Consider the following 68,587-nt stretch of genomic DNA (forward strand, 5'->3'; position numbering starts at 1 on the left):
CACCGCCACCACTACATTCTTCTCCATTAAATGAATTACTTGAAACACCACCACCACTATTTCCTTCATCAAGTGGAGCACCACCTATACCACAACCTCCTCCACCAACACCAGCACTTCCTTCATCAAGTGGAGAACCACCTGCTCCTCCATCAAATGCACCACTATCAACACCACCATCACTACTTGCTTCATCAAGTGGTGCACCACCTATACTACCACCAGCTCTTCCTCTATCACACGAAGCAGCAGCACCACCACCATCACTTCCTTCGTTAAGTGTAGCACTACAAATGCCACTACCTCGCCCTCCTCCACCAATTTATAGAAATCAACCTCCTCCACCTCCTCCAATGAATGAATCACCCTCTCCTCCACCCACTCCTCCGCCTACTCCTCCGCAACCTCCAATGCATGCTATATCCCCTCTGACAATGCATGCAGCACTATCTCCTCCCCCACCTTCTCCGCCACCTAGTGCTCCTCCCTCACCTCCAAAGCCTGCAGCACTACCTCCTCCTCCACCTTCCACGCATGCAGCACCATCACCTTCGTCAGCTCCGAATCATACAACACCACCTCCAATGCATTCAGCACCACCACCTCCGCCACCTCCTCCCCCACCCCCAATGCATTCGGCACCACCACCTCTGCCACCTCCAACGCATGCAGCATCACCTCCTCCCCCACCCTCAATGCATTCGGCACCACCACCACCACCTCCGCCACCTCCGATGCATGCAGCACCACCTCCTCCTCCGCCACCTCCGCCGTCTACAATGCATGCAGCGTCACCTCAGATGCATGGAGCAACACCTCCTCCACCACCTCCGCCGCCGCCGCCGCCGGTGCATGCCGCGCCATCTCGGGTAAATGCAGCACCACCTCCTCCTCCGCCACCTCCGCCGTCTACAATGCATGCGGCGTCACCTCAGATGCATGGAGTAACACCTCCTCCACCACCTCCGCCGCCGCCGGTGCATGCCGCGCCACCTCGGGTAAATGCAGCACCACCTCCTCCTCCGCCACCTCCGCCGTCTACAATGCATGCGGCGTCACCTCAGATGCATGGAGCAACACCTCCTCCACCACCTCCGCCTCCGCCGCCGGTGCATGCCGCTCCAGCACGGGTAAGTGCAGCACCACCTCCTCCTCCGCCACCTCCGCCGTCTACAATGCATGCGGCGTCACCTCAGATGCATGGAGCAACACCTCCTCCACCACCTCCGCCGGTGCATGCCGCGCCACCTCGGGTAAGTGCAGCACCACCTCCTCCTCCGCCACCTCCGCCGTCTACAATGCATGCGGCGTCACCTCAGATGCATGGAGCAACACCTCCTCCACCACCTCCGCCGCCGCCGCCGGTGCATGCCGCGCCACCTCGGGTAAATGCAGCACCACCTCCTCCGCCACCTCCTCCACTTCCAATGTCAGGAGCGCCACCACCTCCACCACTTCCAGAAGGCCGTGGCCCACCTCCGCCACCTCCAATGCCCAGAGCACCACCGCCACCTCCAATGCCCGGAGCGCCACCACCTCCACCACTTCCAGGAGTCCGCGGCCCACCTCCGCCACCTCCATTTCCCGGAGCACCACCGCCACCTCAGATGCCCGGAGCGCCACCTCCTCCACCTCGAATGCCCGGAGCGCCTCCACCTCCTCCAATGCCTGGAGCACCTCAGCCACCTCCACCTCCAGATGGAGGTCGAGGACCAGGCCCTCCTCCGCCTCCTCCTCCTGGAAGTCGAGGACCAGGCCCACCTCCGCCTCCTGCTCCTGGACGTGGTGGCCCAGGCCCACCTCCGCCTCCTGGTAGTCTTCCAGGTGGTGGACCTCCACCGCCTCCCATGGGAAGAGGTGGTGGAGCTGCTAGAGGGCGTGGGCTCACACGTACTACAGCGATGCCTCGACGATCCCCTTTTAAGCCTTTGCATTGGAGTAAAGTTAGCAGGGCAATGCAAGGGAGCTTATGGGAAGAATTGCAAAGAAGTGCGGAACTTCAAACGTAATCATTTGAATTTCCATTCTCTCTCTATATAATTTCAATTTCAATATCCTTTACTTAATAGTGTATTAACTGTTTGTTCTACATTCAATCTTAGTGCACAAGAGTTTGACGTTTCAGAGCTGGAGAAGCTTTTTTCTGCAAGTGCTCCAAAAGCTGCTGATAAATCTGCCAAATCCAAAGCTGCTGCACCCAAAACTGATAAAGTCCAGTTGGTATTCTCTTCTTCTATATATGAATACTCTCCAAATTCATTTTTCATGTTTGCTTTTCACTCATTCAATTCTGTATTTGTACTCTTCATTGAAGATCGATTTACGAAGGGCCTATAATACTGAAATTATGCTCACAAAGGTTAAGATGCCACTTCCTGACATGATGGTAATTAAGCTCATTCTTTTCATATAGGCTCCCTCCACTACATTTTTCGCTTTCTTTCCTAACAATTTTAATACATATTCTCAGGCAGCAGTGCTAGCCATGGATGAGACGGTGTTAGATGGTGATCAGGTGGAAAATCTCATCAAATTTTGTCCTACTAAAGAGGAGATGGAAACTTTGAAGGTGATGGCCTTATTAAAAATATATGCATAATTTCTTGGATCTTGCTTCTCTGGCATTTGATGTTCTTATTACTATCACATTGCCTATAAATAAGGCTTAGCTTTTGTAATTCCTTGGATTTTGTTTTCTAATTTTGGTTCATCTTGATTATGCTTATTTAGGGATACACTGGTGACCCGGAGGCTTTAGGAAAATGTGAACAGGTGTGTTAATAAGTTCTTTCAACCAATGTATCATTATATATAGAGTAATCGTGAAAAGAAAATTGTTCATTGTGAGGGGAACATATATTGAACTTATAAGAGGTTCCTCTGTTAATTGATAAGCTAATTGATTCAAGTGTTTGTGTCTTCAAAAATTGACTTATAAAAAAGGCTATTTTGGCATTTGTTAGTTCAAGCTAAGGACCAGCCTGTGTAATATTTTCATGTTCTTGTTATGCTTCAGTATTTTATGGAGCTGATGAAAGTGCCAAGAGTGGAGGCAAAATTAAGAGTGTTCTCTTTCAAGATTCAGTTTGGGACTCAGGTTTGCTGACTCTCAAGGTGTTTTGTCTGAATTTGTTTTCAATTTGGTTTTTCTTGTTTCACTTCACTTTATTTTTTTCCACTTGATGCAGGCTGAAGACTTCAAGAGGAGTTTAAACACTGTGAACTCTGCCTGTGATGAGGTACTTGATAATTTGCTTACAAAATTAATAAAAGTTTTATTATTATTTATTTATTTTTCTTGTATTTTTGTGGACTGGTACATTTTGCTTTCATAATAGGTCCGAAATTCAGTTAAACTGAAGGAGATTATGAAGAAAATTCTTTATTTGGGTAACACATTGAATGAAGGCACTGCAAGGGGTATGTTCTTTTAACTATCTTCTAGAACCAATTTCAATCATGATCACAAATTGAACTGATAGTAGGTGTAAAAATATTTGTACTTGCATGGTACAGGAGCTGCAGTTGGGTTCAAGTTGGATAGTCTCTTAAAGCTTACTGACACTCGGGCTACTACGGGTAAAATGACACTCATGCATTATCTTTGCAAGGTATAAGTTCCATTTGCAATGCATAATCTAAAGGATTTTGTCAGAGTACAATAAAGGATGAATCATCTACCAAAAAATGCTTATTTAAAACTGCAGGTCCTGGCTGAAAAGTCTCCATCACTCCTTGATTTTCACCTTGACCTAGTTAACCTGGAAGCAGCCACTAAGGTGATGATTTGTTTTTGGCTCTTGTATCCACATCATGGATAATGCAATTGCAACACACACACATATATATAAATATATATATATATTGATTAGGATACCAAATTTTGCAGATACAATTGAAGATGTTAGCAGAAGAAATGCAGGCACTCATCAAGGGATTAGAAAAGCTTAAACAGGAGCTTGCTGCATCTGAAACTGATGGCCCCGTGTCTGATGTTTTCCGTAAGGTGTTTAGCCTTTTATGTCACTGTTTGTCTTTCATTGTATCATATCATATATAATAAAATTGATGACAAAGAATTCTTTTTCAGACACTTAAAGAATTCCTTTCTATAGCGGAGTCGGAGGTGGAATCTGTAACAAACCTATATTCTTCAGCGGTAATCTGGTTAAACCATCATTACTGGTAGAATAATGCATAGGACGTGTATAAAGATTTTGTAATTTGTGTGTGGACAGGGTAGAAATGCAGATGCACTTGCACTATATTTTGGTGAGGATCCAGCTCGCTGTCCATTTGAGCAAGGTAATAATGCTTACTCTTGTTCTTGTATCAATGACAGGACTTGGTTTGCCTTGGCTTAATGTATGTATTTCATTGTTGATTGATTACAGTTACTGCTACTCTCTTGAATTTTACAAGACTGTTCCGAAAATCACATGATGAAAATGTCAAACAAGCGGAGGCAGATAAGAAGAAAGCGGAGAAAGAGGCTGAAATGGAGAGGGAGAAGGCTAAAGCCGGGACGCCAAGAAAGGGAGACGGCCAGACACCGAGGAAGTTTGATAGAGACATGGATGGCCAGACGCCAAGGAAGTCTGACATGGATGGCCAGACACCGAGGAAGTTTGACATGGATGGCGAGACACCGAGGAAGTTCGATAGAGAGATAGATGCGGAGACACCAAGAAAGGGTGACAAAGAGATGGAAGAAAGCTGAGAAAGCAAAGGAGAAGAAAGTATCCTCCCTTTTCCAAGATGGACAAGTCTATTTGGCCTCTTAAGGCTGGCGAAATAGCTAGCCACTTTGAGAGCTTCTGAGATGATTCTCTGATGGCATGTTGTTGAATCAGAATTCCATTGATCATCATCATCTATGGCTCCACACTCTGGTGATCAGCGCGGGTTCTTCAGATGCTAATGAATATGATGGACGGATGTAAGAAGAAGAAATCGGCTTCCGCGTTCATCTTTCCTGCACCAGAGCCTCATGCCTTGGGATTGTGAAGCACCAAAGTCCATCTCATCAGTGGTACCATGAAACCTTGTACAAAGTTGTAAACCCCCCCCCCCCCCCCCCCCCCCCACTACTTTAGGATCCAATTCTTTCTAATGTAACATAGAAATTAGAGATTTTGGTAGGCTATACTTAAGATCATGTTGTATAGGTGTCAGATTAAGAAACAGAATTAGAAAATCAGGTCTCTGTACTGTAACTGTAATATAAGTGAAAAGCAGGCCAAAGTTATAGATGTTAGTAAAGTGTAATAGGTACCCTGGACTCTCAACGGATTTTAACAGTGAAAAATTCAGACAGATTAGTGTTGTATCTATCCAATTATACTAGTTTACTCTTCAGAATTGTTTGCCTGATTGTATGAGTTTATAAAGGCTTTTTTCCAATTGTTTGATGTCACCTTATTACACTAAATAATAGTAGTATAATCCCCTAAATATCTTCTACAACATCCTCTTAAATACTAAATAAAGTAATTAAGAATGTTATTTAGGAGGATGTATTATCAAAATGAAAGGAAATAAATAAATAAATAAACAGAAGGCTTCATATATTATTCACACTGTAAAAGATCCAATGTACAATGATAATAAATTGATGGAATAAAAAGAATTCCTTCTTCCCTCTCTGAATATCTGAAAATTCCAACAAAAAAACATGCTATCTTGTTACTCAAGGTAGCTCGTCAAAATTCTTGTTCCCCAAGTAACCTGTGAATTCAGCAGTCAACAGATTCTGGTCTTCTTGATCAACCAATGATGCTGCTATCTTGCAGCTTTTGTAGAAAATGCAGCTCACAATTGTATCAAGTATGATGAAAATAGAGTACAAATAAGCGATGAGAATGCCCTCTAAAGCAATCCAAGGCCACAGCTTCCCACCAATCTCATAATTTCTTACAATCCTTATTTGGAACAATGCTTCAATGGCGGCCAGCCCGGCATTCGCAGGCAGAGCCAAGAACAGAGCCATTGATGTCCTTCCCCTTAGAAGAACACATGCTTTCAGAATCGCCATGTATCCACCTTTTCCCTCCATGCCAGAGAGTGTGAGTGCCATGTTGCATATCACAAGCGCATTGGCAAGTATCACCGAGAAGAGAATGGCCCCCGCCGCCGACAGGAGAGTCGAGCAGCTCCGGGAGGAGGAGTAGCCGAGGCCTTCCGTGACGGCGAAGGCCAGGAAAAGAAGGCAAAAGGAAGTTGCATTTGCTGAGAGGATAAAGAAAGAATTGTGAAAATAAGTGTGTAAAAGTGGCTTGTAATGTGAGAATATACAAGTAAAGGATGGTGGAATTGTTATGATTGGTTTTTGGTTATTGCTAAGTGCTTGAATTACTGATGCTTTTGCAATGAGGAGAAAAGTGAGTGTGAATGGAAGGGTGAAGATTGAGGAAGTGATTGTTTGAGAGACTTTGAGGTTGAGAATTGAGAAGAACTGTGATGATGATGGAAACCCTGCAGCAGAGAATAGAGCCTTGAGATGATTGAATACATGAAGCATGATTGATGAGGAAGAAGCACAAGAAAAAGAAGAAGAAATGAGTATTGAGGCTGAGAATGGAATGGCTAGAAATGCTGCTGTTGAAGTGAAATAGTGATAGTTTTGAAGGAATGTGTAGATTGATCTTCTCAGAATCTTGCTTGAGACTTCCATTGTAAAGAATGTGATGAATTATGCATAAAATGAATGAAGACTCTTTTTAAGGCTCAACACAAGAAAAGAAAAGAGTTTGAAGGAATGGAAGTATTTTTTACCTTAGAGAATGTTTTGTTATTCAAAAGGGCACATGGAGAACACCCTTTATCCTTGGCAATTAGTGATTTGGTGTGACACCCTCTTTTGATTACTTAAAATGCACATTTCTTAGTAGCTTTATTATTGCTATATTGCCTACAAAATATTTAAATCATTCAGTTATGGACCCATTAGCCTTGAAATTTAAGAGTCTTTTATGGCTTTAATAAAGGTTCAGTTCAAATATCAGAAAATAAAACAGAATTTACTTTGCGTTTTCGTATAGCATATACAGAATGATTCGTGACATTTCTCTTTTTGGATACTTTTCACGTGGGGGTAAACAAATTGAACGTAGCTTGTAAGATATAATAGCCAAATAGTACTATTCTTTATAGTATAATAATATGATATGATATATCATATGGTTTGAATTACGTACCTTCAACTTCTGTCAACAATTATTAGAAAAGGGACCCCAACATAATATGAATACAACACCATTTTAACATTAAATCACATGCTTATCAGTCATTAAAATGGATATAGTTTTTGGTAGGGCATTATGCTACATTATATAACAATTATATATCCAGCGAACCTTCATAATATTCTTCTCTTAATCATGCTTTTCTATTCAAATTTTAAAACAATTAAAAAACAAATAAAGGGCAATTTTAAGAAACTCGAAATTATAATTTATCAAATTCTGGGGTCTAATCTGAGTTGGAGGCATTGTGGCCAATGAAAATTTTCCGGTGTGCGTATCTTTCAGTTGGTGAGCTATATGTTCTTTGACCCGGTAAGTTAGTTAGAGGGTTTCCCATTAATTAGTGATAAGGCCTTATCTTAATTTGATTTGATTTGGTTTAGGTTTAGGATTATAAATAATATATATTAATATTACAAATGGCAATATTTTATAGTTAGAGAATTGTTGGTATTTTAGCTTCCACTTGTTTTCCTTGTTGAGATGTCAACACATTCCGTGACATTCCAACTGAACTTTAATTGTGATTAGGTAATTGGATACAAAATAACAATCATGCAAAATTTGAAACATTAGAGGGTTTAGAGAAAAAAGAAAACAAAAACGTAAGAAGACAAAAAGTAAGAAGCTTAGGAGCATGATCAAAATACAACAACTATATATATACATAATGCATGTGTGAAGTGTCGGTTCCTTTTCTTTACTATTTCATATTTAAGCTTAAGAACAAAAAAAAACCCACATGTATTGTTTATTTAAATTGACTTTGACAAATATTATTTTATATGATTAACTAAGTTCAATTTAAAAGTAATGTGATGAGTCTACCTTAAAATAAAAATTATTAGTCTATGTGATGAGCATGCACTTGTAATTTAACATTGATTATAATGTGGTTAATCAACATATTTGACCTAACTTGAACTGCATGACATTTGTATAAGATTTCTTCCACTAAAGTTCCTAGAATAATTCCGGTTTTGAATCTAAATATTGTTAGGCATGTTAGCAACTTATTATTTCTAAAACTAAATGCTCCATAAATATTGAAACAAGACTTTCGCGTAATGTGTTATTAATTTATTTTGACTTATTGTCAATATAAAAACAAGGTTTCATATAAATATCAAAGTATACATCATCTAAATCAGCAAAAACTTGTAAATAGAAACATGTTATTAAATTAAATAATAATAGAATAATATTTTTTACATTGATAATCTATTATCTACTATTATAATTAATTCATTTGTCATAGTTAAAAGCCTACTATTTCCATGTGACTTTATTCTCATATATAATTTAATTATACAAACAGGAATTAAGAAACCCAACAATTAAGTTTAATTAAGGAATAAGTTTACTCAAATATTTTATTACTTTATCCATTAATCTTATATTATATTTCTTTATTTAATAAAATGCATATAATTGTGGAGTTTTCAGTAGTTCTGTTCCTAATATCATTTTATGTGTCTGTTTGCAACAAATATCATTATTCATTTCCCTTCAACAAAATAATGTATCCATCAATGATTTGGGCTAATTTTTTTTGTTATGGAAGTAGAAGTAGTGATATACCTTAACATTGTAATTTTTGGTATTTTTTAAAACGGCATAAAGTTTTATAACAAAAGTTTTAAGTATCTTGGGTGCATCATACAGGATAATTGTGAGATTGAACAGGATGTAAATCATATGATCCAAGCAGGTTGGTCAAAATGGCGGAGTGCATCTGGTTTTATATGCGACAAAAGAGTACCTTTAAAACTTAAAGGTAAATTCTATCGCACCGCTATAAGACCGGCTATGCTGTATGGTACCGAGTGTTGGGCGGCTAAAGGGGAGCACGAACATAAGTTGAGTGTGGCAGAGATGAAGATGTTGAGATGGATGAGTGGTTATACGCGATTGGATAAAATAAGGAATGAAGATATAAGGGAGAGAGTTGGAGTAGCACCCATTGTGGAAAAGATTGTTGAATCGCGTCTCAGGTGGTTTGGACATGTGGGAAGAAGACCGATAGAACATCCAGTCAGGAGGGTGGATGAGATGGAAGATGGACAAAGAACGAAAGGCAGAGGAAGACCTAAGAAGACCATCCGTGAAGTGGTCAAACGAGATCTACATGTAAACGGTCTCTCTGTAGACATGATACATGACAGAGCACAATGGCGTCGTTTGATTCATGTAGCCGACCCCACTTAGTGGGACAAGGCTTTGTTGTTGTTGTTGTTGTTTAAAACGGCATAAAGTACACAAATCGGAGAGTTCGATTTCTGTATTTCAAAATTTTTAATTTTTTTTTAACACAAATCGAACTGTCCGATTTGTGTACCTCTAGAAATCGGACAGTCCGATTTTTGTACCTCTAATAAATCGGACGGTTCAATTTCTGTTTCTGTAGTTAAACAATTCCACATTTGAATATAACACTCCAACAATCCACATTTTAAAAAAACACCACTACCAATCCAATATTAAAAATAAATAGTTCAAGTATTTTGATATGATCATGCATATATTATTATATAGCTTGCAAAATGTAAAGAAACTATTTATATAGTATCAAACATATATAACAAGAAGTCACAAAAAAAAAACATATAACAACAGAGAAAACACAAAAGAAAACGTTCTAATATGTTATAAGTTTTAACACCAAGCACATTTTCCCTATTTTTTGGTTAACTCATGAGTCATGATTTGGAAACCCCCCCCCCCCCCAAAAAAAATAAAAATAAAAAAACAAATTCTCACTTCTCATTTTCTAGCTGTAAAAAAAAAAACTCACTCTCGATTCTCCTATATATTAACATATAGTAATCAACCCAAATTAGTAAATTAATGGTTTTAAATTTAGAATAGGAATAAAATAAATTAACAAAATTTTCACAATAAAACTTAGAACTTAAAATAATGTTTCTTATATGATTACTAGCTAAATCATCTTTTACCTTATCCCTCAATCCAACAAACCAAAGATTAATCTGTTGTGAATTTCAGTTCCATTTAACAATATGTCGTTAGTCAATAGATTATTATATACACAAAGTGAGAATCGAATTCTTAACACTTGTTTAAGCGAATGATTGACCTAACTACTCGGTCAGCACAAGCTGGTTCCTCGTAAATCATTCCCTGTAATTGGAAACCTGAGTTAAATTCTTAAAGCTGTATTCTGCCAGCATTACTAGCCCAGATTTTCGTTTAGATAAATAAAAATCATGTACATATATTAGAAAAAAGTGGGTTCGACTTCAACCCTATGATACAACAAAAGTGACCTCATTAACAGTCATTTATGAGGCCAAAGAATAGAGTGACTTGTAAATGAATTTGCAATAAACAAATATTAAGTTGGAAGCACTCCAAAGCTTGTTTTGTTACTGAATTCTGCAGCCTTGTTCCTCTGCTCTAAGAAATATAAGGCCTCGTCTAATCCTCTACAAGGAAACAGAGAAATGATGCTTCTATAAGATAACAAACACATGAGGAAATCACAAAATGAAACTACACAGCAGAATGGATTATAACAAGATGGAATTGAATGTCCTCCTCTGATTTATTCTTAAAAATGATCTAATACCTCTGTGGTATCTCTTATCCGAAGGAGATCCAATCTGTCCGAAGGCCTTCGGTTCGATAGGGTAGCCAGCTGCAATCGAATGAGCATTAGTCCATTGCAACAGAAATAGCCCACTTTGATGATTTTTTAAACAAATAAAAACTTAAGATATGTAGTCACCCAAAAACTGAAACGCTCAGGGTCTCGTGTCGACGGCATCATTGCTTCAACATTCAGGAGTCTCTCGATTCTTCTTGGATCTGTATGATATTTCATATTTCTAGAGCTTAGTATTACATGGAGCATTACATTGCAAAGGTTCAAATCGGAAAATAACTTTGAACAGCATTACAACAGAGTACTATTTTGGAGAAAGAGGTGATGATCAATATATCTCATTTTTCACTCTACATAAAAATGACTGTAGAAATCCAATGTCTAAGGTCAAAAAATTTTTGTCTAAAGATTACCTAGTCTTGTTGCTTCTCTAGCTCTTCTTATCCATGATCGAGCATTTTCTGCTGCATTACATGTCAATTCCTGTAACTGTAACAGCATAATAACCATACTAATTAGATGGAAAGCAAAACTTTACAGTAATGAATTATATATGAAGGGGCATCACATTTATAATAAATAGAAGCTCAAAATTCAAAATAGGCATTTGAATCTTCATCTTACTTACAAATCAACAGACTACCAACTTTGCAAACTTGAATGATGAACGAGCAAATATCTTCATTGATCATTTTTAGAAACAAAGCGGATGCATACAACATATATGCACTAGATTGAGAAGGCGTGTTTTTTATATCTTTATATATTTCTTGTAGATTCTAATATATTAGTATGCTAACCAAAAACTTACAAGGTAAAAACTCAGGTACAGTTAATTTCATAAGAAGTTGATAGTTGAGAGTTGTTAGATGACAATTTAGTCAAATCTGTCAAATCATTTAACGACTGTCAACTATCAACTTCACATGAAGTTAACTGCACCTGAGTTTCCACCAACTTACAAACATAATGTAAAAGATATAGTCAACTTACAATCTCACTTTCTTTTGTCCCTTCTGCTGGCATAATATCCTGAACCCATTCAACCTGAGCAACACGATACCTGCATAAACATTGAAAACATGTGTCATAAAGATCTTATGAGAATTTATATTAGCTATCAACTACCTAACACAACCTTCTTTTCTTATCCAGCATTAAAAACACATAATCCAATTTTTTGTAAAAGAAAAAAGGATCAGTTAAACAGCAAGAGAACTTGTTAAACATAACTCGTGTATTATGAGCTTTGAGAGATTACTTATCCTAAGTTAAGCTTTAAAAACACATCAAGCTAAATCTTCCTAAATGAAAGGAGGACAGAAAAATCCAGTTACATAGCTAGAGAATTTGTTAAACATAACATCCACTAACAACTTACCCATCCTGATCCCATGAACGGATGATGCGAAATCTCCTGCGACTTTCAATCTGCATATAATGGTACTTGCTTAAAGACTGAAGTGCTTCTCTTTAAGATAAAGAATATTATTGAGGTGAAAAGGAAAATGATATAAGAAGCAAAATGATATATCTTCACCTCTATATAGAAACGACCATCTGGAAGTGGCTCACACCTGTAGTGTCAAATAGAAAAAATATTTATTTAAAGAATGTGGCTTGCATGAGAACAAGTTTAATGCAAGGTTATGAGCTCAAAATTATTTTTCAGGTAAAAAGGATATCAAGCACGGAGAACCTACTCAGTGATTTCCACTTCAGAGCCATACTCGGCTAAAGAACCTGTTGAAGAATCAGTGATAACCTACAAGACACCAGATGAATGAGGTTAGTCCAATCATGCAACTTAAGCCACATAACCAAAGGAAACAAAATGAAATCAAAAGACTTGAATAAATATCTACCATTCCCATCCGATGATTGCCTTCCATTATTCTTCTTACCTATTTTTAAAGAATAAATAGATTAAAACACAGATATGATATTTAGACTGTCTGAATATAGATATCATTTATCATTAGGTATATGAATTACTTTCACAAATTAAACATACAATAATGTTTTAAAACAGCTTTTTTACAGATTTTAAAGTAGCATGTGTAAGTTTACACAAAAATCATGAATCACCAATTATGACACTCCTCACCAAATGTTGCAGTCAACTAACTCAATCACAACTGTTCAAATATATAAATGCAACCCCTCCAACTACTCAAGTTTTGAACAAAGGGTAAATCGAGACAATATATTAAATATAATATGTCCCTTGATATATAAAGAAGATTTTTTAGATTTGTGCAATAAATATGTGAAAATATTTGCAATGCATATAAGTGTTCATTGGGTATTGACGTAATTCATCTGTAATTTATATGAAAAAAGAAATTGAAAATGATATTATAAATATATTATTTTATTTAAAACTAATATCTTTACGGGCAAACCAGAAGATTATTCAGCAATCCCCCCCCCCCCCCCTCTTATCAGTTAGAATACTTGCTTTTTACATGGAGAAAAGGATACATGTTAACGTACCAAACCACTCGAAACTACTCATCAACATTTACCAGATGGCACTATAAAAGACTGAATTATTTCTTAAGAACAATATGTTATAGCATAGCATCCATAATTAACTCACCATCAATCTATACCGAGGTTCAAATATATTGAGCGGAAACTTTTGACATGGTATGACAACATCCATAACAAAGAGGGGCAGCAAATCTACACCAGGGTTGATTAAACTGTCATGCTCTTGTTTCCGTTCTGCATACTCCTCAGGAAAGTTCTTCTCTATGATGTTCTTCAATGTCACACTAGAAAAAGGTTGACAAGACTATAAATATCTTAGCAAAAAAAAGGTGTCCATAAAGTCAATTAGAACTTTTATTTTGTTCCAACATCTAAGACTAAACCAAATTCAGCTAAATGTGTCCTGATAACCCTAGGATGTGCCTTGTATAAACACCAAAGGGAGTATTGAACTACAAACTTACAATCAGAGAACCACATAATAAGTCAAATTTTTTGACAGCTTTACCTGATTGAACATGTTCTTGGACTAATAAACAGAACTGTCCTGCACAAAGGGCATCTGTTCCCTAACAATTGAGGACAAGAATTAGTAGAGTAGAGATAAGATATGAATTCATAGAGAAAAGATAATCAAGATGAGCTAATACCAACCAGAATCCATTGACTGAAATAGACATGAACGGCAAAAGGAATGTCCACAAGGGGTTGTAACAGGTTCATACAGCAACTTCAGGCAGAGAGTGCAATCAAACTCATCATTTCGCTCTGGTTGTGCATGTCTATTCATCCTTGTTGAATGAGATGGCAGTCTTTCCAAATTTTGAAGAGAAGCTTGAAGAGGATTGCTGCATAGTATCATAGGAAACAAAAAAGGAACTCGTGATCTACTTCAATAAGATGACTCTTGCAAAAGTCTACAATAAGTAATTTCATCAACATTTCTACAAGGAATACATAGAAAAGAAATTAAGGGGAAAAAGGAAGATTAGCAAGATTCATAATAAGTAGTACCTAAATGGATCGACTTGTAGACCGGAAAGAATAACATCCCTGGCTTTCTCATATTTCTCCAACTGTCAGTTTAATAAATTGTCATAGCAAGTTTTGCATAATATGCATAATATGAATACAATTATAAAGAAAATTTGGCCACAAAAAAGCAAGTGTTAAAAGAATTAAGCCCCTTAGCTCCGTATTCTGGCAAGACTAAAAGGGTTTACAATGGACTACAGCCACATAATAACTTTTTATGCCATAAAAAACTGGCAATTTTAGAGGACCTGCACAATAAAAAGTTAAAAACCACTTGAGACATCTACCTACATAAGCAACTAATTAATACTATACAAATCCAAATAATTTTCATTGTACTACTTTATTTACGACTATCCCCTAAATCACCATGAATTACTAAAATAATGTTGCCATTGTTCGTTGCCTATTATCCTAATAACCATAACAGCAATCATGTCCAGCTCCACAGCCTCGCCTCACTTCATGATATCCTACTCAAGCAGCTACTAACCCTCACAGGAGGTGTTTGGCATCATTCAGAAATCATATATTTAGGTAAGAGGGAGCTGATTTTGATATACGGTTATAGATTTTAAGAAACTAGTTCATATCTGAATTGAATTAGAAATAAATATGGTTCTTAGAACTTAGCGATTGATTCTATAAGGAAGATCAACCAATTCATGAAACTCTTACCAAAAGAAGTGCATGGGCCTTTAAAATGTAAGGATTTGCTGAATTACTTTGCAGGTCAACAAGCTTCTCAGCATCCTTCAAACCCAGCTGGAATGAATGTCAAGAGTCAACTACTAAGAGCAAATTAGTTTGGAAAGATGATAATATTCACCATGATCAAAACAATGCAGGACATACTTCAGCAAGGGTTGTAGGATCAAGCCCACTCAATGGTCTATGTTCCGAAGCCGATGGAGTTCTATGCTTCAAATATTGACTAATCCTGATTGGAAAACATTGTGGTTGCCATGAGACCACTAAGCAGCTTTACAAAACTTAATAAATTTGGGGGAATATCTTTCTTTAAAAAACTAAATAACCAACCTAATATAAGCTGCACAGCGATTGCCTAGGATGACCATATCACCAGATTTAATGTTATTGGCTCGCGAATAAAAGCTGATTGCCTGAATAAATATCAAAACTTTAGGGAGATAGCATAAAGCATCAGAAGTTCTTTCTCTTTATAATCGTTTGTCCAAATGTAAGGATAGGAATAAAGCATGCATAAAAGTGGAAATCAAAACAATGCAACAAATCATTAGCATTAGCACCCTAAAAGTGAAACACTACCTCTTCCATTCTATTCTCTCGAAATGCTTCATTGCCACTCTGCACAAGCTCGTAAACATGGCGAAGTGTGTCCCACGGCAAGCCGTCTGATTCTTTTTCCTGAAATCCAACACAAAAAAGGTCCAGCCTTCACATTATTACCATGCTAGATTCTTTATAATAATGTTAATAATAACATTATAAAATCTAAACTATCATTCTATACGAAAAGAGGGACCACAGAATAGCGAAAGTTGTCTAAGTTGTGACATTGGCAAGTGAAGACTAACACGGTATCGGATTGGGATGAAAAGATGAATGTTTGAGAAGGCAAAGTAGTATATGAGTAAAAGGAAATTGCAGTATCCTATCGAAAAGAGGAAAGAGGCCAAGAAAAAGAATTGAAAATCGAAAATTGAAATTGAAAGAAAATGAACGAATGGCGTGGAAGGAAGGGTACATTGATGAATACAGACCCAGACATAGTCTTTGACATCGGGAAGAGCGTCGTGGAAGGGAGGAGGAGAGGACGGAGCAGCCATGAAGAAGAAGAAGAAGATGCATAAGCGGACCAAAATCCACTACGTGCTCTCTCTCTACTCCGCTATCATTTCATATCTATAATAATGCCAGTCAACGGGGGCTTTGACTCACACGTGTAATATTCTCATTGGTTCGCACTTTCTGAGCCTTCTCTTGCCTTCTTTTACCGCCAATTAACCAACCACTCGCACTAAGCGTTCCCTCTACGCCATTTCCATTCTAATACCCCCAATATACTTGTACTCACTACCAATATTGGATATCAAATACAATTTTTTATTATATTTTAAACTTATATTTTCTATATTCATAATTTAATCACCAACCATTTGTTTATTACTTTTTAATAATAATAATTGGTTTATATATCTTTATTAGTGTCTTAACAATTAAACTTCTTCCGTGCATACTTGTTTGATACATATATTTTTTATGTTTAACTGTGTCTTAATAAAAAAATAAAAAAATTTATTCGAATACACTTGAATACATTTAAATATTATTACATGTCAGTGTGTATATATTCTTAAAACGAATTTAAAAATAATATATATTATTAATTATTAAAATAAAAATATTTTAAATATTTTTTTATAATTAAAAAAATAATATTATATTTTAATATTAATAAAATATTAAAATATTATTATAATTTATTTAAAAATATTTTATATTATATATGTATATAATAATATGTTTTTATATTTTATAAAAATTTTAAATTTGTGTATTTATATATTCCATATCATATATTGTGTCCTATATTCATAGCAGTGCCGATGCATTATACATGATACCACACATTGAATACTAGATATATTCATGTGCTTTTATATCTATATATGGATGTATATTCTTGTGTCTATATCGATATTATTCTACGATAAACAATCAGCCTTAAAAACTTATTTAGAATGTTACTCAATGCTACAATATCTACAATCACACAATGATAATTTTTTTTCATTTTTTCTCTAAGATATTGCAAAACATTTTAGAAATATCTTTTAGTCTCTTATATGTTATATTTTAATATTGAGATAATTTCTAAATATTTTATAATTACTATTCTTATGATAAATATTAGTTAAATTGTTATTTAAATTTTAAAATTATTTATTGATTACTTTAACAATCCGTGTTTATCATATCATAAGAGGAGATATTATTTCGCTCTATTACAAAAATTAATATCCCTTTATATACATCAATAAGTTATAGTTTAAATAGTATGATCTTTTCATATTTATTTAGAGATTGTAGGTTCGAATCTTCCTATCTTTAATAAAATAAAATAAAAAATAAATAAATAAAATATCCCTCTATATACATGAATGGAATCTGCATGCATGTTAAAAAGTAAATTCCTTTTGACTTCCGAACGGCAACCGTCGAAGATGAGGGAAGCGCTCTCCGACAAACACCACCAGACAACATATTTCTTATATTATTCCTCAACTACTTCTTTTTTATTAATAAGGGATTTTTTCAGTTAACATGAGCATAAATTACCCCTTTTAAAATTGGATTATTCATTCTCATTTCCCCTTGATAAATAAATGAAATTCAAATTAAAGACATTGATGGATGGGAATTAATAATGTGTGGTTAGTGTGATTCGTGGAGCATATAATATCCATATGAATGTGTGTGCATATTATCCAATGTATTTTGCGGTAATTGGACCACGTTGATTAGATATTGTCCATAATATTTTTGCTTACAAGTTTGGTTGTGGTGGTGTCACGTTGGTTCCTTCCATTTCATTCTTAATTTGTGGGGATCACAATGCATTCTTCATTATTCATACCTAGCTACTTCCATCTTGCCACACCCAGCTACCTAACATCTCTAAAGCCTTTCTAAACGACAATTTTTCCTAATATATTTAAATTCACTACAAATTCTAACATACCCGTTAATTTTCTCATTTATTAGATACTTAATTTAATAGTGACATATATTATGGTTTTTATTAGAATGCATAGAGCATTTACTTTTTATTGGAATTTAATCTGATATATTGTTTTCAAATTGTAATTAAGTGTCATTAGATTTAGCTTATTATATTAAGTAAATAATTTTGGAATGAGTAAAGCATCGTTTTTGTCTCTAACTTTGGGGTAAGTCCTAAAGTTGTCCATATCGTTTAAATCGTCCTATTTAAGTATTTAATGTTTTATAATTGACTAAATGTTATTATGCGGTTAGGGATCTGTTAACAGAATTGACAGCGGGACAAAATTGAGACGATTTTGAAACATTAGGAAATTAAATAGAACGAAAACGTTGGGAACAAAAACAATACATAAAAATAAGTTTTAATTTTATCATTTAATAATATCATTTTTTTTACAGTACATAGTTATTCAATTATTATTTTTTAATCACATCTAAGTAAATTACACTTAATCATATTATTTTTGTTCTAAATAAATTTATTTTTTTTATAATTTTACTTTAAAAATTTTCACTCATCATAAAATATTTGTAGAATAATTAGTACATAAATTTACGAAAAAAATAATACCTATATAATAAAATATAAATTATACTTTTTGTGTCTAATATATAAAAATTATATCTTTTTTTCACAAATTTAAGTAAAATTATAAATGACTAACTTAATTAGGATTTAGCATATTAGTAAAATTTTTGTGATAAGGCGGGTTTGAATATCATTATCATCACTAGTTTCATAGAAACATGAAAAAATGAAAACAATGAAGCAACGAAGGAAGCTGAGTCATTATAGTAGGTAGTCATCCTAAATTATGATGATGATTACTATTAATTTTCAAACCTTATGGCACCAATAAGCTCCAATACCGCCACTAGCTAGATCTCATGCTCACAATGTTTTTTAAGAAAGTCTTCTAAACTTAATCAAATATATTGTTGTTGACTTCCTTGAAGTTTACTTATGTAATTATAAATTCATAAGGTTTGACTTGTTGTTGGGTCCCCTTGCATTGTAATTGTATATATATCCAATGTCTATGAGCTAATGCAAACAACAAAAACAAACAAACAAAAAGTGTCCATGAAGTAATAACACCCCCGATCTCTCTTCTGTCTCTCGCTTCTGAGTTTCTGAGAGATTACAATTTGCATTGATGATTTTTAAGATAAATAAGACAATAATCACTTTTTTTGCCATTGCCGTGAATAATAATGTCATTGTTTGAAAGATAAAGTCAAAATTTATTATAATCTACTACTTCAACTTGATGTTACTAAAGTTAAGGGGGTTTATTTTGAGAAAAGATAAAATAAAATGTTGTTATATATAGGCTATAGCAATTACGAAGATGGGTGTCTCCAAACGACCAACAAGATGATGAAGTTGCTATATATATATTATATACATTCTTTTTCCCTGTTATATATGTGTGCATGGTACTACTTATAGGATAGGTCATATAGATTTTATAATACTCAATAATGGTAGATATAAACAATTATTTTTGTATCTACAACATATATATATAAGAGGTAGGGAAAGTTTTTATATTTCTGTTTTAGACATTTATTTGGATCATTAATATAAATAATTATTTTTTTAAAGTCTTGATTGTATAATTATTGTATAAATAGAGTTGTTCACCTAGTATTATTAATATGTGTTTTCTTAATAGAACAATGTTACATGGCTAATAAAATTTATTTATTTTATTAATAATTTTAATAGTATAAAAATAAAACATTAACAAAAAATATTAACTTTTAATTAACACTTCTTTAATTATATATATATATATATATATATATATATATATAAGATAAAGTACTAAATTAGTCTCTTATATTTGAATTTAATTCCATTTTAGTCCTTAAAATTTAAAGTGTCTTATTTGAATCTAAAAAAATTTGATTTAGTTTCAATTTAGTCCTACTATGAGTTCAAGATTAAATAATTAACAAAATATCCACGTGATAGTAGTGCAAGAACAAAGTCGATAATTTAAAAAAGATATACAAGCTTGAGAGGTACAATATTAATAACGGATGCATTTTCGCGAATCACTAGCCTTGATTCAAGCATACGGAAAACATTGTCGGAAACTTACTTTTTGCAGAAAAGTTCATCGGCGGCAACAAGGACAAAATCATCGTCACTTTCACCATGGGAACTTCCTTCGACAATTGAAGAGGTTGGTTATGAGTTTTCTAGATTTAAAAATTGAATTTCGTTAATTATTTAACTTTGACTTCAGTTCAGGATAGTTGAAACTAAATAATTTTTTTTTTGAATTTAAATATGATATTTTAAACTTTAGAAGTCAAAACAGGATTAAATCCAAATATAAGAGACCAATTTAATAATTTATTCATATTTTTAACGAATATAGTTAATAATTAAGTACGATTTCGTTTTATTAATTAGGTGTTACTATCCTAATGCATGGTGGTATGGATGTTTTGGCAATGAAATAATAAGTTAAGCAGTTACTTTCCTAATGATTGTCATTTTTAGACACGATAATTAAAATTAAATGATTGTTTAGACTACATAATTTAAGATTAAGATAGTATATAAATTATTTAATTTTAATTATCGTGTCTAAAAATGTTACAATTTAAAATCTCACATATGAAAGGAGAGAAATATTAAAAGACCAATATTTTCTTCATTAATTTTAGCTAATATTTATTTTGAGTTAACATTTTATTTTTATACTATTAGAATTTAGAATTTTTTAAATTTAAATTGTAGTGTTTAAAATTAATCTAGTGTATGTTGATTAAAAATGATATATCAAGCTTAAATACATATATAAATAATATTATTTGGGAGTCGAAGATCAATATATTTGGCTTCCATTAAAAAAAAAAGTTGTCTAGTATTTGTGAAGTAGAGAAAGTAGATTTTTGTTTGGAGAAAGTGGAAGTGGAAGTGTGGAAGCAAGCATTTGTCTTCACACATAAACTTTCGGCTATAATTAGCATAATAAAGATTTCATATGTTTGCAATTAGCATACTCATCAAGGTAGCATTATCACTAATCATTATATTCGAATGTTTGGGGTTAGAAAGATAAGAGAGAGTGGTAGAAAAAATGTGTTTATATATTTTATTGTATAGAATAATATAATATACAAGAGTGTTGATAAGTACTAAAAAAAAATATTAAAATAATAAAAATATAATATCTTATAACAAATATTTAAATATGTTAAATAATTATAATCAATATTAATTGATCGTAATATATTCTAACATTTATATTGTTTTAACTAATAAATTATGATGTGGTTGTAATAGTTTCGTCACATTCATTTTGTTTCTTTTATTCAAAAGTCAAAGTAGTTGATAACATAGAGTTACAAAATTTAGACTAGTATGTCATTTTCATTTGGAGAATCTGTCGTAACCGGGATGAGCGGCCACGAAATGAATATATAGAATTCAAGTTAAAAACTACGTCACACAAATTAAAACATGATTGGATTTGCTAAGAAGGATTAGTTACGTAATTCTACAAGCTAAATGCTTTGAAATGTTCAAGATTAAATGATCAGTTTTTGTTCACACGTTTTAAATTATATGAAAATTCTTCAAAAGATTGATTGAGAAACAATGATATTTGTTAAAGTTTACTAGAGGAAACAAACTAATATGGAATGTAAGACTAAATGATGTAATTAACAAGAGTTGATAGTTGATGATCACTTGGGGGTATCTCTGATTCTCTTCTGCAGAGCAAATAGCTAAAGAAAAAAAAAAACTAATTTTTTTTTTCAAATAAAACTAGTAATGGGTTTTCTCTTTTTGGTCATAGTTTTTTGTAATGGGCCTTCTCTTTTTGGTCGAAAAAATGGGCTTTCTTTGTTCCTACGTTATACACAAACTGTGGCCCACGTATTTTTTTGTTTTCTAATTGTTTCAATGCACCTAAATTTCATGGTGGAAAATGAAAATTGACCCCAAAAATAACAAAATAATTTTATAAAAAAAATTAAGAATAAATTACAATTTGGTGCTAACAAAATATTATTTTATAATTAACATTTTAAATAACTTATTTTTGTTTTGAAAATTTTAAAATTGACTCAATATTTTCATAACTTTGTTAAAAATGATTAATGAGCTAATATTGTGTACATTGACTGTCCTATTCCTAATTTCCTATAGAAGCACAACGTTTGACTTTGAATGATCGTGAAGGCAAATATTTAATATAATAACCGAGTTATATTTTTACTTGTTTAGTTCGTCTATCTTTTTAATGCAAATCAAGCTTATTTATTTCCAGGTTGTGATTCATTTTGACGGTTTCAATTATAGCCTTTTTCTTTAGAAAAATGCTACTTGTACAATAAAATTCAGTCTTTACTCAGTTTTTAAATTTAATATTTTATTATTTTAATTTAAAATATTAATCATATTTCCTATTTTTAAGAAACTACTTTTAATTTAAACTTTATCAACTAAAAAATCTCTAACTTTTTATCACTATAATAAAACATTTCCTTTATTTTTTTCCTCTCTCATAACGTCATCTTCACCAATTTCTTTACACTCTTTCTCTCTCTTTTTCGTAGAGACCATATTATTCTCTCATATAGTAAAGTTTAAATTTTAAATTTCAGTTTTATTTAGTTTGTATTTTAAATGTATATTTAATTTTAAAAAAATATTAAATCTATTTATAATTTTTAGATGTGTTTATTTTATTTATTTTTTAAATTATTATAATAAAAGGCTGAATATTGTACCACTTTTAAAGGATACCTAGTTGAATTGTTTTCTTTATTGGAAAATATAGTCTTGTTAATTCGTACATGAATAATATAGTCTTTTTGAAATGTATAATCACATTTATTTTTTAAAAAAAGATTAAACAAACACATTTAGTTAATAACATTAAGTATATAATTTTAATACGGGATAGTAATAATATAAAAAATTTGCACAATGATCTGATTAATGTTAAACTTTTAGAACGGTACAAATCTAAGAATTAATTATTTTTATCCACGTAATAATAAAAGTAATTAATAATGAAAAAGTGTAAAGGGAAATGGGAAATGAGATCATGCGACACGGTTTTCCAGAAAGAGAGACGCCTTGAGCTTTATGCAGATTGCAGTACCGTGTCAACTGAATGCTTCATCAGTTTGTTACCATTTCCACTTCTGCGTTTGGTTTTGGATTTGGATTTCGAATTTCAGTTTCTTCTTCCTCAGGACACATAACTACTCATTTCTTTGTCTTCCTTCCAAACAGACAAATTTAAGGATCTTCGTATCTTCCAATGTTCGCACAATTTCCTGCTCTCTCTCTCTCTCTCTACTTTTCATAGGACACTTGGCGCGGCATCATCATACGTGAATGTGATTTTCTTTCTTCCTTTTAATTGTTTGTATAGTTGCAAGTTAGAACCTTTGTGCGGTCCTTGTGTTGTTTTGCTTCAAAACTTGTGTGTTTACTTTAGTGGGTAATTGGGTATGTCAATGTTCTTTGTTGTTGACTAGAAAGTCCTCTCCTTTGCTCTTTCTGGTAATTGGGGGAAGCTTCCCAATTTGGCTGCTGCCGCCACTCGTTTTGGAATCGTCCTCATAGACTTTTTCTTTGAGGAAGATCAATTAGTTCATTTAATTATTTTTATGCAGGTTGTATTTGGATTAATTAGAATTAGATCAAAGAAGAATGAGGGGTCGTAGGAGGATGAGGAAGATCCGTTTGAGCAAGATCTATTCATTTGCATTGTGTGGTAAAGGAACCTTAGAGGGAGAACATTCACAGATTGGGGGGCAGGGTTTTTCCAGGGTGGTGTTCTGCAATGAGGAAGGGGTTATGCAAAATTATTCAGATAATTCTGTGAGGTCCACAAAATATACTGCTGTCAGTTTCTTGCCAAAGTCACTGTTTGAGCAGTTTAGGAGGGTTGCTAATTTCTATTTCTTGGTCATTGGTGTCTTGGCAATGACAAAGCTTGCTCCTTACACTGCTGTCAGCGCAATCGTTCCTCTCTGTGTCATCGTTGGGGCGACCATGATCAAAGAGGGTATTGAAGATTGGCGTCGCAAGACACAGGTGCTCTATTAGACTATTACTCTATTGTGATTGTGAATTTGATTTTATAACGTCAATGACAATTACAATTCCTTCAGCTTGTTGTCTTAAATCCTGCTGTGGAAGTTTGTATTAGATTCAAACTGAATCATGGTCTCTTTTATGTGTTTATATTTGCTATTTATTTGTAGTTTAGAGTCCCTGTAAAATCTATGGACTATAGGACATTTAACTGTTGAATTGAAGAATACCAGGAACTTTTACAAAGATTATGGAATATTCCGGTTATAAGAACTGAAAGATTCTATTGGACTGTAGTACTAATGAAACTGGTGAGAGAAATGAAATGGTCATTTTAGATGAGTCATGATCTACCATGGACAGCTTATTCAATATAATAAATTCTAGTATCTTCTAAATAATCTCTTGGATTCAGTCTTGTACAGTTTTCTATAACAAAATTGTGGTCAGCAACATTACATGCATCCTTAAGTTCAGTGCAAAGTTGGTCATGGTTTATTTATTTTTTTACTTGTGTAATATAATATTTATAATGGAAATCAAACAACGATCAAACAGTTCTATGTATCTTATCCTTGAAATGGGATAAACAGCTAGACATGTTGCTTGAGGATCATTTAGCATTTAACTAAAGATTATAATTTCTGCATTGTCTATTTGATGATCATTATGCGGTATGGTTTGGGAATAGGAAAAAGGTTAATGTTTATGGCATTATGGCAAGCTTCAAGTTGGTATATACTTTGGCTAATGGGTTAATTCTGCAGGATATTGAGGTGAACAATAGAAAAGTCAAAGTGCATAAAGGTGATGGTGTTTTTGAATATACCGAATGGAAGAATCTGAGGGTGGGGAATATAGTTAAGGTAGAGAAGGATAATTTTTTCCCTGCAGACCTCCTATTGCTTTCATCTAGTTATGAGGATGCAGTGTGTTATGTTGAGACCATGAACTTAGATGGAGAGACAAATTTGAAGTTAAAACAAGGATTGGACGTAACTTCTTCCTTACAGGACGACTCCAACTTCCGTGATTTTAAGGCTGTAGTTAAATGTGAAGACCCAAATGCAAATTTGTACTCATTTATTGGGAGCCTGGAGTTTGAAGAGCAAAAATATCCCCTTTCTCCTCAGCAACTTCTTTTGAGAGACTCCAAACTTCGTAATACAGACTATGTATTTGGAGCCATCATCTTCACTGGTCATGACACCAAGGTCATTCAAAACTCTACTGACCCCCCTTCGAAAAGAAGCAAAATTGAGAGAAAGATGGACAGAATTATTTATTTCTTGTTTTGTCTTTTGTTTCTAATTGCATTTGTTGGATCTATTCTCTTTGGCATTGCAACTAAGGATGACTTGGACAACGGGGTGATGAAAAGATGGTATCTGAGGCCCGATGATTCCACGATATTCTTTGATCCAAAAAGAGTTGCTTCAGCTGCCATATTTCATTTTTTGACTGCTTTAATGTTATACGGCTTCTTCATTCCTATCTCCTTGTATTTTTCTATCGAATTGGTGAAAGTCCTTCAAAGCATCTTCATCAATCAAGATGTCCATATGTACTATGAAGAAGCAGACAAGCCAGCCCATGCCCGCACTTCAAACTTGAATGAGGAACTAGGCCAAGTTGATACTATACTTTCTGATAAAACTGGAACTCTGACCTGCAACTCAATGGAGTTCATCAAATGTTCCATTGCTGGAGTAGCTTATGGCCGAGGTGTTACAGAGGTTGAGCAGGCCATGGATAGAAAAATTGGTTCTCCTTTGACTCATGAGCAGGTTTATGGGACAGAATCAGAATCAGATGAAAACAGGAAGTCTTCTGATAGAAAAACACGCATCAAAGGTTTTAACTTTACGGATGAAAGGATAATGAATGGGAACTGGGTTAATGAGCCTCATGCAGATGTTATACAGAAATTTTTTCGCGTATTGGCAATCTGTCACACCGCCATACCGGAAGTGGATGAAGATACAGGAAATGTCTCATATGAGGCTGAATCTCCAGATGAAGCTGCATTTGTGATTTCTGCTAAAGAAATTGGTTTTGAATTCTTTAAAAGGACTCAGACTAGTTTATCAGTTAATGAATGGGATCCAGTTTCTGGAGACAAAGTGGAAAGGTCAGTATTTTTTTCCTTTAAATTCCTTTGTCCGGTCAGAATGCATTTTTTGTAATTCAATTATTGTTCATAGCTATTGCATTTATTGCTGATAAGAGATACAGTTAATAAATATCCTTTGCAGAATGTACCAGCTTCTTAATGTATTAGAATTCAATAGCTCAAGGAAGCGAATGTCGGTAATAGTAAAAGATGAAGAAGGGAGAATTTCGCTACTCTGTAAAGGTGCTGACAGGTTTGTGATAAAATTATCCTCAGCATTTAGTATATTGTTCTTACCCTTGCATTAACCTGATGACTTACCATAACTCCATAAGTCATATTTTCATGCAGTGTCATGTTTGAAAGGCTTGCCTTGAATGGGAGAGAGTTTGAAGATAAAACCTTGGAGCATGTGCAGCAATATGCTGATGCAGGTCTAAGGACCCTGATACTGGCCTATCGTGAACTTGATGAGAATGAATACAAGGAGTTCAATAATGCATTTTACGAAGCGAAAAATTCAGTTACTGCAGATCAGGAGACGCTAATTGAGGAAGTATCAAATAAAATTGAGAGGAATCTAATCCTTCTAGGTGCCACTGCTGTAGAGGACAAGCTACAAAATGGGGTAGGTTACAGGGCAAACCCAATTAAATTTGAAGATTTATGGATTGAAGTTCAGCTTGAAGTTCTTCCTCACAATATTGCTTTTCTAGGTTCCTGATTGCATTGAAAAGCTTGCTCGTGCTGGAATTAAGATTTGGGTTTTAACTGGGGACAAAATGGAGACTGCCATTAATATTGGGTAAATGTTGTGATTATTTCTTTTTGTTCATTCATTGGCTTCAGCATGAGAATCACTTTTCAAGACATTTAACACAAACATACTATTGCAGTTTTTCTTGTAGTTTGCTTAGACAAGGGATGAGACAGATTATAATTCATTTGGATGCTCCAGAAATTCAAGCATTGGAGAAGGGTGGTGACAAGATGGCTATTTCCAAGGTAAATGCCATCCCTTAAAATGATGTTGAACTTATGTTTTATGGGTTCGTCCATTAGTAACTGAATTTGCTTGGTATAGTTCACTTTTGATTCTTTAGACAATGTAAGCTCGTTGACTTTGTTTTAAACCATGAGACACACTGAATTTTCTCTAATTCCTTCTGTTTTTTTCACCCTTTAAAAGATTTCTTCACAGTTGCTAGATGGGATTGCATAGTGTGTCAATATCCTTATGAAACAGTATACTCAATCCTAATATTTTGGTGTGAATTCATGCATGTTTTAGGCATCAAGGGAAAGTGTCCACCGTCAGATATCAGAAGCTGCTCTCCAGCTTACTGCATCCAGAGGAGCCTCTCAGCAGGCATTTGCTCTGATTATTGATGGAAAGTCACTTGCATATGCTCTGGACGATAATATGAATAACATGTTTCTGGAGCTCGCAATTCGTTGTGCATCAGTTATCTGCTGTCGCTCGTCACCCAAGCAAAAGGCACTGGTATGTTTCACCATGTTCTATGAGACACTGACTATGTTTTTTCCCCACTATTTGATATCGGCTCCTCATTTCTTTTCTTAATTTTAACAAGTCCTGGCTAAAATTTTAGTTTTTTGTTTTCATATTCTTCTCTTGAAGGTTACTAAATTAGTCAAATCTGGAACCCGTAAAACAACTTTAGCTATTGGTGACGGAGCTAATGATGTGGGAATGCTTCAAGAAGCAGATATAGGGATTGGAATCAGTGGTTTCGAAGGGATGCAGGTATGGATAAACTGGCAAACCATCATGCTTTCTTTTATGTTTGTCTTGCACTTTGATATCATGACATTGCTATATTGTCTCTTTCCCCAGGCTGTGATGTCCAGTGATATTGCAATCGCACAGTTCTGGTATTTGGAAAGATTGCTTCTTGTACATGGTCATTGGTGTTACCGGAGGATATCATCAATGGTATTGCGGCACTAATATATGGATCCCAACATTCTATTAGTGCTGGTTTCAAAAGATGATCTTATTAACTTGTTCATCCTTTTCCGACAGATTTGTTACTTTTTCTACAAGAACATCACATTTGGCTTCACTTTATTCTTGTACGAGGTGTATGCATCCTTCTCTGGAGAGCCTGCATACAATGATTGGTTTTTGTCTCTCTACAGTATCCTCTTTTCGTCGCTTCCCGTGATTGCCCTTGGGGTCTTTGATCAGGATGTATCCGCGAGGTACTGTCTAAAGGTAAACCAATGTTCACTATATCTAATTAGCATTATCTTCTCTAATCCTGCATTCCTGGTTCTCATATCCAATTAGTGATGATAATTCCTTTTTTTCCCCATTCCCACATGGCAGTTTCCTAAATTATACCAACAAGGAGTGCAAAATGTCCTCTTCCGCTGGCGCCGGATCCTCAGCTGGATGCTCAATGGATTCATTAGTGCGACAATGGTTTTCTTCTTTTGCATAAAAGCAATGGAGGTTCAGGCCTTCGATGAAAAGGGAAGAACCGCAGGGCGTGATATATTGGGAGCAACCATGTACACTTGTGTAGTTTGGATTGTGAACCTGCAGATGGCACTTACTATAAGATACTTCACATTGATTCAACACATTTTCATCTGGGGTTCCATTGCTCTGTGGTATCTATTCCTCCTTGTGTACGGAGCAATGCCTTCCAAGATTTCAGGAAATGCATACAAAGTCTTCATTGAGACGCTGGCTCCTTCACCTTCCTATTGGTTTGTGACATTCTTTGTGGTGTTCTCAACACTTATACCATACTTTTCATACTCAGCAATTCAGATGAAGTTCTTTCCCATGTACCATGAAAGGGTACAGTGGATAAGGTATGAAGGAAAGAAGAAAAACAATGATCCTGAAAACCATGTGTTGCGGCAGAAGTCATTGCAGCTAACAACTATGGGTTCAAATGCAGGTTTTGCAGCTAATGTTAATCATAGTATAGATATAGATACAGATGTAGATAGAACAACCAACAGAAGATGATAATATTTTGTTTATTTTATTTTTTGAATTATTATTTTTTGCATGGTACAGAAGAGGTAGAACTGTGATTTTTAATTTTTATTAGACTATTAGACAGCCAACCCTAATGTAGATCACGATTACTGCATTGACAAATAATTAGTGGATTACTAAGCTTCCTGATTAGATCATAAATACATGGCAAATGTATTCGAAAACTATGTTAGCCTTAAATTATCTAGACATGAATATCATCATCTTATGATGCAACAAGACAAATTTGCAGAGCTTACACATCCCGGAATGTCCACAACTACAGCAACATTTTTTTCTCCCATATTTACTCCTCAGCTGCAATGTTCATTCATATGCTGGTGGTTCTGTTCGTATGTTGGCTAAGGATTTTCATGACTACATAGATTGATTGGTGAGAATCCTTCAATGCTTCTCTGAACTAAACCATCAGCTGTAGAAGAGTAAGGTTCGAAGAATACTAAAAGCAAATTATTGCTCTACACTCATGAATAATCATTGATAAATTTGCTGCTTTAAAGCACAAGTGAATCAAATAAAATTTGAAAGGAATATTTGTTTCAAGATAGCTTCAGAATGCATTCTGGTTGGTTAGTTCCACAAGATTGGGTACAGTGCATTCAAACTCCTAATGAAAGCTGTAAATAAGACGAAAAGAAACAATTGTCTTTTGCAACAATAAGACAACAATTGACAGAGTAAATGTGAATGAGTCGAATAACAGAATTTGCATGTCATTCATAGCAATATATCAAAAGGATTCACTTCCAAACATGGAAGAATAAATTAGGGGCATGAATTCATGGCCAAGAAGAAGAGAGAATACAATGTGGGTGCTCAGTATACAAGCATATCAATCATTCATCTCCGTAAATAAAATTTGTTTTTGCTTACTGATTACTCAAAAACATGGTAACAGGGAGATATATAACTTATGAAAGAATTTCATCCTATAACAGTTCACAAAAGGGGCAATCCGAGCCAACAAGTCAACAACAAGAAATAATCAAATTCCAATTCTAATTATTGCCCTGTAACATCATCAATCATCACCAAAACATGTTTCTCACCAATCACTAGCTCTTTGATTGAGTGGTGCTTGGATGATGTCTCCTTATATCGAACTTGTCTACGAATTCCAAAGGAGTGACAGTCTCATTCCTGATCCTCTTGATCTTGGGGCTCAAAAGCCCGCGATGACTGAACCCGTAGAGCTTGAGCACCTGATTATCAGCGAAATTGAAGGCCCTCTCCATGCTGCTGAGGCACCTCTCCACAGGGTAATCCCCATAGCTCCCACAAGGCTTGCAGCCCACGAAATGCGTCACAAACGGCCACCTCTCGTCGCCAAGCCCCGGATGATACTTCTCCGCCATCTCCTCGTAGCGGTCGACAAGCCCAGCCCAGTAGCCGTGCAGATAGTAAGAATTCTCAAGGAAAACCTTCTCCATCCACACTTTCTTGAACAGCAAGAGATATATGAGGGCAGACTGATCGTCGGCCTCAAATGCTGGGCGGCCTTTGAGATTGGCAGTGAGGATCCTGCCGGCTTCCTCCCTGATGGGTCCTTTTGGGCCCATGGGGGCCCACTCATCAAGCAAATCCAAGGACCACTGGCAATTCCTAAAGAGGAAGCTACCAGTATTGACGGCAATCCAAGACTTCTGCTCGAACAAGAGATCAGGGTAACCGTGGAGGACTAAATTGTAATTCTCATACTTGGAGAAGGGAAGCTCGAAAACCATGTCGGTGAAGAAGGCGTCACTGTCCATCCACCAAATCCACTCGACCTCAGGGTGTGAGAGCATCAACCGCCTAATCATCGGCAATTTGGCCCAATAACCGGCGAGCTCCTTGTCCAAATGCGCGATGTTGTAAACGATCTCGATGCCGTGAATTCTGCAGTAATCGATCTTGTTCTTGATGGATTTGAGAAGGTAGTGGTCGCCGATGGGATTATCGCAGGGTTTGGGCGGGGATCCGGTGAGGAGCAAGATCCGTGGCTTGCCGCGAACGAGGTTAGGGTATTCGGGATTGTTTTGGAGCCACTGCTGGCGTTCGCGGTCCCAATTGCGGATCTTAGGGCCGAGGGAGAAGGAGGAGCTGGCGTTGAGGGCGATGTCGGGCTCGTCGGGTTCGTTAGGGTCGGAGTCGGATCGGATCTCAGCGAGGATGCGGTTGGTCTCCTCGATGAGGTTCTGGTTGACGGCGTCGGCGTCGGAGGAGCCGAGGTTGACGCCGATGGTGCCGCGGAGAACGAGGATGGTGACGAAGCCGCAGAGGATGGTGATCTTGATGTTGTTGAAGGTTTTGGAGATCTGGCGGGAGCGGGGTGGGTTGCGTCTTGCATTGGAGGCGGCAAGTGCCGTGGTGGTGGGGAGGGCGGTGGCGGTGGCCCTCTTCTGAGCGGAGAGGGTGTCTTGGCCCATTATTGGTACGTGACAGGAGTTGCAATGATTAAATGAAAAATTGAAAATAATGGGAGCCTGCTAGCTCGCTCCCTCAGCATCTACGATCCATGTTATTGGTTTCCGGCAGAATCAACTATGGTGCCACCCCGACATGTGTCCAACACCCATTTCTTCCAACGATTCTTATTTTATTTCACTCGCTTATGTTGCGCCATTCATCATGTATAAATAATCAATGCTAGATCACTAGATCTCTCCACTCTCTTATACTATATTCCTTACAACGCTTAGATACTCAAAATAATGAATATTATTGCTAAGGGTTTTTTTTTTTTTTTTTGGTAATCCTTTGTATTTTAGAACATCTAAATTCAATATTCACTATTCATTTTTTTTAGAATTTATATTTTTTAAAGTATAAAATTATTCACCATTAATTTTATAATTTTTATGAAACGTGTGTGTTTTATTATCTTAATTTAAGAATAATTACGTATTTTATCAATTTTTTTATTTTAGAAAAATTAGGTTCAACTTTTTTCTATTATTTGTTGTCTGTTGCTTGTTGTTTGTTGGTTGTTATTGTTATTTTTATTTCTTAGTGTGCTTGTTTTGTTGTTTTTGAGTCTCTGTAACTTCTTTTCCATGTTCGAGATTTCCGAGAGGGTGAAAACTTATCAAAGAAAAAAAAAAGGTAACGAAATTATTTGATGACGACAATAATAAATATCCCTTAAAATATTAATAATGTAGTTATTTCATTGCTTATATATACAATTTGCCAGAAGAATAAAACTTTGAAGCATCACTGATGAGTAGAAATCTTTGTACAAAAATAATATACTCACCTTCTCTTTCCAGTATATATATTGACGGAGGGAGAGAGAGAGAGAGTAGAGAATATTAAGTGATTAGGGTATTAGCAAGAGATTCTTGTTAGAAAAATCTGAATTATTAATGGTTGTTGGGTAATAATGTGCTTTGATTTCAAATAATGACAACCACGTTTAATTTGTTAGATATTGTTAGCGCGTTGTCTTAGTTAGCATACGTGTTTGCTGTCTCACAATGACATTAGATATAACTTACCAGTTTATATGCAATGAAAGCATAAATGAGTGGATATATATCATATATGCATGCAATTATTGCCATTAAATCAATCAGGTTAAACATATATATGCACTCTAATCGTGAATCAAAGACTCATACCTCTGTGTGTGTGATTTACCCTTTGATTTATGAGTAGAGTATGTCAAAATTTTTCTTGAATAAGATATTCAACATAAAGCACGTAGACCACAATACATGGCAAATGACAAATGCCCAACGACCGAGAGAAAAAGCATCAAATTTGGTTATGCTTATATTCTATTTTTCTTGAAAACTAATGAGATTCACGCAATGTGCGGACGATAAATTAATAATAGTATATAATAAATATTAAAAATAAATATGTTTTGTAAAATTAAATTAAATATGTGTAAATTAAAGTTAAATTTAAAAAGTATTTTATTTAATATAATTTGTAATATAAAAGATTTGTATGTTGGAGTTGTACAAAATAATATTTTTATTTGATAATTTAATTTTTGCATTTATTTTAGTTGATGGACTTGGTCTTTTTATGTGGCGCTCATCCTCCTTTTTCTTCATTGGTTATTGTTAGAATTATTGTTTTCTTCTTTCTGTCGTAGGTTCTTGCGAAAGTATGTTATTTATGAGTTATAAACACTTTTTATTATATTGTTTGTTCCATCTTTGCATCTATGTTTTTCTTCCAAAGATGTGTATTGAATTTGTATAGTTTTTTTTCTTCTTAATCTCTTAATGTAGTTTTTCAATGACATCTATAATAAAAAGAATAAAAATGTGTAGATTTTTTTTGAATAATTTATTTTTAATAAGAATAATTAAAATAGTATAAAATGAAATTACCTGTTAATATTTTTCTTTGACTCACTCTGTTAGACTCAAGTGATGCAAACTCAAAATAGTCTTGGAAAATGTTCAAAATTGGATCTTTAATTTCTTTCACATTGTGAGTGAAAAGTTTGCTTTCATTGTATCTTTCATTGCCCTATACAAATCATTTGCATCTTCTATTTTTAAATTTTTTATAATATAGATTTTTTTTCTTCTTGTAACAAATGTTTGAATTTGTTCATCATATTTCTATTCACAATTATATGCATATGTGTTCCCTGCAATGTTAGTAAATCATAGTTAATAATTAGTTAAAAAGGAACCATGAATAGCATATTAAAAAAGTATAATTTTAACGATATTAAAATACAATTATATATAAAGTATTATAAAATAATATAAAAAGTATAAAAAACAAAAATAATTAAAGTATTTTTTTCATAAATTTAATTTAAAAATATAATAAATATGTTTGTTTTGTACTTTTTCATCTAATAATCATTTCTAAGCAAAGAGACTCTTCTTTATTTGTGGGTGTTAATGTTTTCCATAGATGAACCACGCGAACTTTGATAAATCAATTGTCTTTTTGTTTGGTGATATTGTCCAAAGAATGACACTCCATTGAGTAAGTTTGAGATGTTGTGTAGTTCGAAAATAAATTTTTTGTGCTAAATTTGATGTCATTTGAAGGAATAGTGATAAGAAACTTATATAAGTAGTTCAAATAGTATGAAATTTAAATATTTTTAACGTAAAATTTATTATGATTATTAATATTATTATTACATTTGTAATATGAATGTTTATTATATTTAATAAGTTATTTATAGAAATTAACAAATTAATTATTGGAGTTCTAAATTTATTGTATTGTTTATAACGGTGAGATATAACAAATATATATAGATATGGATTAAATGTCTTTGTAAGTTATAAATATGATTACAAATTTTTGTATATTTTATTTTTTTTGCTGATTTGAAAATAATAGTTGATTTGGCAAAAATTGAGTGGTTAATTCTAATATTTTGCCAAGTAAGCGATGTTATTGCTGACATGACATTAGTAAAAAGAAAAAAATATTTTAAAAATAATGTGGATAAACTTATGTATCTACTTTTATATATTAAAAATAAGAGTATATACTCATTTTGGTCCTCAAAGAATTTTAGATTGGACACTTTAGTCCCCAACTAAAATTAATTACTCGATTGGTCCCTAACAATTAATTCCGTCAGTCACTTAGGTCCTTTACTCCGTTAACTCTAACGGAGGACAAAATAGTCCCTGACAACTCTAACAGGGGACAAAATGGTCCCTGACAACTTTAACAATGGACAAAATGATCCCTGACCCCTTTATTCGAAAACAACACTGTTCTTCTCCAATTTTTAACATATCTTGCATAACCCTAACATTCATACTCTTATTCTTCACATTCACAGTCTTCTTTTCCATCTTTTCCTTCATCTTCTTTAGCTCCAAGATTAAGCCATTGTGTAATTATTGTCACACGTATCGCACCTACCTCAACATGTCATGGATCACACACTTCCTAAATTTTTGTGATTGGTACATCCACCTCCTCTGCACTTCACCCACCAAAAGCATCCACTTCCACGTCTTCGATAACATCACCTCCAACCCCAACACGTCCACGACATCCTCAAGACCAAGTTCCCCAACTACTCCAAGGGCACGCCTTTTTCCACTCTCTAACAAGCAATATAGATTGTTGGACATTAGAACATCATGAGAAGATTCTCATTCGACATCATATGCAAATTCTCATTTGAAATAGACAACGAGTGCTTCATTCTTTCTTTTTCAGAGTCCAAGTTGGTAGACAGTTTCGACATCGCATCCAAGCTATCAGTATAACGAGCAATGTCACCATTGCCGCTCATATGAAAACTGAAGCGATTCCTAAACATTGGTTCGGAGAAGAAGCTGAAGGAAGCGATCGGAGTGGTGGACAATATGGTCATGGAGATGATAGGCAGAGGAGGAAGGAGATGGCAACGAAGCAACAGGTCTTAACAAACCAGACTTGCTGTCTAGATTCAGGGGATCCATCGAAGACGATAACTAATTGAGAGATATAAGTATTAGTTTCTTGAGTATGAATTTGTTGAAAACAAGTTGAAAATTGTTTTCTTGTGAACATTAAATTTATAGAGTGTGCATTGTGTAGTTTGAAGTTATAGTGTTTGACTGCTAGTGTTATGCGAGATATAATGGAAATTGGGAGAGAACAATATCGTTTACGAACAAAGGAGATCAGGGATCATTTTGTCTCCTGTTAGAGTTGTCAGGGATTATTTTATCTTCCGTTAGAGTTAATGGAGTAAAGGACTTAAGTGACTGACGGAATTAATTATTAGAGACTAATCGAGTAATTAATTTTAGTTGGGGACTAAAGTGTCCAGTCTAAAATTCTTTGAGAACCAAAATGGTTATATACTCTAAAAATAAATACGCACACATACACATTTACTACTAATTGCTCATCGTTTTTCATTTTAATTTCTGCTTTTGTTTTTATAATAATAATATAATCTAATAGAAATATAGAATATGAGATCGGATCCCTCTACAACATGTCCATCTTCACATCATGTTTTTGTCTCTAACCTGTCTCTCTGCATAACGTGAGCACGTTCTCTGTGTAGCCTTAGGTAGCTTTCCAAATTTTTTCGCTCTATATATGCATATGTATGTATGTATGTATCTTCATAAAATAAATGCTTGATACATGTGATACAATTCATCAGTTTGTAGAATAATAAGATGAAATTTTAATTAACCAAATACTAATAAACATAAAATTGCGAAGTGAAAATGATGATATCCTACTTAGCTTACTTGGTTTGTTTATATTTGTAATGAGTCAGAATAGGCTAATAATTCAATTAAATAATTTTTATTAATGGGTAGAATTTTATAAAAATAATGTAATCAATTATGCATGAATTTAGTGATTAATACTTTTTTTTAATTTTTTTCAATAAAATGATATTTTTCATCTCTTTTTGATTTAATTTAATTCTTTTCTGATTTACTATCTCTTTTTCGAATTTGATTTAATTATTTTTTAGTTCACTCTTATTCTTTCCCTTACAGCATCATAGAATGTGCACTATTAAATGATGAACACCCTTTCAATTTGAGTATATAGCAACCATTATTAAGAGTAGTGTTAGACACTACTTTAGTTTCCAAATTTCTTGGAATAATATTATATTGGGCAGGATGTAAAAACTAAAAAGTGATTGTATATTTTGCTGCTTCTTTGTAATATCAAATCAGTATCTATCTTTAGAGGAAGTAGAGACTTAACGATCTCACATTAGATTAATCTAGATAAAGAAATAAATAATCAAGGGAATAACAAAGTAATATAAAGAGAGGTTAATATAATTAAAATTCAAGCGCATTAAGCTTAAGCAATTAAGCAAGTTTCATTGTTATTCTTCTTCGATTCTTCGATTTCACAAGCAACGTAGCCTCTCCTCCGATCAATCTAAGGCCAAGGCTCCCGCCAATCTCAGCTACGGTATTATAAAAGCCACAACTTTTCGAGATTCAATTTCTTTGAGAAAACAAAATTAACATGAAAAATTAGAAAATAATGACGATCATAGATGGAAATCATTTCATTTCAGATCAATTTTTTAAACACTATTTCAAGACATGTAATTGTTATTGTTTCATTTTAGATCAAGTTTATTTGAATGGAATTGAAATGTAAAGTACATTTGGTGGTGGAAATTAGGAAAAATGAGTGCGGTGTTTGAAGGTTACGAGCGTCAATACTGTGAGCTGTCTTCAAATCTGTCAAGACAATGCAGTGCAGCCTCTTCTCTTGATGGAGGTAGTAATACCGTAATAGTTCTTTCTTTGATTTGCTTTTTGGAAAATAATTCATTAGTTTTGTGGTGCAGAGCAGAAGAAGCAGAAAATTTCTGAAATAAAAGCTGGAATGGATGATGGTGATACATTGGTACAACAAGACTTGTGCATGTCGTCATTTTTAGTTAGTATTTTGAAATGTCCGGTGATTGATATTTGTTATATATGTATAGATTCGAAAAATGGAGCTTGAAGCTAGGAGTTTGCAAGCAAGCATGAAGGCATCTCTTCTTGTCAAGTTAAGGGAATACAAAACCGATTTGAACAACTTGAAAAGTGAGCTTAAAAGAATCACATCGGCTGCTAATAATAATAAAGATGAGTTGTTGGAATTGGGACAGGCTGATACATTGGCGGTTGGTATCATTTTTCTTGCTCTGTTTTGGCAGTTAATTAGTTGATGTAATGATGATATCATGCAGGATCACAGAGGAAGACTGGTGATGTCTACAGAGAGATTGAATCAGTCGTCTGAAAGAATAAAGGAGAGCAGGAGAAGCATGCTGGAAACAGAGGAGCTTGGCGCCGCCATCCTCCAAGATTTGCATCAACAACGCCAGTCACTACTTCATGCCCACAACACGGTAACTTCATTTCATTTCAACATTTAGTACCATCACCTTACTAACTATCTAACCATATACGCAATGCAATGCAGCTTCATGGAGTGGATGATAATATCGATAAAAGCAAGAAGATTTTGACAGCCATCTCAAGAAGGATGAGTAGGAATAAATGGATTCTTGGCTCCTTCATGGCAGCCATAGTCCTTGCAATTATAGTTATCTTAACCATTAAACTCTCTCGTTAGCCCCCTTTCATGTAACAATACTCATTTTCTGTCAAGACTTTATATTTAAAATAAAAATAAAAGAAATTAGCGTCAGCTCCATAAAGTAACTAAAATGCTAAGAGGTGGAATCATGATTCATGAATCCATCCAATGTGGAAGTTGAAGTACGTCGTTGGTCGTCTTAGTCCCAATCGCACACTCCCGACTGCCCTACGCCTCGTCAACCACGCTTCCACCCAACGCCACCCTCCTCAACCTTCCTCAACCGTCATCTCTCAAACCAACTTCTCCAGAGCCATCTCACTCACCAAACAACTCATCCTCTCCAATTCCCACACCGCCTGCTCCTCCCTCTTCCACGCGCTCACCCACTCCCAAGCCCCCAACTTCGTTTCCGTCCTCATAGTCGCCTTCTGCGAATTGGGTCATGTCCAAGAAGCTCTTTCGGTGTATAGAAACGTCTCTTCTTTGCCTCTCTTGAAGGCTTGCAACGCGCTTCTTCACGCCCTCGTCAACACCCACAGATTTGATTCACTGTGGGAGGTCTATGGGGACATGGTGTCGCGTGGATTCTCCCCTACCGTTGTGAGCTACGGCATTTTGATGCAGTGCTGCTGCAGCCAAGCTGATTCTGTTGGTGCACGCAAGCTATTTGATGAAATGCTCCACCGCAAAATTGAACCAACCGTTGTGGTTTACACTATTATGATCCGTGTTCTTTGTAATGAGGGTCGAATGGGAGATGCCGAGGGCGTCTTCCGTTTGATGAGGGAATCCGGAGTGGCGCCTAATTTGTACACTTATAAGACTCTCATGGATGGTTATGGCAAGGTAGCTAATGTGATCCGGGTTTTCGAGTTGTATGCTGAAATGCTTTGGCATGGATTGCACCCTAATGTTGTCACATTTAGTACTATGATAGATATTTTGTGCAAGGTGGTGGGGGATCTGAAAACGGCAAGGAATTGCTTTGTGTATATGGCAAAATTCGGGGTTGTCCCTAATGCATATGCTTATAATTCTTTGATTGATGGATACTGTAAGGCTGGGAACTTGTCAGAAGCAATGCGTTGGAAGCTAGAAATGGAAAGGTCTAAAATCTCTCCGGATGTTTTCACTTACAATATACTCATTAAGGGTCTGTGCGAATCGGGGAGATTCGAAGAAGCTGAGGGTTTGATGCAGAAGATGGAGGCTGCAGGAGTTCTTGCGAATTCTGTGACATATAATGTGATGATTGATGGGTACTGCAAGAAAGGCAATATGGAGAAGGCCATTGAGGTGTGCTCTGAAATGGTTGAAAGGAAAATTGAACCCAATGTCATAACGTATTCTACGTTGATTGATGGGTTTTGCAAGAACAGGAGTGTAAATGCTGCAATGGGCATGTACACAGAAATGGTAATCAAAGGTCTTGTGCCGGATGTGGTGACTTACACAGCTCTGATTGACGGGCATTGCAAGCACGGGAACATGAAAGAGGCTTTCAGGCTGCTCAAGGAGATGCTTGATGCAGGATTAACACCAAATGCGTTTACATTTAGTTGTTTAATTGATGGCCTTCTGAAAGACGGAAGAACATCTGATGCAATCAAACTGTTCTTGGAGAAAACCGGAGCTGGTTTTGCTGGAGTTAAAATGCATAGCAGCCTGTATTCTCCAAACAATGTGACGTATGCGATTTTAGTTCAAGGTTTGTGCAAAAATGGACAAATTTTTAAGGCAACTAAGTTTTTTGCGGATATGAGATATAATGGTTTCCAACCAGACATGCTAGTTTATGTTATAATGTTGCAAGCACATTTCCAATACAAGCACATGCTTGATGTAATGATGCTGCATGCAGACATGGTGAAGACGGGGGTTGTGCAAAACGCTTCGGTACATCGTGTATTGTCTAGGGGCTATCAAGAGAATGGATATTTGAGATCAGCTCATTTGTGTTCTGAGTATTTAATGGAAGAAGATGATATTCAGCATTCTTAATCAGCACCTTTTTTGTTTTTCAAGAAAAAAAGAAAAAAAAAATTCGACAGCTCTAAATAGATTAGACCAATAAGCACAGCTGAATTAGGAGGTAGTGCTAGTTGAATCAGAGATTTCATAATTCAAGCCCCAGTATGCAGATGTGTCAAAACTCACAAGGAAAAGTTTTGCTACCCAAAGAGTTGTATTGCACTCTAGAATGATTGCCCAGTAGGAGGATATCTGTGGTTTCGACAAACAATAAAATAAAAATAAAAATGAAAAAATAGAACATTTCTGCTATGAATACTGGCCAAAAGTGTCAACGAAAGTATATTCATCAATGCATGATATCAGATTTTCCATGTACAATGAGTTGCAAAAATAAAAGGACGTCAGAATAAGATTGCTTGGCAAGTTGAAGCAGTACATTAACCTAACCATATAGCATTGTTGTTTCGTATTTGTGAGTCACTTACACGGTTCATTCATGACACCCTTGAAATGGTTCACCCCTTTGGTTCAAAGGAGTGTGAACAAGTTGGTTTATGTACCCATGTCTACGTCGAATCGCAAAGCCCAGTTCCACAATATCCTCAAGCCACCAAAGCCAAACCAGACCCTTAAGAAGTACCTTGATGGCAACAACCCCACCAAAGTGCTGCTACACTTCAGATATTTGATGAGAGAAAGAACCACTTTCAACTCAATAGACAGCTTCACTTTCCTGTTTGCCCTCAAAGCCTGCAACAAGAGACATTCCTCAATCCATGGAAAACAATTGCATGGTCTCATCACAAAATTTGGATACAAAGACATAGTCCAACTCCAGACATCACTTCTGAAAGTGTATGCTGAAGGGGGAAACCTGTGCAGTGCCCACCAAGTATTTGATGAAATGCCCACTAAGAACATTGTATGTTGGACCTCTTTGATTTCTGCATATGTTGACAATCATAAACCCAACAAAGCCTTAGAGACGTTCAGGATGATGCAGATGGACAATGTCGAACCTGATCAAGTCACAGTAACAGTTGCTCTCTCTGCATGTGCTGATACTGGGGCACTGGAACTGGGTAATTCGATTCATAATTTCATCCGGCGCAAAGGAGGGCTGAAAATAGATTTGTGCTTGAATAATGCTCTCATTAACATGTATGCTAAATGTGGGGATATCACTACAGCAAGGAGATTGTTTGACAGCACAAAGATCAAAGATGTCACAACTTGGACGTCCATGATTGTGGGGCATGCGCTGCATGGTCAAGCATATGAAGCTCTTGAGCTTTTCTCAGAAATGAACACGGGCTTCAACATAGTCCCAAACGATGTAACCTTCATAGGAGTTTTAATGGCTTGCAGCCATGCAGGATTGGTTGAGGAAGGGAAGCAACATTTCAGAAGTATGACCGAGGATTACGGCATTCGGCCTAGAGAGGCCCACTTTGGCTGCATGGTGGATCTCTTATGTAGAGGTGGTTGTCTAAAAGACGCATATTACTTTATTATGGAGATGCCGGTGCACTCTAATGCAGTCATTTGGCGAACCTTGCTGGGGGCTTGCAGCCTCCATGGTGAACTGGAGCTAGCTGCAGAAGCTCGGGAGAAACTGCTCAAGTTGGACCCTGACTATGTGGGTGATAGTGTTGCTTTGTCCAATATTTATGCAGATAAAAGGATGTGGAATAACAAGATGATTGCTAGGAATCAGATCAAACAATCAAGAGCTCCTGGTTGCAGTTCCATTGAGGTGACAAGTGGAGTTGGTGAATTTGTAATTGTCAATAATCCTTAGAAAAGGGAAAGATATACCTTGCTAGTCAGAATACCTATGAAAGAATCGTTTAGATATAGAAGCAAATTCAGCAAAGCTGTTAAGTTGTAAACAAACTTTGTAACCATGAAAAGAAAAATGATAATATTTATCATCAAATGACACCTTTCAATTAAGGTAAAAAGCTCTTTGTCAAAGGCTCGAGGTGAATTTTTTGCCAGCTTAGTTTATCAAAATTGATAGGTTGGTTATGGCATAATAAACTAATAATACGTCAAAATTAACCTCCAAGATTAATGACACAATAGTAGCTTTTGAGTTTTTAAATAAGGTAAAAATAAAATACATTCAGCTTCTTTGATCCTTTCTTTCTTTTTTCCCCTTCTTTCCAGGAGAACATATTAACATAGTGCTAGTAGTAATTTTATTTATTTAATCGAATTAAAATTGTTGGAAAATATATAGCAAGAATGAGTTAGTTGTATAGAAGGAAGGAATCCCGAAAATAGCGTGGTGACGAGTGCAAGTTGTGTGTGATTGAGATCGAAGAAGAGAAGGAAAGTGGCGAGTGCAGCAGTGGTTGTTGATGAAGAGGGTTCATCACAGGAATCATCATCAGGAGCAGAAGAAATGCCCTTCCAGGATAATGATGCGCCTCGCCGGTTTGTGCGTCTTCTCCACAATCATCCTCTCCGTCGTCTTCTCCCTCTCCCTCGTCCTTCGAGATCCTCCCTCCGACGCCGTCCCCATATCTGTGCCCCGTACGCTTCTTCTTCTTGCTTTTCTCTTGTGATCTAGGTAGGGTTTACACTTTACAACTCATTTCCTGTTTTCTGATTGCTGCTAGGTTGGAGTGACGATGCTCAAACAGATAAGCTGCTTGCTGGTCTTCTACCTGCTGGATTCGATGAAACCTCTTGTCTAAGCAGATATGATTCGCTCATTAATCGCAAAGGATTATCAGCAAAACCTTCTTCATACCTCATTTCTAGATTAAGAAAATATGAAGCGCTCCACAGAGAATGTGGACCTTATACTCAATCCTACAATAAAACAGTGAAAGATCTGAGGTCCGGCGTTCCAAGCCAGTCATCTTCGGCTGCTTGTAAATATGTAGTGTGGATTTCATACAGCGGTTTAGGGAATAGGATATTGACCATTGCTTCTGCATTCCTTTATGCTCTCCTCACCAACCGTGTTCTCTTGATTGATCCGGGACTTGACATGACTGATCTCTTTTGCGAGCCCTTCCCAGACGCTTCCTGGTTCCTTCCTCCCGATTTCCCTCTTCGTGCTCAATTCCATGATCTCAATCAGAAATCTGCTCACTGCTATGGGAAAATGATCAAGGATAAATCAGTTACAGCATCTGCAGTCCCTTCTTTTGTGTACCTTCATCTAGCGCATGACTATGACGATCAAGACAAGCTATTCTTCTGCGATGAAGACCAACGTTTTCTTGATCAGGTACCTTGGTTATTAGTCAGAACAGATAATTACTTCGTTCCGTCGCTATTCTTGATGCCGTCTTTTGAGCAGGAACTGAATCAGCTGTTTCCAAATAGGGAAACAGTTTTCCATTTCTTAGCTAGGTATCTGTTCCACCCCACAAATAGAGTATGGGGACTAGTCATTAGATACTATGAAGCTTATTTAGCTAATGTGGATGAGAGAGTAGGCATACAGATTAGAGTGTTTGACACCGGAACAGGTCCATTTCAACATGTATTGGATCAGATCTTAGCTTGTGTTTTCAAGGAGAATCTATTACCCGATGTTAACAGGAAGCAGGCTACTATTAGTTCATCAGGAAAGCCGAAGTCGAAAGCAGTACTCATGACATCCTTAAGCTCTGGTTATTCCGAAAAGGTCAGAGATATGTACTGGGAATTTCCCACCACGACGGGAGAAGCAGTTGGCGTTTTCCAGCCAAGCCATGAAGGATATCAACAAACTGAGAATCAGATGCACAACCAAAAAGCTTGGGCAGAAATGTACCTCTTAAGCTTAACCGATGTGTTGGTTACTAGCTCATGGTCTACTTTTGGCTATGTGGCACAGGGACTGGGAGGTTTAAAACCATGGATACTATACAAGCCTGAGAATAAAACAGCTCCAGATCCTCCTTGTCAACGTGCTATGTCGATGGAGCCATGTTTCCATGCTCCTCCCTTTTATGACTGCAAGGCTAAGAAAGGAATTGACACCGGTAAACTTGTTCCACATGTTAGGCACTGTGAGGATATGAGCTGGGGTCTTAAGCTTGTACATAACTATGCGTAGCAAGCTATGCTTGTGCATGCTTTTGTGCCTGTCAACTCAGCTGAAAGTTTTGCAAATTTTGTTGTACAATAGAATTAGTTATTCTTTTTAATCTTTATATTGTTATATGCGCAAACTATATAATATAAATCTGTGTGCCATTACTATTTTAGGACGATAAACTAAATTGCATGAAGTTATGCTCTCTTGACAAATACTGGCACATCGTTAGTTCTCTGAGGCAAACAATAGTACAACACAGCTGAGCTTCTCTTGAAACGGTTATGGTGATTTGAATGTGATAAACCATCCTTTAGTTGTTTTAGTTCAGTCGTTCCTTCTTTGAATATTAGCAAGTTTAGGCAGTTGTATGCGTTTCATATCAGATTATAATCGAGGTAAAATGATGTTGCCAGTTGGATCATTTCGAAACCTCAAAGCGAAGTCGATGAATGATGACTTGCACTGACTAAACATAACATAGGATCCAGGTTCGTTCCATAAAATAGGATCAAGATGACTTTTTATCACTGGACATAACCTCTGTCACTCTGTGTTTGGGGTGTGCTTCAGGATGGTAAATTTTTAAAATTCATTCATTTTTTCTTCGTCGTGTTTAACACATGGTGGATCACTCGAGGAACAACATGTTTCTTCTAAGCAAAGTTGCTTACTACATTTCTTCCTTTTTAAATTATAGCAAAAGCAGACACGAAAAATAGAGGAGAAATATGAAAGGGGCAGAAGGAAATTCTAATTAAGATAGTAGCAAAATCTATCATGTATCAACATCCAAGCTTGGGAAGCAAAAGTGAAAAACCATCCAGAGTGACATAGATGCTGTCAATTATCCAGGTAGTCGAAAGCAAGATCATTGTGCATACGGCAAATCTGTTGGTTTAACTTATCAAACCACATTCACAAAAAGAAAAGGAACCAACACCCAATCATACAACAGTTTAGGGTTTCAAAGCCATCGAAATTCAGCTTTGTTCTTATTCAGTGATCAGTTCTTCCTTCCTTCACATAATATAATATGGTACCCATGCCTGCAACATCAATACATCATTATCAAAACAATCATTAACATATCTGCCTAAATAGAGGAAGAGAAGGAGCTAGGTGCTTGTGTGAGGAGTGGGAATCAAGGGAATAACAATGAGTTAAAGGGATATACGTTGACTTGAATGGAGCACTGGTGGCTCCAATAGGCGTGGCAAATGCTACATCCTGAAACGGTCCAGCCATCTTTCCTCGTGGAAACCATCCAAGGTCTCCACCCTTCTTTCCTGATGGACATTCAGAATATTCCTGGGCTACCTGTTTGCAGAGTGAAATATTCTAGATGTAAAACAATTGAAACGGAAAAACATTTATACGTGTAGAGAAATTTTAATGAACGAATAAACTACTATTTCCAACTATGAAAGACTCAAGCACTCGCAAGTCTAACCATGACGAGATTGGATTGGTTTTGCAAAACTACCCTTAAACTACTCATTTTGGGTAGTTTTGTCAAAATAATCCAATCTCTTGTAGGTGTCAAGCTAGTTTACATATTTCATGGTTAGAATGGTGGGTATTTAAATCTTTCGTGGTCAGCAATGGGGTAGTTTATTCTAAATGAATAGATTCCTATTTCTTCTTTCCAAGAATTCTGCACCAATCCCTGGAGCAATTTTGAAGGAAAATATTCATGCTTATGATACTCAAGCCAAAATAAGATTCTTAGTCCCACAATGAACTGAAAACTCAATCACAACTTAAAAAGAAATATGAACAAATGATGCAGATATATGGAATCATATATTGCTAATGCTACATTAGCAAATGATGTTTGAACAGACCACCCACTAACTTAAGAACCCTACCAAATGCAATTAAACTCAAAGAAAATTACCTTTGCAAACTCTGCTGGTGGGACCTTATCTCCATTTTCAAGCCAACCATCCTGCAGCTTCTTGTATGCCTCATTAATCTTACCTTGCTTCTCACACAGGATGTGCCTTGCTGCACCAAATAAAAAGCATTTAATATGAATACACCAGCAGCGATAGAAAAATCCAATAAAGTGGCAAATCATATGCTACCTTTGACATAGGTGCAGGTACCAAGCCCATCTGCACTTTTGGCACCTTTTCCTTTGCCCTTAGAAGCATTCTCATCACTTCCACTTGCTGCTTGTTTCCCCTTTCCCTTTCCAGACTCCTTTGGCTTTGAGTCTTTTCCCATTCTTCTCGAGCAAAACAGAAAGGGGACAAATGAAAAAACGCATCGTAAAACAGAGTAACAAATGGGACAAATCAGCTGGAAAATAAAAAATCACCTGAAAGCAGTAATCTACACGATGCGAAACTAGAAGCTAAAACAAGAAGATTGCTATTTGATTTTTGCGTGATGGAACAAGAGCGATGAGTTTTTAGTCTTACTCCAGTGGCAGTGGAGAATCGCATTCCCTTTTTTTTTTTCACTATTTTCATGTGTTTTAGAACTTGGGTATTACGATACTATCCTTCCATGAGCCTCATTGGGCTACTCTATGGATCGGCCCGTTATTGTCTATTCACCCATCAAAGACAAAAACTAAAAGAAGAAAGATGAAAGATAATGGTCTAATGGATTATATTTATTATGTGTAAATTTTACAGGATTTGTCATGTCCATCTTTCTTGTTTCTTATTTTATCTTTTCCCCATAATATTTGTCATTTTTGTTTTTCTATGCACAATGTTGAAACTCAACTTTATTTTATCCTTTTTTTTTTTAATTTCATGTTCATATGTTATCTAAATTTTATAGTGTCAGGTCTTAACTTACTACATAGGGTATTAATGCTATCACTCTGTCATTTTAAATAGTCCCATATTTGTTCTAAAAAAAATAAAATAAAATTGAGTGAATGAAATTTGTCTTTAACTGTAATAAGATTAATTGGAATCTAAAAGACTCCACTCCACAATGTCATTTACTATTTTTCATCTTTTGAGTTACTTCTATCAACTATTATTAAAGCCTTTTGCACACGTCATATACGCTCACTCCATAGAGCTCTCAATTTTGTAGGCACCAAGCTTAAAGAACTAAACCATTTGAGTGAGTAAATGTTTTAATCGAAACGGCAAATTCAAATAAATTTCTATGATCGGAGCAGGAAAGTTTAATAACATCTATGTACAAAGAAAATCAAGTTAGCTTCTAATCAGCGTGACATCAGTAGTATATGCCCTAATCTCGAGTTGACATGCTGACAGCCTAGTATCATGTTCTAAAGGCTTCAACTAGGAGCCTAATTAGAGTTCAGACCATATAGCACTGTGTCTTGAAAAGCTACTTTCCTTCAAGGAGAAACCATGTTGAAACTACTCAGATTCAGAATCTGAAAGTGGTATTTGATAAGCACCCTTTGGTTCCGAATCCGTCATAGAAGGATGCTGATTTTTAGTCGAATCTTTAGTTTGCCGCCTTCGGAGACCATCTCTTGGTCTCTGATTTCTTTCATCCTGGGAAGGTTCCTGTCATAATGAAAGGCAGAGATAGTACATTCCCTGTATTACTTTTTCTCCTTATAAAATGTTGAATTATTTTCCAAAACCAAAGATGTGGAAAAATACCAGAATGTGATACATGTTCTGCTATGCAAGATTTAGCCAAAAATTACCTCAGAACTTGGTTGACTTTGTGGATTTGATTCAGATGTCTGAGCTTGGTTCCTTCGGAACCAGATGGAACCCATAGAAATTAATGCTCCCAGAAGCAAGAAAGGACCAATTCTTGGATCCTCTTGGTAAACCAAAAGTCCTCTAACAACACCCTGAATCCTCTGCTTGAGATTTTCCAAAGGAACCTTTTGCGCAGTTCTGGACCAACCAGGATCTTTGTCATCTGGAACAAGAGCTGGAGTTCGTAGTGTCTGTGAAGATGCCACGGAAATGAAATAAGAAAACGATAAAGAATTTGACCCCATCAATACCTATCTCTCATTTAAATGCATCAAAATGAATGACATTCATGAAACTATAATCACATAAGTAGATGAAGTCTTTGAATACAGCAATTGACCAGAATTCAAAAACAAATAATTGATTTAAGGAGGCAGAGGAAGCATCCCAAGTTATGTCCCTATGTTATATGGTGCTAAACAAGCAAAAGTTGTAAGTTAAAACATAAAAAAGACTTACAAAGAATGGTAATTCTCTTGTGTCACCATCTTTTATTATACTTGCAATCCATTGGCTTATCTGGAGAAAAGCAAAAAAAAATAATAATAATAATAATATAATGAGAAAAACTGGATTTAACATCATAATTTTAGATAAGTTATAAAAGAAATGCCAAACTAATGGCAGACAAACATCATACAAAGCACCATTTGCGATGTGGAAATTTCAGTGTAGAAGAACAAACCTCTGAGATATCACTTGCACCCTTATATCTAGCTACAAACTGGCCTGCTTGATCATGTTCACCCTCTAGATCTTTCATCAGCAGAGATTTCCATGTCGGTTTTTCCTGTGTCTTGGTATCCATAGCACTGCTATTCCTCAGGTAACGAATAATAAATAACTGAGGAATATCATCAACGCCCGTGTGTTGTCCACAAGTCTGCTCGCTAGCCGGACCAAGGTAAAATCGACAAAAATCCTATGGAAATATATTTCGTTAATAGCTCAGGCTAGAAATAGTTGCAAAGACGAGGAAGAAAGTGCACTGCATTCAAACAAGCTACAAAAGGAAGTAAAAAATCAAACGTAAAACAAAAGGATTACCTTTTGCTTTTCACCATCAAGCCAAGCAAACGTCAACCGCTTTCTTTTAATTACCTCCACAGCTGGAGCTAAGGTTTGATTGTCAGATGATGCATCTGCCTCATTAGGCTTAGACAATGTTTCTTTGACCCTGCACATAGTCTGTGGATCTGAATTACAACCTCTTCCAAGCATGATAACAAATGCTTCTTTAAAAGACAAAAATCTAGTTCTACAAAGCAAACATCATGAAAAAAATAATGATAAAATGTGTAACTATAATCAATACATAACGCACATACCCTAGAAAACTAATCCCTGATTACAAAAGAATGTGCAAAATACACAAATTTTGCTATGTTCTTTGTACATCTCAAACAAAGAAAAGTATGAATCTAGTGGCATAGTCATATAGATTGCCTTGTCAGATCCGAGGTATCTTAACAAAGGCAACAGGGAGAGGCCTGTTTTATGGAACCCAAATAAGCATAATGAAAAAATTGAGTTTGTGACTGCATCAAAGACAAAAGTACATACTTCACGCATTTTGTTCAGCGCAAGACCTGGCCTTCCTACTGCAATAGCGCAATACCAAATAATTGTATCATATCCAGCACGAGAATAGCCATGGGGATCACAACCAAGCTCCATTGATGTCACACTTCTTAATTGAGGAAGCTCTGAAAGAAGAAAGAAGAGGGAAAAATGCAACACACTAGCTAGATTAGGGCTTATTCAATAAGAACCTAATTTACAAATATAAAAAAATTTTGAAGATTGAAAGTCTTAAGAGTAATAGTACAACCCAGATTATTCATTAAATCCAAAAATTAGTCAAACCTTACGAAGTCATTTTCTATAAACAAGGTTCGCTCAGATTTTTTATTTTTTGCTTTTTTCCTTTTTTTCCGATGAATAAGATACCAACATTTCCAGCAACCGAAAGTTCTACAGTGTACTTATTGTACAAGAATCAAACCATACTTGGCTTATTCCAAAAATATCTTACGTCAAACTAATCCAGTTTAAGATTATGTATGTGCCAAACTATAAATCTATTTCTACCTTGCTGTTTATTATTTTCCATCATCTTCAAGAAAAATGAATTGTCTACTGAACCTGTAGCATAGAATGCACAGATAGTCAGTCAAATTAAAAGGAGAGGTTAGATCAAATGGTTCTTGGGTAGTATGAGAAGGAAAAAACAGACCATGGTGCACAACAGGTTTGACACCTGGGTCTTTAAGAAATACGACAGCAGGTGCAGATTCTACGCCAAATCTGAATTTTTTTTTTTTTTAAAGAATGAACAAACAATTAAATACATCATACAAGGTCATGCAATGAATCAATAAGCTAGTGAACATAAATATTCAAAACTGTGTATCACCATCTACATGGAAAAGTAGTACATAGAATAATCTGTTGACAAGATTAATTTTTGTAAAAATCATCACTTACGCTCCCATCCAATAGGAAGACTCCTCTTCCCGCCAAAGAATGAATGCGAATGAAGCATAATCCCAATAGTCTTTTGCTGCTTGTCGAATAAATGGAGCAGCACGTTCCCCAGATTTTGTGAAAAAGATTACTTTTACCTATAAACCAAGGGTCCGCAGAAACTAAACCATTAATGTCCTTTATAAAACAATATTTGCGTTAGAAAACCAACGAATCAAACATTTTGAAATCAGCATGTGGCAATAAGAAAGGGAATTGTACCTTATGATGACTACTCTTTCCAAAAAGTTTTGGCACCTGAAATATTTTGAAAGTTTTAAAATAAACTTCCACTCAGTAACCATAGAACTCTAAGCAAAGACGAATTATAATGCCAAAAGGAAATCAAGTGCAAGGGTGAATTAATCTTCATATTTACTATATGAACCCTATTTAGGTTTCAGTTGTGTTTAACAGACCAGTACCATGAACTATGCTTCTCCTTTCTTCATTGCCAATACGATAACTAAAGGCTGATGTAATGCTTTTTTAATTATTTTATTGTAACCAATCACATCCTCTCTTTTGTTAGTCACCTTGCTCCGCCGTGATATTTTTCTTTAGCAACTTAATTCTCCAACAACCACTGTGGTTTGCCGCCAAAATCACCAGTGTTTAAAGGATTGTATCACTACCACAGACATTTTTATTTTGAGAGATAGAGAACTCTGCTTTGCACATTGACACAAACGAGCAGTATTATATCTTTAGAGTTCAGAAAAATTACCAGTGACTCCTTCGAGTAGTAGTTAATTTGAGGTAAAGCCAGTACAGTTGTTGCAAACCAATTTGTAACCTTGTCCACAGTAAGCTCTCCATCAAACCTATGTGGGAAGAAATCATGTAACATGTATGTAATAATGTGTAACCATCGATGTTAAATATATCTGCTGACAATTGAGTGTTAAAGGATTTATAAAATTGCAGTTGCCACTATTGTCAAATCCAGGTCTTAAAGTAAAACTCACCTACTAAAACATTTTACATCACGGCATCCGGGAGGAATAGCAAGAAGATATGGAATTCCTGAATAGTTCAATATGTCAAGATAAGCCAGACATGATCCTTCTCTCAATTCAAAACTAGAACTTTGACTGTATTCAGCACATACCATTTCTGAAGTAAGGTTTTCCTGTTGATCTTTTATCAGCTAGGTAGACAGCTAATTGCACCTCACCAAGTTCCACCATACCAGTATTTGCAAACGGATGCAATAGAGAAGCTAAATGCAAAGGAATTAGTCAGAATCATCTCATCCATATAGTAGTGAGCGATATAATGGTAAGAGTCCTAAATCACTTAAAGATGATAGCATTTATAAGTATTTGGACAACCCTCTACATGCAGCAAGCTTTTGAGATTGAGTTAAGCTCAATTAATTGAGTTAATGTTTGCATATCTCTTTAAGAAAGGAAAATCTTCTTCCCAAGAAAAACGGAAGAAAAATAGATTGGTACCCTGCCATCATTTTGGATGAAGAAGCCCTCCACAAAAAGGGAGAAACGGAAAAGGCACAATCACTCAATACAAAAATATCCTTTCATTATGAAACAAACATGTAGTTTCTAATAATAATAATAATAATAATAATAATAATAATAATAATAATAATAACAACAAACAAACAGGAGTTCATCATCAATAAACATACCAATTTTATTCCAGGATTCTGAAAATTGAGCACAGTGTTTGCTCCCCGATGAATATAACTGATTCAAATGCATTTAGCATGGATATCAAGTCAGGCATCAATGAAACAATAAAGAAATTAAAAATTGTGGAATCAGGCAAGAGAGTGATACAGAGTTTGAAAAGGCAAGATCAATCAAACCTATCTTTTGAGAGACAGCTACAAACCCAAAAGTAAACTTGCTATAAATTAATTAAGCATTCAAAGTTACAAATGTGAACCAATAGAGTTCTTAGTTTCCAAATCTTAGAGATAAAGTAATGACAAAACAACTCATTTGCCAGCATATTGTCACAGGAAGAAACCAATAGATGATGCTTGAGATATTTGAAAAATACAAAACTGAACATTCACAAACTCGAATGCTCATTAATAAAATTCAACTGAAAGGAATTCTAACAGTGAAATGCAATAATCGTAACGATAGGAAATTAAAATATATCAGTATATTGTATGCTGAATATACCTGAATTAGCCATGGCTTTGTAACTGGAAATATAGACTGGAAGTCTAGTGCGGTAATGACTTTATGAGAATGATCAATAGGCCCTGAGAGGTGAAAACAATGTAAATCAAAATTAAAATATTTTGCCTGTCTTATATCCTACTAAAAGGATCTATATAAATTCTCATCAATCACGTTGGAGTGTTAACTAACCAGAAGGAGGAGGGACATCTAGTAGAGGGAGATCCAATTCCGAAATGCGTTTTCCAGCACAATTCTTGCTGGCATTCTCAAGAATATGCTACCACCAATAGACCACATTATAAGAGAAACAAGCAGGGAACAATTGTAGAAAACATGCACAAGTCTTCAAAGGATGAGAAAGAAATACTCACAAGTTGATCATCAATCCCAAATAGGTCATAATCTCTTTTCCACAAGGGATTTGTCAGCAACTCATAAGCATATTGAATCTGTAAATCATGCTACGATTAAAACGAATGACAGAAACAAAACCATAGTAAAAGCGGAATGAGCATATGCATTACATGGAACGAAACCATAAAAGCACACAAATAAGTTGCAAAAAACGAACCTTTAAGAACTGACAAGTATCAGGAACTTTGGGACTCGAATTCCTGGGAGTGCAGAGAATGCAGGTGACAAGGTTACCAATTAATTTGAGAGCTAATAATTTCAGAAAACAGGAGAGTGAGGAGATGGAAACATACCAATTGGATTGAAGAGTGTGGTAAGAGTCTCTGACTTTGTCGACCGGACTATAGGTGTCGATTTTGAGCACTATGATCAGCAAATCACAAAAAAAAGTTTATGTTTTTGAAGAATAATAATAAGAAGGAAGAAGAAGGAGGAGGGGATTGAGTAGAGAGTAGCACCGTCGTAGTGGGAAGGGGGGAAATAATTGGGAATGAGGAGAAGCTGGTAGAGCATGGCGAAGGCGAAGAGAATGAGAGGGAGGGCGTAGGCTCTGAGAGTGGAAGCCATTGATGGCGAAGAAGGAGGCATCACACTTCGGATACTTTGAGGTTTGCCGCTACCACAAGTCTTGTTTCTACCTCAAGTCTTCACTTTCGTCTTTTTGAAAGGAAGAAAAGAAGAGATAAAAAATTATCTTAAATTTTAATTTTAAAATTAATTAATCTTAAACTATCTTATCAAAATTGATTTTAAAAATTTCAAACTATCTAAATAAATATTTAAAATTTAACCCTAAAAATTATATTTATTGAAATAAATATTTATAATAGTCCAAAATCCAAATGAATCAATCATAATAGCAAAAGAACATTCAAAAAGCTACTTAAAAGAAAATCCAAAAATAAATTCAAAACTAAAAATTTGATTCACCAACAGTCCAACATACAAATTAAAAAATATGAGAAAATTTGAAAAAGAAAATAACTTGTGAAAAAAAAAACAACAACAATAGTATAGGTTATTGTAACCACCAGTTAAATTTTAAAACATTTGAAAATTCATATATATTCAAACATTTAAAATTATAAATTCAAGTTGACAAAAGTCTTATAAAACATTCAAAATTTCATAAAATTAAACATTCAAAATATTGGTGATTAAATCAACGTTGATGAAAACAATCCCGTTAGATAACGGATAAGGATCTAACCAATAATAAATTAACAAGTATTTTAAATTGCATTCTATATTAATTAATTATTATTAATTAATAATTACAATTATTTAAAGTTGGCTGGTTAAAAATTGTTTATCTATACTTAAAATTGATGGTCAAGACATACTTAAAAGTGGTATAATTATAAGCAAGTTTTACTTTTATTTCATCTTTTTTTTTTCAATGTTATTCTCTTAGCTATATATTAAAATATATAGTCATGAGAACCCATGTTTATCTAAAGGATGGGATGTATTTTCAGTTATTCTTTTTTATCATAAAATTATAATACATAATAGAAAAATGTATTATCATTGTAATGTTTTGTGCTTTTTTAGTATATTATTATATTATTATTGACTGAAAATCAATAAATCATATGAAGATATGTTGTACTGTTATTGAGTTGTTTACCCGAATAAGTGATTTTAGGAAAATTAATTGAGTGAAAGACACACACAATCATTTATGTTTGAACATCTAAAACTCTAGGTCCAAATTTAGCATAAATAAAATACTTAGAGAAGGGGATGAAGGAGAAGAAGTAAGTGGATGCAAATAGAAGAAGTGGTTTGAAACATGATTAGCAAAGAAAGTATTGAAAACCAAATAGCAATAAGTAGTACATAATAGCATCTGAGAATGAATTTGGGAAGACCCAAGTAGCAAGAGGCAGAGGGAGATAAAGGGGTGATATAAGCAACAGAATCAGCTTCTATAAACATGCGTTTGAAACAAGCTTTTCAGTCTTGTCAGTAGTCAAAATATGTATCTTACTCTCGCATTTCTGTGGGACTATAGAATCCCAACATTCACCAATCAATCACACATTTTACATATTGTAACTTTATTTTAATTTTCATTGATAAGTGTCCTTACAAATCCTGCATGTACAGGCTTATTCTCTCATCCTCATACCTTAACATTTGAATAAATTCAGGAGCTTCTGCAATGCTGTCATCTAGAAAACTCAATGTAGAATTACAGGACTCAGCGCAGTGCCAACTGTGATGATCTGCTGGAACAGAAAAGGCTTGAATAGCCTCACCCTTTTCGTCACCATTCATTAGCTTGGAGAAGAGTGCTTTTGCAGCTTGGTTGCCAGAGAAGGAATTGGCCATTTTGTTGAGTAAGCATGGCACAAGAAGCTGCTGCTGCTGAGGAGTGTGTAATAAGTGGTTGTTCTTGTTGAGAGAAGAGTTCCAGTAGTTCTTGATCTCGTTGTCAGTTCGATTAGGCAAGTGCTTGGCAATAGCGGACCACTTGTTGCCAAGAAGTGCATGGAGTCTTAGGATGGTCTCCTCCTCATCTCTGCTCAATCGGCCTCTCTTAATGCCAGGTCTGAGGTAGTTAAACCACCTCAGTCTGCAACTCTTTCCACATCTTGCAAGGCCAGCTTTGTCGGGCAAGGTGCGCCAGCTTCCAGGGCCATAAGTGTGAATGTATGCTTTCAGCTTCTCATCTTCTTCAAGAGTCCAAGCACCCTTCCTCACATGCTCATGGCTGCAGCAAGGAGACCTTCCCATTTGTGGCTGTGGAGCACCCGTTCAGACACACATGCCTTTAACTCACAACCTGACAACCATCAATGGAGGACTTGGGGCCTAATCATGGTCCTTCCTCTCCAAATTTTTCTTAAATAAATTCAATATAACATTATCAGTAATGCTATATATGGACCACCACATTTTATGATTTATAGTCATTAATTAGTCATTATTAATATTTTTAATAGTCTAAGATTACATTTAAGGGAGATGCTCATATAAAGACCCTTAAAACTTCTTTTTGTAAAAACGCTTACGTTTGGCATTATCATTGGACGTATTAATAGATCGGTTATTTTAAATTTCTTAACAAATTCGAATAAAACCGATTTTTTGTATAACAATAACGATAAACCAATTTTTTTTAGAGATTTAATTGTATTTTTTAATTTTTAGGAATTTAAATATTCACAAAACAAAACATCAGGAATATATTTGTCTTTTTATCAAAAAATTTAAAGATATTTGGTTTAGATTGTGTACTTCGATCGGATCAAATCGGTATAATAATTATAATGCAAACAATTGAGTTTATTATTATTACTATAATAAACCGATTTTGTTCTGGTTTATTAAAAGATAAATTATTAACCAGTTTAATAAAGATGTCTAATAATAATATGATACATGTAAACATCTAAAAAAAGACATTTTCAATGTCTTTATTTAATAGTATAGGATTACACTTTTAATGAAGAGGAGTGCTAAGAGGCTAACACTTTTGTTAAATCCTGGCCAACACTTAACCATTGAAAGGAAATTGAATGATTCTAGATCATTAGATACAATCTCACACCTTTAAAAAATCATTGATAGCTAATCTATCTATTCTATTATATAAAAATCGAATGTCTGTACTTAATGATGGAGCTGACGTGGCATGCTCTCGAGAGTGTTTCCCGATTTAATTATTTTAACTCACTCAATACAATTTATTACCATGACTTAATTATATCAGTTAATTAATTTGATTAGATATTTAAATATTAACATAATTTATTATAATATATATTACTTAATTAAATTTACTACATTAATTGTAATTTGTTATATTAGTTAATTAATTTATTCATTTATAAAGTTTGAAATAAAATAAATAATTTATTGTTTATTCTAATTAAATTCATTAAATTTAATTATACATTATATACGAATTAATAATAATTTGTAAATCACTTTATATTATATATGTATTAACAAAATATTATATATGTCTTAATGTGTTAATTAAATATTATATACACACAGAAAAATAAATACAAAGATGATTTATATAATATTAATAATATTATATTAACACGGTGTTTTTTTTGTTTTGATATCATATAGTATTGATCATGATAATATTATTATATATTATTATATAAACTTTCTAATATTAGTATAGAAAATTGAAAAAATTATTCTTTATAGCAATCATTCTTAGTGGAATAGTGTGTCCCTTATATAGTATTAATAATTGTTGCTTAATTTAAAGTAATTGTATGTTGGTATCTTAAATTTATTTTCAATAATGACCTAAATAGATAAATCTAATTGAATTGGATGATTATATAAAATATTTTATATTATTAATATACTAAAATTAAATTCATTTTTTGGTACAGAATTTTATAGGTAAATTTTATACAAGATTAAGTTATTTTTTATTTTTTATTTGTTTTATCTATGTTACTTTATTTAATTTTAAGTAGCGCCATATTTACAATTACCGCCATTATGATATTTTATAAAATATGAAAATCAATTTTTTTTTTATAATTTAAATATCAATGTTTGAATAGAAGAACTTAACAGACTCACAATGAGAGAGGGGGGAAAATTTACTTAGAGAAAAGAAACTCGCATGAGAATGGTAGCGACGGGCTCAACAACGACGGTAACGGGATGAGCAGCGATGATGATATAAGCTGTGAACAATGACGGACCCAGAAAAATTTAATAATGGGGACAAAAATATAATAAAATTTAGGTATAGATATTTTTTTTGCTTCCCACGATATTCAACAAGTTAAGGACTAATCTGTCATGAATTTGAATTCCATTTAACAATCTACAATTGGCTGGCAACAAGTTGCTATACATACGAGACAGAATTCGAACCCTCAATACTTATTTAAGCAGACGACTAAGTCGATCACTTGATCAATCTAAATTGGTTTAGATATATTCAAATTTTAAAATTAGAACTATCTAATACATATTGATAAGAACTAGAGATATACACACAATCATTATTATAATATTTAAAATAAAAAAATATAATTTCATATACATAATATAATATTTAAAATAACAAAAAATATTTATAAGGACTTTTTTATTTTTAATATGATTAAATATTATTTTTTATATATATTTTTAAATAATTATTTTACTTAATTGTCAAATCTATTTATTATAATTTTTATAGTATAAATAAATTTTTTAACCAAAATAATTACAATATATTAATACATATATAATATATTTTTTATCTTAAACAATTTTTAAAAAATCACTAATAATTTAAGTTGTATTTAATTAGAAAATTAAATTTTAATTTAATTATTAATTAATTAACTAATATAATATAATTAACTATTACTAATTTTTGAGCGTATTTATTTATTTTTCATACTAAATCAAATTTAACAATATAATTATTATTATGTGTTAAGTTTAATAAAATATTTTTTAACATAAAATACAAAAGAACTATTTATATTTTATTTTGAGACAAATATAATTGTTCATACCCTGACCCAATGTTAAGGGCCCAGGTCCAATCGAAAGGCCTGATCCAAATAGATTAAGCCTAGCAAAGCACCCACCTCCACTCAAGAAGTCGGTGTCAACCACGACTTAGTGCGAAGAAGTCGGTTACGAGATTAGCTGGCAGATAAATACTCGTTCAAATGAGTAACCGCCCCTGAAATCTCTCTAACCACTTCATAAAGCCATATCTTAACCTCCCTAAGATAATGGGACGGTTATTATCCTAAAGATACGGCACTACTCCAACGGTGGTTATTGGCTCACCACTATAAATACACTGACACGCCTCAGGTATTCCTAAGTCCAATACTCTCTAAGACCTGCTTACACCCTTGCTAACTTAGGCATCGGAGTGTCCTTGCAGGTACCACCCCCCATTTACACGCGAGCACAAGTCGGACGGAGCCTCCCGAGTTGCGGACCTATCCGGAGTTCTCCTCCATTATACACTTGGGCCGCCAAACGCTATCCATTGGGCTAATCTCCGGTTACCTATCGTAACATTGGCGCCGTTGCCGGGGACCCGCGAGATCACCCCTCGATGGCAGAAAGATCCCATGAAGAAGGCCATGTCGAAACGGATTCTGAGCAAGAGAATCTAGACATGGGCAATGACAATGAAGACACAGCCCAACATCAAGACAATGATCAACACAGAGAGGGTACCTCCGGAGTAAAGAATCCGAAGGTAAATTCCTCAGATGGGCGTGAATCAGAAAAAGGCGGACCAGCTCACGTAGCTGAACTAATGGGATTGGTCCATAGCCGCCTGGAGCAATTGGAACAAGAGCGGGAGAGGCAAAAGGAAACCGAAAGGTACCTTAAAGAAGAGATGGAACGGCGAAAAGAGTTAGAAAGAAAACTCTTGCAGCTAGAATCCTCCTTCAAGAACTCCCGCGATGAAGGAGAAGATCAACTCCCAGGCGGAGAAGATCCTTTCAGCGAGGACATAATGAGGGCAAAAGTTCCAAGGAACTTCAAAAGCCCTGATATGGACCTCTATGACGGAACTACGGATCCAAAGCATCATCTTAGCAACTTCAAAAGTCGGATGTATCTAGCTGACGCCTCCGACGCTACGAGATGCAAGGCTTTCCCGACCACTTTATCGAAAGCAGCGATGAAGTGGTTCGATAGCCTTCCCCCAAGATCCATCACTAGTTTTGAAGACCTCTCAAGGAAATTCTTGATGAGGTTCTCAATCCAAAAAGATAAGGTAAAACATGCACCGAGCCTCCTGGGAATAAAACAGGAGGTCGGAGAGTCTTTACGAGCCTATATGGAAAGGTTCAACAAGGCATGTTTAGAGATCCAAGACCTGCCCACAGAGGCAGTAATAATGGGGTTAGTCAACGGACTTAGAGAATGCCCCTTCTCACAGTCCATATCTAAAAGACACCCCGTCTCTCTAAGCGATGTACAAGAAAGGGCCGAGAAGTACATCAACATGGAAGAGAATGCAAAGCTAAGAGACCTGAGTTCGCGACCTGGACCCACTTCCTCCTCTAGGGAGAGAGAAAGGGAAGTCAAGAAGAAGGAAGAGCTCGGTCTCGAGAGGCCCAGGAAGTACCACTCTTATACTCCTCTAAAGACTTCTATAGTGGACGTATACAGAGAGATATGCAACACTGAAAGGCTGCCACCCCCAAGGCCTATTAAAAATAAAAAAGGGGGAAGTCGCAGCGAGTATTGTGAGTACCATAAAATATATGGTCACTCCACCAACGACTGTTACGACCTCAAAAATGTGATAGAAAAGCTGGCTAGAGAAGGCCGGCTTGACAGATATCTCATGGAGAGGTCGGACACCCATGGAAAGAGAAAGCGGGATGATATGGACAGGAGAGATCCGCCACCACAGACCCCAGAGAGACATATCCATATGATCTCGGGAGGATTTGCGGGAGGCGGGATCACCAAATCTTCTCGCAAAAGACATCTCAAAAGAGTCTACCAAGTCGAGGAAGAGACACCCGACTTCCCCACCATCTCATTCACGAAAGAAGATGGGCAAGGGATAATCCCCGGGCATGATGATCCCGTGGTGATAACTATGATCCTAGCTAATGCCCATCTCCATAGAACCCTAGTAGACCAAGGAAGCTCGGCGGACATCCTTTTCAAGCCCGCCTTCGACAAGCTAGGGTTAGATGAAAAAGAGTTGAGAGCTTACCCCGACACCCTATATGGGTTAGGGGATACGCCAATAAAACCACTGGGATTTTTACCCCTTCACACCACTTTTGGAAAAGGGGAAAAATCAAGGACTCTGAGCATAGACTTTATAGTCATCGACGAAGGGTCAGCCTACAATGCCTTAATCGGCAGAACTACCCTTAATCGCCTTGGAGCAGTGGTATCAACTCCTCACCTCTGCATGAAATTCCCGACTCCAGGAGGAATAGCAACGGTGAGGGGAGATCAGAAATTGGCAAGGAAATGCTATAACGAAAGCCTAAACCTGAGAAAAAAGGGCAAAGAAGTCCACACCATAGAGTTGGGTGGAGCAAGAACCAGAGAAGAACTACGACCCCAGCCGGGAGGAAAAACCGAGGAGATACAAGTCGGAGAGGAGGTCGGAAAAAACACGTGCATAGGAGCCAACCTAGGGGAAACCCTGAAACAAAGGTTGGGTGAACTCCTAAGAGCTAACTCCGACCTCTTCGCTTGGAAGGCGTCCGACATGCCCGGGATTGATCTCGAGCTCATGTCCCATAGGCTCTCGGTGTACCCAGGGTCCCGACCTGTACAGCAAAGAAGACGCAAGCTCGGCCCAGAACGAGCCTCAATAGTAGAAGAACAAGTACAGGCGCTCCTGGAAGCTGGCTTTATTAGAGAGGTCAAATACCCAACGTGGCTAGCCAATGTAGTGCTAGTCAAGAAACATAATGGTAAATGGAGAATGTGCGTCGACTATACCGACTTGAATAAGGCATGTCCTAAGGACCCTTATCCTCTACCGAGTATCGATACCCTGGTGGACTCCAGCTCGGGGTATCAATACCTATCGTTCATGGATGCCTACTCGGGATATAACCAAATCCCGATGCATGAACCCGATCAGGAGAAAACATCGTTCATCACACCAAAAGCCAACTATTGTTACGTGGTCATGCCATTCGGACTAAAGAATGCAGGAGCTACGTATCAAAGGCTGATGAACAAAGTGTTTTCCCCCCATATTGGGAGCCTAATGGAGGTATACGTCGACGACATGTTAGTGAAAACCAAGCAAGAAAACGACCTCTTAACCGACCTCTCACAAGTCTTCAATACTATAAGGTTGCATGGGATGAGACTAAATCCCGCAAAATGCGCCTTCGCAGTAGAAGCAGGGAAATTTCTAGGCTTCATGCTAACACAAAGAGGGATTGAGGCCAATCCCGACAAATGCAAGGCCATCCTAGAAATGAAAAGCCCGACTTGTTTAAGAGAGGTTCAACAGCTCAATGGTCGACTCGCAGCCCTCTCCAGATTTTTGGCAGGATCGGCACTAAAATCCCTTCCACTATTTTCTTTGTTGAGGAAGGGATGCCAATTTGAATGGACTTCGGAATGTGAGCAGGCATTCCGAGAGTTCAAAAGATTTTTGAGTCAACCTCCTATCTTAACACGACCAGAACCGGGAAAAGACCTTGTCCTATACCTATCCGTGGCAAGCAGGGCTGTCTCATCAGCTCTGATCAGAGAAGACAAGGTCGGACAATACCCGGTTTACTTCACCAGTAAGGTTCTACAAGGTCCTGAGCTAAGGTACCACAAACTAGAGAAGTTTGCTTACTCCTTAGTGATAGCCTCACGAAGGCTGCGACCTTACTTTCAGGCTCACACAATAAGAGTCCGTACGAACCAGCCCATGAAGCAAATCCTTCAAAAGACGGATGTTGCAGGGAGAATGGTTCAATGGGCGATAGAGCTCTCCGAGTTTGACTTGAGATATGAAACTCGGACGGCAATTAAGGCCCAATGCCTCGCCGACTTCATTGCGGAATATGCAGGTGAACAAGAGGAAAAACCGACTACATGAGAACTCTATGTAGACGGATCCTCCAACAAGACAGGGAGCGGCGCAGGCATAATATTGGTAGATGGAAAAGGAACCCAGATAGAGGTCTCCTTAAAATTTGAATTTCTGGCTTCAAACAATCAGGCAGAGTATGAAGCCTTGATAGCCGGATTAAAATTAGCGGAAGAAGTCGGCGCTACAAAAGTGATGATCTACAGCGACTCACAAGTAGTGACCTCCCAAATAAGCGGAGAGTATCAGGCAAAGGACCCCAATATGAAGAGGTACTTGGAAAAAACCTTGGAGCACCTTGGGCACTTTGCGGAAACCGAAGTTAAGCATATAACTCGGGATCTGAATAGCAGAGCTGACGCCCTATCCAAGTTAGCAAGCACCAAACCCGGAGGGAACAACAGAAGCCTGATCCAAGAAACCCTCCAAGAACCCTCGGTATCAAAAACAGAAGACGAACAAGAGGTACTTGAGGTAGCCGGCCTAAACCTCGGATGGATGAATCCCTTAGTCGAATACCTGAAATTCGACATCCTCCCCAAAGAGGAAAAAGAAGCTAAAAAGATCCGAAGGGAAGCACAACATTATACTTTGGTGAGAAATGTCCTTTACAGAAGAGGGATATCAACACCATTGCTGAAGTGCGTGCCGACCTCAAGAACCGCCGAGGTATTGGAAGAGGTACATAGTGGAATCTGCGGAAATCATCTCGGAGCAAGGTCATTAGCCAGAAAAGTAATCCGAGCCGGATTCTACTGGCCAACCTTGCAGAAAGATGCCACAGAATTTGTGAAGAAATGCCAACCATGCCAGATGCATGCAAATTTCCACGTGGCTCCACCAGAAGAGCTCATCAGTATAACTTCCCCCTGGCCTTTCGCAAAATGGGGAATGGACTTGTTAGGTCCTTTTCCCCAAGCACCAGGGCAAGTCAAATACTTGATCGTGGGAATAGATTACTTCACAAAGTGGATAGAAGCAGAACCACTAGCCACTATCACCGCCCAAAGAAGTCGCAGGTTCCTCTACAAAAACATTATCACAAGGTATGGAATACCTTATTCCATTACCACAGACAATGGAACCCAATTCACCGACGCCACCTTCAGAAATCTAGTAGCCAGTCTGAAAATCAAGCATCAGTTCACCTCGGTGGAACACCCACAAGCCAACGGGCAAGCCGAGGCAGCTAACAAAGTCATACTGGCAGGATTAAAGAAAAGACTACAGGAAGCAAAGGGAGCTTGGGCTGAAGAGCTCCCTCAAGTATTATGGGCTTATAGGACAACTCCCCAATCCGCCACAGGAGAAATGCCCTTCAGATTAGTTTATGGCGTAGAAGCCATGATTCCAATAGAAATCAGTGAGCAAAGCCCAAGGGTAATTCTCCACGATGAGGTCGGAAATATACAGGGGCACAAAGAGGAGCTCGACTTGCTCCCCGAAGTCCGAGAGGGGGCCCAGATAAGAGAAGCTGTATTGAAACAAAGAATGACTACGAGATATAACAAAAAAGTCATTCGAAGAACATTCGCCACAGATGACTTGGTCCTAATCAGAAATGACATCGGAGTCAACAAATCGGGAGAAGAAAAACTCGCCGCAAATTGGAAGGGACCATACAAAGTCAAAGAAGTCTTAGGAAAAGGTTATTACAAAGTAACCGACCTAAATGGCACCGAGCTACCGAGATCGTGGCATGCTTGTAATATGAAAAGGTACTACAGTTAAAAGCGAACTCTACTCCCTGATGTACTCTTTTCCCAACTTCACGATTTTTTCCCAAAGAAAAGGGGTTTTTTCTGGAGAAGGGTTTTTAACGAGGCATCATAGTAGAGGCTAAGGGAAAATAGGCTATCAAGACCCTTAGTAGCAAAAAGGTACCTTCCCAATTAATAAAGATCTTTTTTATTACTACGTCTCTATTAAATATTCTCCTTTATTTTTATAAGTCTTTCTACGAAACGCGCCGACTTAAGCTCGACAAAACGTGAAAATCCCATGAACCGACCTAACATGGTCGTCAGGATGAAACGACGAGGTACAAGTCGGTGTAAAGAGGTTATATGAGTTGATCGTACTAAACTCGGGAACAGTCCGACTCATAAGTCAAAGACAAGAACCCGAGTAGAAAAACTCGGATATATTCCGAGTAAATGAAAAACGCATCGCAAAAATAACCTAAGTCACAAAAACTCACTAAAGCAAAAGTTGAGTATAAAGGATAACAAAAGAGACATCAAAACCTGGAAAAAGTTCAAAGGTTGCATACAAACCTTTGAACGAAAAGGGCTTGAGAAAACAATACAAGCTAACAAAAGGTTTTTTCAGAAAAGATCAAACATACCCAAAACAGAAAAGCATGTGCACGCACAAAGGTAACCCCTTATCCAAAAAAGGGCATTTATTTTTAAAACCCTTATCCAAAAAAGGGTACGGACGGAATATTTTGTTTACGGCCTCAAAAGGCCAGAAAGAGAGATTGTTCACAAGCACCAACAAATAAATAGAAGTTTAAAAAAGAGGGACCCACAGGCCGGGCCCCGATATAGCCACAAAATAAAAGTCATTTTTTCATCGGAATAGAGGAATCACCACCACCAGGAGAAGCGCCACCAGGACCGGGAGGAGGAACGGAGGAAGAACCCGAGGCATCCGTAGGACGAGGAGGAGACTCGATAATTCTCTGTCCCCGAGTCTTCAGGTCTGACTCGGAAATGACCTCGGGGACAGGAGGATCAACGATGGCGCCATCAATAACTACCTTGTCGGGATGTAAAGGAGAAAGGTCCAAGTCGGGAGCGATAACTCTGACTTGTTCCAAGAAAATTCTCCAAGACTCCTCGGCACCATCGGCGATAGAGTCCTCCAACTCGGCGTATGCGTTCCGAGAGTTCAGCAAGTCCTTCCTCACGGCCACAATATCTTGAAATAAGCTGTGGTAGCTGTCTTGCGCCGTCTTCCTCAGATTAGCCTCCAAAGTACATTGGGCCCGTAGCTTACCCTCCTCCTCCTTCAGGTGATCCCTCTCCTTCCTCAACTTATCTCTCTCCTCCTTCAGCTCCTTCTCATGTCTCTCAAAAATACGAAGTCTCCCCTCCAACTCCTCAACCCTCGAGGTTGCACCCAAGGAGCTAAGGGGAGCCTTCTCAAAGATGTCCAAAAGTTTGCCGCAAACACCCGCCGCCCTAAAACTCTCCTCAGCCATGGTAGTGAGGTGGTTTCGAACAGAAACATCATCCATACTGATAAAAGGATAGATGTTCTTTCGGACGAATGCCATAGCATCCGCCTTAACCCCACCATCAAAAGAAGAAGAGCCAGACTCTAAAGTCTTGCGCTTCTTCTTCTCGGGCTCGGAGAGAATTTGGGCAGAAGGGGGTGGTCGGGGCAAACTCGAGGAAGAAATAACAATGGGTTGAGAAGGAGTGCCAGTATTCTTAGGAGGAGGAGGGGGAGGAGGAGGAGAAGTGATCGCCCCGGCACCCCCGGACCTAGCCCGGGACTTCGCCTTGGCCTCCCGGACCCTTTGGTAGGCCTCCTGAGCGTTCTTTTTTGCCATATCTACAAAAGAAACAACTAAGTTACAAGTCGGTAAAATGTAAGTCGGCGGAAACAACTCGGAAATAAAGAATGCATGCACTACCTATTTGAGATTGAACGAAAGTCGGTGTTCCCTGAAGAATTTTTCTGGTATCCAAATATGGGGACCTCCCCCACGCTTCTCGGAAAAACCCTACAATGGCCGCCTCCACCTCATCCAGGTCATCGGGACCATATTTTTCACAAGAGGAGGGCGGCGACCAATAAAGGGGGAAGCGGGGAGAGGAATGCTCATCCAGAAAAAAGGGGTGGTGACCCTCTACGGCTTGAAGTTTGAAAAAGAAGTTTTTGAAGTCATGGAAAGATTCGTCAAAAAGGGTGAAAATCCTCCGACCTTGTATGGCTCGGAAGGATACCCATTGCTGTTTGTCATTCAGCCCACTAAAGGGCTTAGTCAGATGGAAGAGAAAGAAGAAAATCTTTAAGGAGGTCGGAAAGTCCAGAGCATGGCTTATAAACTGATAAATCTTTAAAAAGCCCCAAGAATTTGGGTGAAGTTGAGTAGGAGCAACATTACAATAATGCAAAACAGATATCTCGAAATCTGAGAAAGGAAGAAAAACACCCAAACGGGTGATCATGCACTCATACATAAAGAAAAAATGAGGGGCCTCCTCATTTTCTCTCCCAAAACAGACCCGGTCTTCAGGACCCGGGATTATCAGTTCGTATTTGGGCTCGTCCTCCTCTGAAGTACAGAGCCTGTGATGAGTACGAAGATGAGTGATGAACTCAGCGTCGACCAACGGTTCCTCCCCAAGGACCGTAACATCTACCCATTGAGAAAGAACGTCTACGGAAGCCATTTTTTATATAAAGAAAAGTGGCAGAAACCTACAAAAAGGGAAAAAGAAAAATCAAAAAAACACGGCCTCTAAGGAGAAAGATTCGAAACTAGAATCTACAGGTCAACCTATCTACTTGCAAAACAAAACATGCAAACAAAAAGCATGACATGAAAAAAGCAAAGCTAACCTTTATCTGAAAATGAAGGTTGGAGAAGAACAGAAATCTTTGAACGCAAGGATGCAACACGAACAGGATAAGGAGAAGTTTGAAAGATCGCAGAAACGGAAAATGGAAAGAGAGGGAAAGTATTTATAAATAGGCTAAGGGGCATAATGGTAAAAACAAGGCAGCCATTAATGCGACTGCACCGTTACCAAAGCCCTCAATCCCTAAACGCTTCCTCAACGGACACGACGCTTGAATTGACGTAACTGTCAGAAACAAAAGGTCGCGAAAATCACGTCGGTTTCAAAACCCGTGAAGGTCGGCTACGAACCCGAGTTAAATACTTGAACCCAAGCCTTAAAAGGGTCTTGGGCTCAAGTAGGGGCACTGTTCATACCCTGGCCTAATGTTAAGGGCCCAGGTCCAATCGAAAGGCCTGATCCAAATAGATTAAGCCTAGCAAAGCACCCACCTCCACTCAAGAAGTCGGTGTCAACCACGACTTAGTGCGAAGAAGTCGGTTACGAGATTAGCTGGCAGATAAATACTCGTTCAAATGAGTAACCGCCCTTGAAATCTCTCTAACCACTTCATAAAGCCATATCTTAACCTCCCTAAGATAATGGGACGGTTATTATCCTAAAGATACGGCACTACTCCAACGGTGGTTATTGGCTCACCACTATAAATACACTGACACGCCTCAGGTATTCCTAAGTCCAATACTCTCTAAGACCTGCTTACACCCTTGCTAACTTAGGCATCGGAGTGTCCTTGCAGGTACCACCCCCCATTTACACGCGAGCACAAGTCGGACGGAGCCTCCCGAGTTGCGGACCTATCCGGAGTTCTCCTCCATTATACACTTGGGCCGCCAAACGCTATCCATTGGGCTAATCTCCGGTTACCTATCGTAACAATAATATAATAAGTGATATATATGCATATAAGTATTAATTTTTTTTTAAAAAATTGTGGGGGCAAATGCCCCCTCTATATTAAACGTAAGTCCGTCTCTGGCTGTGAAGGAAGATGGGAGTTGTGAATAGGTAAGCGGCGATGGACTCAGCAACAACATGACAGGAGCTATGCGATTTTTTTGTGAAGAAGTTGAGAAGAAGTAGATTTTAGATGAGGATGATTGAGTTTATCTTGCATGGCATAGAGTATAGACTGAAGTTATGAATCATGTGTGATGTGAGGCAAATCCTAATTTCTAAAAAGTGTTTATATGTATATAATC

The 68,587-nt window shown here is 36.4% G+C and overlaps 12 protein-coding genes across 14 annotated transcripts in view; 6 read left to right on the forward strand and 6 right to left on the reverse strand.

Annotated features, from left to right (window-relative positions):
- The window catches only part of LOC130946248 (formin-like protein 20), a 9,491-nt gene extending 4,433 nt beyond the window's left edge, over positions 1-5,058 (forward strand). The window contains exons 4-17 of the mRNA XM_057874918.1: positions 1-2,005; positions 2,103-2,220; positions 2,315-2,386; positions 2,471-2,569; positions 2,731-2,772; positions 3,017-3,097; positions 3,189-3,239; positions 3,339-3,420; positions 3,517-3,611; positions 3,708-3,779; positions 3,890-4,006; positions 4,091-4,159; positions 4,239-4,305; positions 4,395-5,058. The exon at positions 1-2,005 is cut by the window's left edge and continues 2,179 nt beyond it. Of these exons, the coding sequence (XP_057730901.1) occupies positions 1-2,005; positions 2,103-2,220; positions 2,315-2,386; positions 2,471-2,569; positions 2,731-2,772; positions 3,017-3,097; positions 3,189-3,239; positions 3,339-3,420; positions 3,517-3,611; positions 3,708-3,779; positions 3,890-4,006; positions 4,091-4,159; positions 4,239-4,305; positions 4,395-4,720 (3,296 nt within the window). The 3' untranslated portion in view covers positions 4,721-5,058. The remainder of the gene's footprint in view (positions 2,006-2,102; positions 2,221-2,314; positions 2,387-2,470; positions 2,570-2,730; positions 2,773-3,016; positions 3,098-3,188; positions 3,240-3,338; positions 3,421-3,516; positions 3,612-3,707; positions 3,780-3,889; positions 4,007-4,090; positions 4,160-4,238; positions 4,306-4,394) is intronic.
- Positions 5,059-5,542: 484 nt separating this feature from the next.
- On the reverse strand, positions 5,543-6,843 carry LOC130945193 (uncharacterized). Its single transcript, XM_057873907.1, has one exon. It carries the CDS (start codon positions 6,671-6,673, stop codon positions 5,690-5,692), a length of 984 nt encoding a protein of 327 aa, XP_057729890.1. The 5' UTR covers positions 6,674-6,843; the 3' UTR covers positions 5,543-5,689.
- A 3,493-nt stretch (positions 6,844-10,336) lies between these two features.
- LOC130943498 (uncharacterized) lies at positions 10,337-16,355 on the reverse strand. 2 transcript variants are annotated; one of them, XM_057871397.1, is made up of 18 exons: positions 16,146-16,355; positions 15,691-15,789; positions 15,442-15,524; positions 15,256-15,340; positions 15,079-15,165; positions 14,380-14,441; positions 14,020-14,213; positions 13,874-13,934; positions 13,472-13,649; positions 12,735-12,773; positions 12,573-12,634; positions 12,410-12,446; positions 12,251-12,300; positions 11,863-11,932; positions 11,283-11,358; positions 10,993-11,072; positions 10,834-10,902; positions 10,337-10,690 (listed from the first exon to the last, which is right to left on the reverse strand). In XM_057871397.1, exons 1-18 carry the CDS (start codon positions 16,209-16,211, stop codon positions 10,631-10,633), a joined length of 1,458 nt encoding a protein of 485 aa, XP_057727380.1. In that variant the 5' UTR covers positions 16,212-16,355; the 3' UTR covers positions 10,337-10,630. The 2 variants fall into 2 exon arrangements, with proteins under 2 accessions (XP_057727380.1, XP_057727381.1); XM_057871398.1 differs by having other exon boundaries at positions 16,130-16,246.
- Positions 16,356-23,239: 6,884 nt separating this feature from the next.
- LOC130944919 (putative phospholipid-transporting ATPase 9) lies at positions 23,240-29,549 on the forward strand. The gene is made up of 12 exons (XM_057873514.1): positions 23,240-23,550; positions 23,830-24,253; positions 25,021-26,384; positions 26,509-26,619; positions 26,718-26,994; positions 27,083-27,171; positions 27,263-27,371; positions 27,658-27,870; positions 28,009-28,134; positions 28,225-28,323; positions 28,414-28,605; positions 28,720-29,549. The coding sequence occupies exons 2-12, from the start codon at positions 23,867-23,869 to the stop codon at positions 29,371-29,373; spliced, it is 3,621 nt and encodes a 1,206-aa protein (XP_057729497.1). The 5' UTR covers positions 23,240-23,550; positions 23,830-23,866; the 3' UTR covers positions 29,374-29,549.
- Positions 29,550-30,132: 583 nt separating this feature from the next.
- Positions 30,133-32,064, reverse strand: LOC130944920 (probable xyloglucan 6-xylosyltransferase 3). The gene has a single exon (XM_057873516.1). It carries the CDS (start codon positions 31,812-31,814, stop codon positions 30,462-30,464), a length of 1,353 nt encoding a protein of 450 aa, XP_057729499.1. The 5' UTR covers positions 31,815-32,064; the 3' UTR covers positions 30,133-30,461.
- A 5,441-nt stretch (positions 32,065-37,505) lies between these two features.
- LOC130944295 (vesicle transport v-SNARE 11-like) lies at positions 37,506-38,476 on the forward strand. 2 transcript variants are annotated; one of them, XM_057872560.1, is made up of 5 exons: positions 37,506-37,602; positions 37,670-37,728; positions 37,811-37,993; positions 38,060-38,221; positions 38,296-38,476. In XM_057872560.1, exons 1-5 carry the CDS (start codon positions 37,506-37,508, stop codon positions 38,446-38,448), a joined length of 654 nt encoding a protein of 217 aa, XP_057728543.1. In that variant the 3' UTR covers positions 38,449-38,476. The 2 variants fall into 2 exon arrangements, with proteins under 2 accessions (XP_057728543.1, XP_057728544.1); XM_057872561.1 differs by having other exon boundaries at positions 37,506-37,599.
- Positions 38,477-38,580: 104 nt separating this feature from the next.
- Positions 38,581-40,445, forward strand: LOC130946250 (pentatricopeptide repeat-containing protein At5g61400). Its single transcript, XM_057874922.1, has 2 exons — positions 38,581-40,123; positions 40,277-40,445. The coding sequence occupies exons 1-2, from the start codon at positions 38,581-38,583 to the stop codon at positions 40,414-40,416; spliced, it is 1,683 nt and encodes a 560-aa protein (XP_057730905.1). The 3' UTR covers positions 40,417-40,445.
- Positions 40,446-40,866: 421 nt separating this feature from the next.
- LOC130944294 (putative pentatricopeptide repeat-containing protein At1g74400) lies at positions 40,867-42,341 on the forward strand. The gene has a single exon (XM_057872559.1). It carries the CDS (start codon positions 40,886-40,888, stop codon positions 42,188-42,190), a length of 1,305 nt encoding a protein of 434 aa, XP_057728542.1. The 5' UTR covers positions 40,867-40,885; the 3' UTR covers positions 42,191-42,341.
- Positions 42,342-42,643: 302 nt separating this feature from the next.
- On the forward strand, positions 42,644-44,705 carry LOC130944293 (galactoside 2-alpha-L-fucosyltransferase-like). The gene is made up of 2 exons (XM_057872558.1): positions 42,644-42,930; positions 43,017-44,705. The coding sequence occupies exons 1-2, from the start codon at positions 42,756-42,758 to the stop codon at positions 44,450-44,452; spliced, it is 1,611 nt and encodes a 536-aa protein (XP_057728541.1). The 5' UTR covers positions 42,644-42,755; the 3' UTR covers positions 44,453-44,705.
- A 456-nt stretch (positions 44,706-45,161) lies between these two features.
- LOC130944297 (uncharacterized) lies at positions 45,162-46,928 on the reverse strand. The gene is made up of 5 exons (XM_057872562.1): positions 46,758-46,928; positions 46,522-46,664; positions 46,332-46,441; positions 45,609-45,751; positions 45,162-45,480 (listed from the first exon to the last, which is right to left on the reverse strand). Exons 2-5 carry the CDS (start codon positions 46,661-46,663, stop codon positions 45,438-45,440), a joined length of 438 nt encoding a protein of 145 aa, XP_057728545.1. The 5' UTR covers position 46,664; positions 46,758-46,928; the 3' UTR covers positions 45,162-45,437.
- Positions 46,929-47,512: 584 nt separating this feature from the next.
- On the reverse strand, positions 47,513-53,875 carry LOC130943772 (uncharacterized). Its single transcript, XM_057871789.1, has 20 exons — positions 53,708-53,875; positions 53,543-53,612; positions 53,407-53,449; positions 53,207-53,284; positions 53,025-53,112; positions 52,833-52,915; positions 52,328-52,385; positions 51,788-51,898; positions 51,645-51,702; positions 51,404-51,500; positions 50,899-50,934; positions 50,638-50,774; positions 50,387-50,457; positions 50,242-50,295; positions 49,714-49,856; positions 49,198-49,338; positions 48,836-49,072; positions 48,610-48,669; positions 48,090-48,341; positions 47,513-47,943 (listed from the first exon to the last, which is right to left on the reverse strand). Exons 1-20 carry the CDS (start codon positions 53,835-53,837, stop codon positions 47,791-47,793), a joined length of 2,100 nt encoding a protein of 699 aa, XP_057727772.1. The 5' UTR covers positions 53,838-53,875; the 3' UTR covers positions 47,513-47,790.
- A 1,368-nt stretch (positions 53,876-55,243) lies between these two features.
- LOC130946907 (transcription factor MYB41-like) lies at positions 55,244-56,073 on the reverse strand. The gene has a single exon (XM_057875803.1). The coding sequence runs from the start codon at positions 55,989-55,991 to the stop codon at positions 55,341-55,343; it is 651 nt and encodes a 216-aa protein (XP_057731786.1). The 5' UTR covers positions 55,992-56,073; the 3' UTR covers positions 55,244-55,340.
- Positions 56,074-68,587: the final 12,514 nt, after the last annotated feature.

Source organism: Arachis stenosperma, chromosome 8, assembly GCF_014773155.1.
Source record: "Arachis stenosperma cultivar V10309 chromosome 8, arast.V10309.gnm1.PFL2, whole genome shotgun sequence".
NCBI lineage: Eukaryota > Viridiplantae > Streptophyta > Magnoliopsida > Fabales > Fabaceae > Arachis > Arachis stenosperma.

Coding starts and splice junctions, on each gene's coding strand:
- LOC130944295 (XM_057872560.1), top strand. CDS start 37,506: ATGAGTGCGGTGTTTGAAGGTTACGAGCGTCAATACTGTGAGCTGTCT. Junction 37,603..37,669: donor CTCTTCTCTTGATGGAGGTA/GTAATACCGTAA, acceptor TTTGTGGTGCAG/AGCAGAAGAAGCAGAAAATT. Junction 37,994..38,059: donor GACAGGCTGATACATTGGCG/GTTGGTATCATT, acceptor GATATCATGCAG/GATCACAGAGGAAGACTGGT.
- LOC130944293 (XM_057872558.1), top strand. CDS start 42,756: ATGAAGAGGGTTCATCACAGGAATCATCATCAGGAGCAGAAGAAATGC. Junction 42,931..43,016: donor CGTCCCCATATCTGTGCCCC/GTACGCTTCTTC, acceptor GATTGCTGCTAG/GTTGGAGTGACGATGCTCAA.
- LOC130943498 (XM_057871397.1), bottom strand. CDS start 16,211: ATGGCTGCTCCGTCCTCTCCTCCTCCCTTCCACGACGCTCTTCCCGAT. Junction 12,447..12,572: donor TCTGAAGTGGAAATCACTGA/GTAGGTTCTCCG, acceptor TTGACACTACAG/GTGTGAGCCACTTCCAGATG. Junction 10,903..10,992: donor CTGAGCGTTTCAGTTTTTGG/GTGACTACATAT, acceptor ATTCGATTGCAG/CTGGCTACCCTATCGAACCG.
- LOC130943772 (XM_057871789.1), bottom strand. CDS start 53,837: ATGCCTCCTTCTTCGCCATCAATGGCTTCCACTCTCAGAGCCTACGCC. Junction 49,073..49,197: donor TTGATGGTGAAAAGCAAAAG/GTAATCCTTTTG, acceptor ATATTTCCATAG/GATTTTTGTCGATTTTACCT. Junction 48,670..48,835: donor GTGCAAGTGATATCTCAGAG/GTTTGTTCTTCT, acceptor GCTTTTCTCCAG/ATAAGCCAATGGATTGCAAG.
- LOC130944297 (XM_057872562.1), bottom strand. CDS start 46,663: ATGGGAAAAGACTCAAAGCCAAAGGAGTCTGGAAAGGGAAAGGGGAAA. Junction 46,442..46,521: donor TACCTGCACCTATGTCAAAG/GTAGCATATGAT, acceptor TATTTGGTGCAG/CAAGGCACATCCTGTGTGAG. Junction 45,481..45,608: donor AGTGCTCCATTCAAGTCAAC/GTATATCCCTTT, acceptor TTGATGTTGCAG/GCATGGGTACCATATTATAT.
- LOC130944920 (XM_057873516.1), bottom strand. CDS start 31,814: ATGGGCCAAGACACCCTCTCCGCTCAGAAGAGGGCCACCGCCACCGCC.
- LOC130946907 (XM_057875803.1), bottom strand. CDS start 55,991: ATGGGAAGGTCTCCTTGCTGCAGCCATGAGCATGTGAGGAAGGGTGCT.
- LOC130944919 (XM_057873514.1), top strand. CDS start 23,867: ATGAGGGGTCGTAGGAGGATGAGGAAGATCCGTTTGAGCAAGATCTAT. Junction 24,254..25,020: donor ATTGGCGTCGCAAGACACAG/GTGCTCTATTAG, acceptor TTAATTCTGCAG/GATATTGAGGTGAACAATAG. Junction 27,871..28,008: donor CACCCAAGCAAAAGGCACTG/GTATGTTTCACC, acceptor CTTCTCTTGAAG/GTTACTAAATTAGTCAAATC.
- LOC130944294 (XM_057872559.1), top strand. CDS start 40,886: ATGACACCCTTGAAATGGTTCACCCCTTTGGTTCAAAGGAGTGTGAAC.
- LOC130945193 (XM_057873907.1), bottom strand. CDS start 6,673: ATGGAAGTCTCAAGCAAGATTCTGAGAAGATCAATCTACACATTCCTT.
- LOC130946250 (XM_057874922.1), top strand. CDS start 38,581: ATGTGGAAGTTGAAGTACGTCGTTGGTCGTCTTAGTCCCAATCGCACA. Junction 40,124..40,276: donor GTATGCGATTTTAGTTCAAG/GTTTGTGCAAAA, acceptor TGCTGCATGCAG/ACATGGTGAAGACGGGGGTT.